This window comes from Kogia breviceps, chromosome 9 (assembly GCF_026419965.1).
Source record: "Kogia breviceps isolate mKogBre1 chromosome 9, mKogBre1 haplotype 1, whole genome shotgun sequence".
NCBI classification, from domain to species: Eukaryota; Metazoa; Chordata; class Mammalia; order Artiodactyla; family Physeteridae; genus Kogia; species Kogia breviceps.
Genome location: NC_081318.1, coordinates 59,181,997 through 59,254,085, shown reverse-complemented (window position 1 = coordinate 59,254,085; position 72,089 = coordinate 59,181,997). Strand labels below are relative to the sequence as shown.

The window sequence follows — 72,089 nt, the reverse complement described above, 5'->3', positions numbered from 1 at the left end:
TTCCCCTGTGTAGGGATTGGTCGAGTTCTTTAGGAATAGTGAAGTCAGCCATTCAGTTAGCTTCTTCATCTGTGCTGGGATCCTTCTATTATCCCCAAATCTTTATTAAAATCCTGAGATAATAGCAGCTGTGTTGTAGAGCTGCCTTGAGGAACGAAGGAGAAGGTGGCTTATGCACATTTGGAGCAAAGATGAAGAAAGGAGAGATCAGGCAGCAAGAGTGGTGACAAAACATGCATAGGTGGCTAAGGCAAGGCCAGAAGAAGGAATTCTGAGGGACAGATGACAACCAGCAACCAGAAGAATATAGACTTCTCCCACCCCAGGAGCCTCACGAGTATTAAAGAAGGAGCTGAACTTCCTACGCTACATGGCAAGGGTATGTAGCTGAAATAAGACATGTACCCAGAATACTGGAAGACTCAGAGATCTATGAATTATGTATAACACACAAATCTCTTTTCTCTTTTAAAAAGTCAATATTGTTTCACTTTCTTATGTGGAAAACACTCATTGACATGCTTCTTATGGTTTACTTTCTTCAATCAAAAGCAAACTAATCCAAAGGAATTGGTTATTCTCCAACTCATGAAAGACTTGTTTTGTTGGACACTGACAAAAGAACCTTGTTCTGTTTTACACCTTGTGGTGATATCCCTCTGAAGGGGAGAACTCAGAGCTGAATCGTGTCGGTTTCTGGCTGCTCCGTTAGCCAAAATGCTCCTTCCCTTCATTCCTTTCAAAGATGGAAGCAAGGAGATAGTTATGACTCTCCACATCCAGGTGACATAACATGAGGATGAACTTAAGAAATGCTGTTAACTCCCACCTCACAGACATTGAGTTCTCTGCTGATAAGTCCAGAATCAGTTTCCAGATTCTTCTCAATACCAGACTCCCGGCAGCCACTATGAGTGAATCAGAACTGGCATGTGAGATGTAATGAATTCCTCCTGTGCCCTGTTTCTTCCTCTCAGCTCACCTTTTACTACAGACATTGCGGCAGCCAGTGCCTTTGTTCACAGATGTTTCCTGATAGCACCTCATATTAGCTTCACCGCTTACCTCTTACTTTCTCACCTATGGCTTTTCTGCCACCACCCTGAACGACCCTTTGGGAATCTGTCACGCTCCCTCACATGTGTAGCCTGGAAGCACAGGGGGAGTTAATACTCATAGGGCAACTCTTGACCAGTGGGGAATGCAAGCCAGTGGATGAGTGCCAAGTGCCCCCCTTTTCCAACCTCTTGGTGGTCCACTCTGAGGCAGAGTCTACACTGCTTGTCAGTCTCCCTTGCCCACAGCAGTGACCAACTCAAGAACACACACTTATGCTAGCTCTCCCTCCTTTCCTCCTTTATTCTCCATTGCCCTCTGCTCCTATTTCTTGGGACCACTTCCTCAAATGAACTACCTACTTACATGCCCTCATTTTTTAAGGAGAAAACCAGGCTAAGCAAACTATACCTTAACTAGTGAAACAATATGAGCTTTATAAATAAAATAACTTGATATTTATTTTGTTATTCTTCTTTTATAGTTTCTCCCTCAAGAAATCCAGAAAGGATTTAAACATATGGTATGACAAATTGTCCTTTACACCTCTTCATTGCCTGACATAAAATCTTGTCATGTGGATTAATTTATAATCACACACCAATTAATTTGTTTCATTTGCATTAAAAATAATTTATAGATGTTTGAAATATTTGCACTTGGTTTTGTCTGACAATTTAAAGTAACAGAACTTTCTACTTCTCTTTAAATTTTACTTTAGATCTGGCTTAACATTTATTCCTATATAGTATATTGACATATTTTTATACTTGGCACTTGTTTTTATGGATTATATAAGATTGTTTTGATAGAACCTGATGTTAAGTTTACCAGAACTGTCCCTGCCCTCCTGGAAATTCTGGCTGCTAATCCATGTCCTGTCCTTATGCTTTAAATCAGAAAGGAAGATCTGAGGGCTTCCCTGGTGGCGCAGTGGTTGAGAGTCCCCCTGCCTATGCAGGGGATACGGGTTCGTGCCCCGGTCCGGGAGGATCCCGCGTGCCGCGGAGCGGCTGGGACCGTGAGCCATGGCTGCTGGGCCTGCGCGTCCGGAGCCTGCGCTCCGCGATGGGAGAGGCCACAGCAGTGAGAGGCCCGCGTACCACAAAAAAAAAAAAAAAAAAGAAAGGAAGATCTGAGATGCCTCAGGACAATCAAGACTTGGGATTTGTTCTCTGCTGTCGCTGCCTGGTATCTGGGAGTTCATGGAAATGGGAGTTGGAGGGTCAAAAGTAAGTAATTATGATATACCTCAGTAGTCAGTTGTGATGAGGGCAACGTAAATAGGTAACTAGTATTTGTAGCATTCCAATTCCAAGTCTTAATATTAGAATATTGCCCCTTCTTTTCTGGCCAGTGAAGGCAAGTTTCTTTGTACCTGTTTTATCCTTTACCTTCGTTCATTCTCATGTTCATCATTCAGCAGCTGTCTCCATTCCCATTCCACTGCTGCACTGAGAAGGATACATTTTTCAATGTGGTTCTGATACCACTTGCTTGGAGAGCTGGCCATCACAATCTTTCACCTACTTAGAGTGTCTGCAGTGGGGACAGGGAGTGAAGTGGTGGTTTGTTTCTCAGGGCCACACACACAAAAAAATCACCCTTTATCATCTTTAACCATTTGTTTTATCTCGCTCTTTTTTCTTAATTTTTTCCTTTTATTTTTATTGAGATATGATTGACATATAGCACTGTGTAAGTTTGTGTATAGCATAATGATTTGACTTTTTATAGCATAAAATGATGACCACAATAAGTTTAGTGAACACTCATCATCTCATATAGATACAAAATAAAAGAAAATTTTTTTTTCCTTGTGATGCACACTCAGGATTTTCTCTCTTAATATGTAACATACAGCAGTGTTAATTGTATCTATCACGTTATATATTACATCGGTAGTATATACTTATCTTGCAACTGGAAGTTTGTACATTTTGACTACTTTTGTCCAGTTCCCCCTCCCCGCACCCCCTGCCTCTGGTCACCGCAAATGAAGACCTTTATCCTTTACTCATGCTATTAAAGACTCCTCCCCAATCACTTGGGCATTGCAGCCACTATGGAAAATAGTATGAAGCTTTCTTAAAAAATTAAAAATAGATCTACCATACGACTCAGTAATTCCACTCCTGGATATTTATCCAAAGAAAATGAAGACACTAATTTAAAAAGAGGGCTTCCCTGGTGGTGCAGTGGTTAAGAGTCCGCCTGCTGATGCAGGGGACACGGGTTTGTGCCCCGGTCTGGGAAGATCTCACGTGCCGTGGAGCGGCTGGGCCCGTGAGCCATGGCCACTGAGCCTGCGTGTCCGGAGAGAGGCCACAACAGTGAGAGGCCCGCGTACAGCAAAAAAAAAAAAAAAAAAAAAAAGATACATGCACCTCTATGTTCATTGCAGCATTATTTACAATAACCAAGATATGGAAGCAACCTAAGTGTACATTGATAGATGAATGGATAAAGAAGATGTAAGATATATATATGTAAAACTCAGCCATAAACAATGAAATATTGCCACTTGTAACAACATGGACTGAGCTAGGGGGTATTATGCTAAGTGAAATAAGTCAAAGACAACTACCATATGATTTCACTTAAGAGTTTTAATTCTTTATAACTTGTTGTCTTATTCTCTTGTAATGTAAAATGACTTTTACATTATTCCAAAGGCTAAAAGGGAGAAGCCCCTTTAAGAAATTAGTCTGTGATATCTTCTGATAATTTGACTTGACTTTGGATGAGTGAGGTAGGAAGAGCACAGGAAACCAGTAGATGTTATATAGTTCCATTCTGAGAAAGGCTACTCTGAGCCAACAAGAAGTGATGATTACAAGATTGAATCAATGGAAAAGTAGGCTAAGCTGACCTCTAAAATGAAGTAATGAGCAACTAATGGTCTTAGGAAACACAAATTTTTATAAGATTACTCCTTCTTTAGGTGTAAAAAGAGTTAAGACCAATCCTGGGCCATAGCTGTGGAAGTCTTGAGGCAGCTCAGAAATGAGGAAAACAAAAGTGTTTTCCTAGAAAGGAAAGCCTATACACACATACACACACACACACACACACACACACACACACACACATATACACACATACATACATATGAAATTTATAGCAGTTTCTCAGTAATAAGTGAAATAATTGATATTTGGAGTATTCATAGCCTTTAATCTAAATTCCACTTCTGGAATTTTTCTTCAATACCATCTAAAAAGCTATCTAAATAAAAAGATACTTGCACCATTATTTGTAATAGTGAAAAGTTAGAAACATTACATCTTTATTGGTTAAATATATTATAATCTACCAGTTCAATGAAATATTTTGCAACCATAAACATTAAGATTATGAAGACCATGTAGCAACAACATGGAAAACATTTATGATATTTCGTTAGAAGGCAAGTTTTCTCAACCTCAGTGCTATTGCCATTTTGGGCCAGATCATTGTTGTTGAGGGTGGGGGCTATTTCGCGCCCTGTAGAATGTTCAGCAGCATCAGTGGTCTCTACTCACTAGATGCCCATAGCACCACCACCCCAGCTGCCAACCAAAGATGTCTCTAGACATTGCCTAAAGTCCCAGGCTGTGGGTAGGGTATGGAAAAAGTGCTCATGGTTGAGAACTATTGATAAAGGGGAAAATCAAACTACAAAATTGCTTCTATGCTATGATTAAATCTTTGTGAAATTAAGTACACATCTAGATCAAAACAAAGATTAAACACAAAAATTGGAGCACTGATTTATTAAGGTGGGGGATTCGGAATGATTTTCCTCTTATAAATTCTCAATAAATAAAAATTTGTAAGGAAAAATACCAGAATTGGAGTGACAGAATATTGCAATTGTATTATTTTGCAATAAAAATGAATGGTTTGAGTAAAAGAAAAGCATAAGAGAGTCAATTGCTTTCTTACCTCTAGTCCTAGTAAAGTCTACCTACTGGACCATAGTCACCTAGGACAAAATTCATGATTTACCTTCTAGCAGCTTCCTTTTCTCAGGGCTATGATTACTGAAACATAGTGAGCTTTGTACTCTTGTTTTTCTCAGTGATGGAAAATCAGTGTATTCGGTTTGCTGAGGCTGCCTTAACAAGCACCATAGACTAGGGGGCTTAAACAACAGAAATTTATTGTCTCACAGTTTGAGAGACTGGAGGTTCAAAATCAAGATAATGGCAGAGTTGGTTCCTTCTGAGGGCTGTGAATGAAGACTCAATTCCAGACATCACTCCTTGGCTTATAGGTGGCCATCTTCATGTTCCCATGTTTTTCTCCCTATATCTTTACATTGTTTTCTATTTGACTTCTAATTTTTCCTTTTCATAAGGATACCAGTCATATTGGATTAGGATTCACCCTAAAGACCCCCTTTAGCTTGATTACCTCTTTAAAGGCCGTTATCTCCAAATAAGGTCACATTCTGAAGTAATGGGGATGTCAGGACTTCCACAGATGAATTTAGGAGGACACAATTCAACCCATAACAGTCAGATTCTCAAGATGGGTAGAAGAAGCTCTTACTAATTGTACACAGAGCCCTGAAAATTCTGATCTGCTCGTCACATATTTCTTAAAAATGGACACATTTCTTCCCCTGCCTGCCCCAATCCCTAAGGGAGTATCCTGGCTTGGAAAGTCACGGTTACCAGTGAAAATGTGTGATATCTTTCAGGGGATATTTGGGCAAAGCAGGAACCACTGGTCTTGGGGAATGTTTTAATAACCTAGACAATAAATATTTAATATGCTATTAAAGTAAGATTTTTTTTCTGTATATCAACTACATGTAGATGAAAGGCTGAAAATAATTTTCCTTTTATGGCTTCAGAACAAAGTGGAAAATTTACATGCAATGGCCATGGGATGGATTTATTTCCATAAAATGGCATTCTCCGCAGTTTCAATTTCCTGCAAAGAATTCTAAGGGTTTCAAAATGCTACTCAACAGAGCCCTGCTTATTTGATGTGCAGTGAAGGAAACAGTCGTGAATTCTGGCTTAGTTTCCAATCTAAAAGGATTTGAGGAAAAGTGGTGTTTTCAGCTCTAAGGCTTAAAACTTAACCATATTCTAGAATTAGATCAAACAGAAGACATAAATTAAGATTTTCTATAGATTACATGGAGCCAGCTTCAAAAGCTGATGTTAATTGAGACCCTTTCACAGAGATTCTAGTGTACATTTTTAATGACGTGGACATGAGTAATTATCTTATTAAGTAGTATTGGGACCTTTCACAAACAGCTCAGATGTCAGAAGGGGGCCTAAATGCCTGTGTTCATCTATGCTCTTCCCATATCAACCTAGTGGAAACCCAGATTTGGAATTCAACCCCTTCCCAGATTTCCACAGGAATACCAATGACTTCAAGTATATATTTGGGTATTGTACACACGCTGAAGATCCAGGGATTACCAGGAGCTCTGAGCACAGCGTTCTGCTAGTCCCTTTCCTCCTACTCTCTTTTCTTGCTTTCTCATTTTTATGTTTTCTCCACCTTCCCCCCGTCCCCAAGCCACACCATCCCTTCAGTAACAATGCCAATTCCTCCTCTCAGTTGATGCACAGCATGAACTGCAGCATATCAAATTATTACCTCAAGTAAACACAGTGCTTTCACTAAGAACAAATAGGAGAACACACTTTTCTCTATTCCATTACACACTGACCATGGGTAACTCTCGAAATCTAACGGAATACAGTGAAAATCGCCCCATAAGGTGAATTTGGCACATGACTGGCACTGACTTCCACCCTTTGATCAGCCCTTTCTTAATCAGGAAAAGCTAAAGTTTATTTGGGTGGGAAGAAAAAAATGAGTGACACCAGAAGAGGAAATAGTAAACAATCTGAAACCATTTGGGGAAAGCCAGGAAAGGAAAATAGATCTCTGAATCCCAAATATTCTCTCGGCCTAAACTGGCCGTTAAATAGGAAACTTTAAAACACCAAACTTCAGCAGGCCCTGAGTAGAGTGGATTGCACACTTGGACCCTGGAACTTCCTGCATTTCATTAATCATACAATAAAATGACTTTATATTTTACACAACTGAATTTTTAGACCTCACTTATCATATTATGGTGAGGCTTTATATGAATACGGAATTTTTTTAGGCCTCATATATCTTATTAAACTCTCAGAATAACTACCCCATTTAACAGTAGAAAAGAAAAAAAAAAAACAGACACTTCTGAAGAAAGTAAGAGACTTAACAAATTGGTAACAAGAGTTGGGACTCCTACCAGTTCTTCTGATGGCAACTAGACTAATTCTTCCTGGACAGCATGCTTCCTTCCCCAGGAGACTTCAACTAGACTAGATAACAGAAAATTATTTTTCCTCCAAAACACTTGTTTGGAACAATACTCAGTTAATTATCTCATGTTTCACCTGGCCTGTGTCCATATGTTTTAGAAACTTTGTGGGTCCATGCCTTCCTATTGGTGGCATCCAATTGCAAGCTGGGTCTAAAGCAATCTGGCAATGTGGTGAAGTTAATCAAACAAGCAGTCATTTCAGTTAAATAAATAGAGGGGGTGATTCTATGTCAGAACCAACCCCCCAGTGAAATTTTCATTCCGTATTGGTATAAAGAATTTTGCAATAACATCAAGGTTGAAAGTGAGGAAAAACTGGTTCTGTAGTGATTTACAGGCTAAGATGTAGTGATTTACAGGCTAAGATATATAATAGTAATAATAATAGTGAGAATAGCAAGAGATTCCATTTATTGAGTGCTTACTTTATTCCAGGTACTATGCAAAACACATTGTAATTTAATCTTAATGAGAAACAATTTTATAAATCTATTTTTGTCTTTTTCACTAGAAATGAAGAATTTTGCATTGATGATACAATAGCTAACATTTCCAAGAAAACTCTAGGCTTTGATGCCTACTCCCTGATCAAATAGGAAGATGTGAACAATTATGAGTAAAACTTCCAGTATTGCTGTCATATAGAAGAACAAGAACCACAAGAAATGACCATGATATCTGATTTAGTATTTGCTTCTTAAACAGATGTTGCAACATCTGTCCTCTCCATTCATCTACCCTGCAGGTGTAAGTTAATGTTTCTTACGTATTGGCTATTTCTCACATGACAGAAAATACTCATATACTTTATGGAGAAACCTCATTCAAAGTCAAGAGCAAGTTTCACCATGATACTCTAGTGTAATTTGCCTATGCTTAGGGCACTGCTTTCTCTCTGCTCTCACAAGTAACTTCAACCGGTCTTCTAGACAAGTAGAGATACTGGAGCAGTTTCAGTCTTAAAGTTCCTGTAGCATAATTCTTTAATGAGGACTTCTATATTTAACCCCCAAACCATGTAGTCTGTTGGTATGATCAGAAGAAGGGTTTGGAAATCAGAACAAAAATAGTGGCCATCACGTGACAGACTACACACTGGCATTTTGATGATAAGCAGACTGGGTTTGAACCAGATTGGGTTTGAACCTGCCTTCTGCCGTTTATTAACTGCGTGACCTGAGATGTTTTACCTGTCTTCTCTAAGCTTTAATTTTTCATCTTTAAAATGAAGATAAGAACAGTGTCTGTCTCATAGGGTCAGTGTGAAGGTTCAGGGAGACAAGGCACATAGATGTGTTAACATAGCACCTGGCACATGATAAGAGCCTAGTAAACACTACTTATTATAATCACTCCTCTCTCTGCCACTTTGTGCAAATTTGGCCAAGTCATTCAACCTCTCTAACCTCTGATGCTATAAGGAAATAGATTAAACTAGATGTCCCCTAAAATCTTTTTCTGCTCTAATTTTCTATGAGTCGAAATCATTCTGCACATTCACAGGAAATATAGTTAGCACTCACCAAATACTCAATATGTTCCTCTACATTTCTCAGCATTGTACTTGAGTTGAGACCTCATAACCAGTTCTGGCCAATGGAAATATGAGCATAAATGATGCCCAAGGCTTCTCTGGCTCCAAGGCAGTTATGAGCATGTGTGAATTCTTGCATTCCTGTTGTTGCAATACAGAAGCAGCTGGATCTCTGAGATACCACTAAAGAAAATTTGCCTGGCCTGCACTTGACTGTGACAAGAGTAAGAAATAATGCTTTGTTGTGTTAAGTAAATGAGATTTTAAAGTTTGACTGTTAAAGCAGCTAGCAGGTACTTGCCCTGATTTGTATAATACTCAAAGTCCTCCACAACCCATATCTTAAAATTGTTATGTAGGTAAAACTTTTTTAAAATAAGGCACACTATTCCTGGGGAGGGGGTTGAGTGGGGGGGAGAAGAAAGGAAATGTAATTAAAGATCAACATGTGGCCTGAGAGGCATGCATGAAAAACATGAAGAGGCCAAGAAGCTAAATAGGGCATTGTTTTATGTGTAGCTCCAGGCTTTTTTGGCATTTACTAGATGCCACCCTTTTTCCCATTAGCTTGGTTTATTTCAATTAGGTGTATTTCACTGTATATGTAGGATGGCTCTGACTCTTAAGTTAGAAATTCCTGAGTCTGTTTTTACAACACCTTAACATTTCTCCTGGTTTTCACTGGGCATTGCAAAATTCTTAAAGCATAATTAATTTTACTATAATTACACTAATTATAAGAAGAAAAACATTTCACACCAGAGGTAAAATGGAAAGGCACACAATATCTGGTGTCCCTACCTCACAAGATTGTTGTGAAGACCAAAGTAGATACCAGAGGTTGAAAATTATTAAGTGTTACACAACAAAGTGAGGTGGGTGGTGTGATGATAGAATGAGAGGTATATTGCAAAGACACTAGAACTTATGAAGGAGGCTGGATATCTGATATGGGAAACCTATATTTTTGAAGAGAAGACACTTGTGAAAGTCAAAATACGAAGGCATGGTTAGAGATCTATACAGGAACTTTAATAAGAAGAGCCTAACTTCATTCTACAGAGTATACCTCATTTCACTAACTATTCTTTTCCTTTAGAGAGAAAGCTACTAAACTTTATATTTGAAAAAATAATAACACATTCTTCAGAATAATAAACTATCCAGAGATGTGTAAATATGGAGCTGCTTAGAAAGGCCATTCTCTCAGAGCAGTGAGAATGGCCTTTTTAAGCAGCTCCATATTTACACATCTCTGGATAGTTTAGGGAAACTGGGATTCTTTGAGAGTTTGCATTCATATTTTCTTAACAAAGAAAATAGCGTTGGTAAGCACAAATCAATGTCATTTTATTAATAAAGATTGATTTAAATGTGAATTTCAAAAGTAAATAAATACCAGTGATTCAGCTCTCCATGTCATTTACCAAGATGGATTTATCCAAGCCATTTGTGATTTGGATGGAATGTTGGAAAGGGACCACTGCTCCATAACAAACAAGATGGATGAAAATCTCAGATGACTGTTGACCTAATACAAACAAAATATCTCCTAGTTGCATTGGTTGTTGCCAAGTCTCAGTGGAGTGCTAAGAATAAATACAGCACAAGTGCGGAAAAGGGTCTGCTTGACTTTCTGTTTGTGATTGTGCAAGTGGATGAGTGATAGAACTGTGAGCTGATCTCTGCCACTGCATAGAAGCCACTGGATCATTGACGTCAGTGCTCAGAATGTGGTGTGCTGTGAAAGCAGTAGTCCCTCACAACATAAAAGGGAAAAGTAAATAATATGACCTGAAGAAGAGAACGAAGCTTGAGGCAATACATCAGGTCATTGAGGCAGGAATAATATTTCACTGTGCCAACAGTTACCATCCAGTGAGGCCCTGCTTGGACTCTGATGGAGTGGATTTCCCCAAAAGGGAATTGGTGGATGGTCTGAAGAAGCACTTAGCAGCATCGCATTCATTTTAGAAGAGCAATGATCCATGTATTCTCCGAGACTTTGAGCTAGGTACATTGTGTAATTTACAGGAGATTTGCTTCTCCGAAGTCTGGCCAACAGTGGCCGGTTCATCTCATATTCAAGCTGTATATAAAGAGGCAAAAATTCAGGTTGAATAGTTGTCAGTGACTCTAGATTAGATGTAACTAATTGCCAAAATGGTCTCACCACATGGATATACTAAACAGCTTTTTTGCTCCTTACCCAGTGTCTAGCAATCAGTGAAGGGGTCACTGCCAATACAGATAGAGAACAGGGAATGGAAGTGAGATGAGTGAAGTATAAGACCTGGAGAAGGGAGAGAGTGGGTAAAGAACCATGGGGGCAGCTCTGATCCCTGCATTTCAATAATTTGGTCTTCTGCTGACCACAAATTCCCTGAGTGGAGACAGGGAAGACTTGTTAGCAAACTGGACATGCGTCTCCCTGAAACACACACACACACACACACACCCCTGAGGAACATGTTAAATATATCTCAGTTCCATCTTAAAAAATTCAATCTTTTCAAGCCAGAAAAAAAAAGATTCTCAATATAGCCTAAGACCCCAAATCTGTTCAATATCGAGTTTGATCATATTGCCTGATACCTTGATATGAAATATAAGATGGTTGGATGGGGCTCAGTGACATTCTTATTTTATTCAGCACATGTACAATTTTGTTGTTTACTATTGCTTCTTGACTCCATAGGTTTCTTCCAGGTTTAATTTCCTCTTGCTGAATTAGATCAATCAGTAGTTCAAAAGCAAAGAGCTATGTCTAGTAAAAATTACTTTTTAGATGTCTGGGATGTTTCTATTTTAATTCTTCAATGGTAGGCTAAGTAGTTAGAGTTTTAGGTAAAAGCTGATTTTTTTCTCAGCACTTTAAAGTCGTTTCTTTGTTTTGTGGCACCCACTGACACTGAACAGAATTGTTTTGTCAGTCTAAATATCATTCCTTTATAAGCAATATGATTTTTCTCTTGATCAGCATTTAAGGTTTTCTTTTTCCTATTCTGCAACTGCTCCTTCTCCATGAGCTCCTTCAGACTCGGGCTTTTTTTTTTTTTTTTTTTTTTTTTATTTTTTAACATCTTTATTGTAGTATAATTGTTTTACAATAGTGTGTTAGTTTTCCCTCTACAACAAACTAAATCAGTTATACATACACACATGCTCCCACATCTCCTCCCTCTTGCATCACCCTCTCTCCCACCCTCCCTATCCCACCCCCCCAGGCGGTCACACAGCACAGAGGTGATCTCCCTGTGCTATGCAGCAGCTTCCCACCAGCTATCTAATTTACAATTGATAGTGTATATATGTCCCTGCCACTCCCCCACTTCGTCACAGCCCACCCCTCCCCCTCCCCATATCCTCAAGTCCATGCTCGAGTAAGTCTGTGTTTTATTCCCGTCCTACCACTAACCTCTTCATGACATTTTTTTCCCTTAGAGTCCATATATATGTGTTAGCATACGGTATTTGTTTTTCTCCTTCTGACTTACTTCACTCTGTATGACAGACTCCAGGTCCATCCACCTCATTATAAATAACTCAGTTTCATTTCTTTTTATGGCTGCAGACTCGGGCTTTTGATCTATCTTAAATCATGGAAACTACTTAGCCATGATCAATTTTTTTAATATCTTCTTTTCCTTTATTCTTTATATTCTCTTTCTGGCACTCCACTAAGATATATGACAGAGATTCTCAAACAATGTATATCTTTCATGTTCTCTGTTTCTTGATGTTTCTGTGTTGCATTCAGAGTGATTTTCTCAGGTCTGTCTTTCAATTCATTAATTTCTTCTTCAATGAGTGTAGTCTACAGTTAATAAATTATTAACTTTTTGGTAGCAGTTTTATCAAAATATAATTCACATACCACACAATTCACTCATTTAAAGTGTACAATTCAATGGTTTTTAGTATATTCTCAGAGCTGTTTGAACATCAGCACAATAAATTTTAGAACATTTTCATCACTCCAAAAGAAACCATGTTCTCTTTAGGTATCACTTCCCAAACACTCACAGCCCTAGATAACCACTGATTTACTTGTCTGTATGGATTTGCCTATTCTGGACATTTCATATCAATCAAACAATATGTGGTCTTTTGTTTATGGCTTCTTTCGTTTAATATATTTTCAAGATTCATCTCTTTTGTAGCATGTGCCAGTATTTTATTCATTTTTATTGCCAAATAATATTCCATTGTGTGGCTATACCACTTATTATTTATCCATTCATTAGTTGATGGGCATTTGGGTTATTTCTATTCTTTGGATATTATGAAGAATGCTGCTCTGATCTTTCATGGACAACATTTTTCGGTGGACATGTTTTCTTGGGTGTAGGAATGGAGTTGCTGGGTCATAGGGTGACTATATGTTTACCTTTTGGTGAATTTCCAGGTTGTTTTCCAAAGTGTACAATTTTACATTCCTAACAGCAGTATATGGGGGTTCTAATTTCTCCACATTCTCTCCAATACTTACTCTTCATGAATTTGTATCATCCTTGCACAGAGACAATGCTAATCTTCTCTGTATCATTCCAACTTTAGTATATGTGCCTCCCAAGCAAGAACTTACCCATATTTTTATTATATATATATATATATATATGAAGTGGTATCCCATTATGTATGGTTTTGATTTACCATTTGTATATCTTTTTTAGAGACATGTCTATTCAGACCCTTTGTGATTTTTAAAATTAGATTATTTGTCTTTTTATTTTTGAGTTGTAAGAGTCCTTTATGTATTCTAGAGGTAAGTCCCTTATTAGATTTATGATTTGCAAATATTTTCTCCCATTTAGTGGGCTGTCTTTTCACTTTTTTGATTACGTTTCTTGCAGCACAAAAGTTTTAGTTTTGATAAAGTCCAATTAGTCTATTTTTTTCTTTTGTTCCTTATACTTTTGTTTTTATATTTCAAAAGCCATTGCCAAATCCAAGGTTATGGATCTATGCCCACATTTTCTTCTAAGAGTGTTATATTTTTAGCTCTTACATTTAGGTCTATGATGCACTTTTACCTAATTTTTGTATATGATGTGACGTATAGGTCCACCTTTTTTTTTTTTTTTTGCATGCAGATATTCAGTTGCCCCAGTATCATTTATTGAAAAGACTATTCTTTCCCCAATTTAATTTTTTTGGTACCTTTGTCAAAAGTCAATTGACTATAAATGGAGGGTTTATTTCTGGACTCTTAATTCTACTCCATTGATCTATATGTCTGTCCTTATGTCACTGCCACACTGTCTTGATTATTGTAGCTTTACAGTAACTTTTAAAATTGGGAAATGTAAGTCCTTCAACTTATAACTCTGTTCTTCTTTTCCAAGATTATTTTGACTCTTCTAGTTTTCTCAAATCTCCATATGAATTTTACGATCAGCTTGTCAATTTCTGCAAAGAAACCAAGTGTAAGGTTGATAGGGATTACATAGAATCTGTAGATCAATTGGGGGAGTATTGCCATTTTACCAACATTGTCTTCTGACACATGCACATGAAATGTCTTTCCATTTATTTTCATCTTCATTAATTATTTTTAACAATGCTTTACAGATAGTAGAGTATAAGTTTTACACTTCTTTTGTAAAATTTATCATATTTTCTTTTTTAAGCTATTGTAAATAAATTTCTTAATTTCATTTTAAGATTATTCACTACTAGTGTATAGAATTACAATTAATCCTTTTAAATTAGGTATAGTTGATTTAAAATGTTATATTAGTTTCAGGTGTACAACATGGTGATTTAAAATTTTCATAGATTATACTCCATTTAAAGTTATTATAAAACATTGGCTATATTCCCTCTGCTGTACAATATATCCTTATAGTTTATTTTATACATAGTAGTTTGTACCTATTAATCCCCTACCCCATCTACAATTGATTTTTGTATATTAATATTATAACCTGTAATCTTTCTGAACTTATCACTTCCAGTAGTTTTTAGTGGATTGCTTAGGATTTTCTAAATACATGATCACGTCATCTGTGAATAGAAAGTTTTACATCTTTCTTTCCAATCTTCAAGCCTTTTATTTCATTTTCTTGGTTAAATGCACTGGCTAGAATCCCCAGCACAATGTATACTAGAAGTGATGAGAGCAGACATCTTTGTCTTGTTCCTGACTTTAGGGGAAAAGTCTTCAGTCTTTCATCAATAAGTGTGATATTAGCTGTGGACTTTTCTCTGATGTCCTTTATTGGATTGAGAAAGTTCCCTTCTATTTCTAATTTTTAAAGTGCGTTTATCATGAAAGGGTATTGTATTATGTCAAATGGGTTTGCTGCATCTATTAAGATGATCATGTGGTACTTTGTTCTTTATTAATATTACATATTACATTAATTAATTTTCAGATGTAAAAACCAACTTTGCATTAATCCCACTTGGTCAAGGTATATAATCCTTTTAATATGTTGTCAGATTTGGTTTGCTGTATCTTGTTGAGGACTTGCAACTATATTCAAAAGAGATATTAGTCCATAGTTTTCCTTTCTTCTGATGTCTTTTTCTGGATTTGGTATCAACATAAAAGTGGTCTCATAAAATGAGTTGAACTTGTTCACTCCTTTTCTATTTTTTGGAAGTTTATAAAGAATTGGCATTAATTCTTTAAATGTTTGGTTAAATTCACCAGTAAAACTGTCCAGGCCTGGACTTTTCTTTGTGTATAGTTTTTTTGGTTACCAACTAAATTTATTTATTTATTCATTTTTTGTTACAGGTCTATTAAGATTTTGTATTTCTTACTGAGCCTGTTTTGGTAGTTTGTGCCTTTGTAGGAATTGGTCCATTTAATCTAACTTATCTAATTTATTGGCATATAATTGTCCATATTATTTCCTTTTAATCCTTTTTTGTTTCTGTAAAGTTGGTAGTGATGTCCCCACTTTCATTTCTGATTTTAATAAGTTGAGTCCTCTCTTTTTCCCTTGGTCAATCGAGGCTAATTTTTGCCAATTTTCTTCATTTTTCAAAGAACCAATTTTTTATTTCATTGATTTTTCTCTATTGTTTTCCTATTCTCTATTTCATTAATTTCTGCTGTAATCTTTATCACCAATGAGAAGGAAAGCATAAGCTATCTTTCTTTTTTAACTTTTTATTTTATATTGGAGCATAGGTGATTAACAATGTTGTGTTAGTTTCAGGTATACAGCAAAATGATTCAGTTATACATATCCATGCATCTATTCTTTTTCAAATTCTTTTCCCATTTAGGTTGTTACATAACATTGAACAGAGTTCCCTGTGCTATACAGTAGGTCCTTGTTGGTTATCCATTTTAGGGAGTCTGGGATTGACATGACAAGTTATCTTTTTTGTAATCCAGTCTTATTAATGAAAATAAGCAAAGACCCGAACTTGTACTATAGGAAACTAATTATTGCTTCAAACCATCCCTAGACCTTCAAGCACCCACTGCAGAGGCTGGTTTATGTGTATAGGAGTCTGGAATCCAAAGGCTAGGAGGAAGAGAAAAAAAATGTCACCCTTTGACAGTGCTCCTCATCAAAATCATCACATAATACAATAAGGCAGTCTTCTGCAGAGGTAGGACCTCCACCCTTCCTCTCTCTTATTTACAAAAGTAAGTTTGTAAATGCTTCACTAATCAGGCTAAATTTATTTCATCTGCTCCTACCCAGTGTAAGTGGAGTCTTTAAAAGATTTTGTCTACCAAATAAGCTTCATATACATTAAACAATAAACAGTTTGTTCTGCCCATATTATCACTATTTTTTGGTCAATGTTAATCCAGATTTCAAATGATTTATTAGCAGTAAAGCTTATGATAGTACTATAAAATCACAAAAATTACTAAATCACTGTAACCTGAGAAATTTTTGCAACCTCTGGATTATCTGTTTTCACTTTCCCCCCACAGTCTTATTAAGGATAACTGTATGGGTTTTATTAAATGTTATAAAATATTAAAAAGGGCTCCAAGAACCTTTCTAACCTCATGAGCCTCAAACTAGTAACTGATAGTTGAAGGTGTCTCTAAAATCACACCAATAGAATAAAACTGTATTTTATTGGTAAGTACATGCTCCATGGTGATACCATTATGGTGATATAATACCTCCTGCTCTTGATCACATTTCCCAAAGATATTTTTCTAGAGGTATAGAAGGAGCAAAAGGTGCAATTAACTTGTTGTGTCACGTTTGGGAACACTTCATTTATTCTACAAAAATTGATTGAGCGTATACTGTGGCATATACTGTGGGCCAGACATGAGTGAACAAAACAAAGAAACCCTGACTAATATTCTAAAATCTAAATGCTTAATATAATCAGATAATGGTAAGTGCCGAGAAGAAACATAAAAGAAGGGATTCACAGTGTCAGGAAGTGAGGTATACTATTTTTAAAAGGATAGTCAGGAAAGGTCTTGGATATGAGAACATTTAAGTAGAGATCTGAATGAAGAGACAGCCATATAAGTAATTGGAGAGAGTTCCAGGCAGAGGGTTCCAGCAGGTATAAAGGCGAGAGCATGTATGGCATTCTAGATAGGAGTTTGCATCTTGTTAAGTTTTAGTCTTTTGAATTTGACTCTCAGATAACAGTTAACTTATAATATTAACTTTGTGAACTTACAAAGCCAAGAGACACGTTCAGGCATGTGTCAGTGACTTGACCCAGATGCAGACACCCCATTAGGCCTAAGAGAAAGAGCCTCCTATTTTATTTTATTTTATTATTTATTATTTATTTATTTATTTATTTATTTTGCAGTACGCGGGCCTCTTACTGTTGTGGCCTCTCCCACTGCGGAGCACAGGCTCCGGACGCGCAGGCTCAGCAGCCATGGCTCACAGGCCTAGCCACTCTGCAGCATGTGGGATCTTCCTGGACCGGGGAACGAACCCATGTCCCCTGCATCGGCAGGCGGACTCTCAACCACTGCGCCACCAGGGAAGCCCGCCTCCTATTATTTTAAAACAACATTTGTACTACACTAAGTTGCAAGATTGGATCTGAAGGACAGAATCAGATACTCTATTTTGTCAAGGTACTTTGGGAAAAACTTGTGATGTCATATCTGTTAGGAAATTTATAAGACATCATTTTTTTCTGAGTGATGAGGCCAAAAGTGAATTGTACTTTCTTCTTTGAATATATTCTATATTATTTACATTTTTATTGAGCATTTTTTAGTACTCAGGAAAAACATCAAAGCCTTTTTCATATTCATTTAAAAAATGAGTTATAAAACAATACTATATGTAGCAAAATACCACTTTACATAAAAATATAGAACGTGTGTAACTGTGTGTTTCTACATTTATAAATGTTTTTTGTAGGGTTTTTTTTGGGGGGGGAGGTGGGAGAAGATTGGTGTCTATGTAGATTTACTTGTATATAAAAAGAAAAAAATTTAGAAGAGCAGAGACCAAAAGGTTAATAGCAGTTATACCTGAGTGTTTGAATTTTGGGTGATTTTGAAAAATCATCTTCAGTATCATATTTTAAACTTTTTACTGAAGCATAACATGCATAAAGAAAAGGTGTAAAACATAAATGTATAGGTCAACTAATTATCACATATAACTACCATTGTAATATCAACCAGGTAAAGTAATAAAACCTGCTAGCACCCCAAAAACCCCTCATGCCCCCTCATTCCATCCCTTATACCTTGACTTAGTGCATTAAAGTTTAATTTTAACTGATAGTGCTTTGATAGTGAGATAAATGGAGTCATATAATATGTACAGCCTGGGGTTTAGCCTCTTTCCCAGTGCCTCTTTTTGTCAATTAGTCTTTTGTGGGTTGAAGCCAGCAGAATTGTCCCAATTATTTTCCATAATATTGGCACAAATAACTTTACTTTTTGTCAAGCATTCACATAGATACACATTTCAGTTAATCTAAACAAGTATTCCTGAAACAAGTATTCCTGTCATCATTATCCTCATTTTTTTGAGGTGAGAAAACAGAACTGAGGTAAGTTGCCTATAGTCTCACAGCAAACTGTGGGTGGAGATAGAATAGGATTCCAGGCTCCTACCTCTGAGTACAAACCCCTTACAAGAGCTAGAGAAGAATACAGCCTGATTCTCTAAGGAATACTGTGACACCCAACAAATTCCCCTTTTAATTTAGAAAACTGATTTCCCGACATGGCTAAGGGGGAAAACATCTTGTGAAATCTTTGTATTGAACAAAGAAGAGAAGAGTTTGGCTAACCTTAGCCTCTGGGTGAGTATGTTCCTAGCCTCCGCCTGACCAAGGAGTGCAGTACACAGAACATCTCACAATCTCCTACCCTTGCTGACTTCCTGTCCTTCCTTCCTTTCCTCCCTCTCTCCTTTCTTTCTTCTTTCTTCCACCAAATGCTTATTGAAAGTCTACTATACACCATCCATTATTCTTGGTACTTACCATTCAGCAGGAAATAAGAAAGACATGGTCCCAGCTTGCCTGAAATTTACAGACTAGCAAACTAGGGTCATTTGTAAACAAAAAAAATCCCAAGTGTGATAAGTATTAAACATTTGTGCAGTGAACCTGGCCCAAATTAAGAGATAAATATTTGATCAATGAATCAATGTTCGAATGAATGAACAAATGAAGAGATGAATTGACTGACCTTTAAGATGTTATTACTTTGAGCTCCTTACCATAGCAGGATAATTAGACTTTTTTTCTGATTCCGATTTTCTATTCCTATATTGCTACAAGTAAAAAATGTTGAGGAAGAATTAAACTAAATCTGTCAGTCAAAAAACTTCATAAGAAAATCAATTAACTTGCTCAAAATCATTTCTGTACTTTCAGAAAAAAAGAAAGCAGCTGCCTGATGATATTTTTAATTGAATTCAAAAGCTATTACCTATGAGAACCTTTAATTTATTCTTACTCAGTCAATCGAAAACAATTTAAGCAAAGCAGAATCTGTTTTCTTCTAAGTTGCAACTGAGCTGAGAGCTGTCATGCCAAGTTTCACCCAGTGTGAACTTCAGGAGCTGAATGATAAACACCAGTAAAAGAAACCCTTCCCTACAATGCCAGCAGGATCGCTTTAACAGAGTTTATGGCTACTAGGCAACAATCTAAGAAAACCAATATTCTGTTGTAAATTACACATCTAAAAGGCTAGAGAGGAAATTACAGAAAGAAGCAATCTTCATAATAATTCCCCCATTACCCCATCCTGAATCATCTCTTACCCATGAAAGGGTGAATATAGTATTTTCAGAGAATCTCAATTCTCATTAAAGTGAGGATTAGAGAGATTGCCCTCCTAAAGATTAGCAATTCTATGCAAAGGCCTTACCCCCATAGAGTATTTACAAATGCTACAGGTGGAAGTCAGATGAGAAATAGGTACACAAACAAACAAGATTGCCAAACATAATTGTGCCCTGAAGAATACCTCCAAGGTGATGTGATAGCGAGTAACTTGAGAAGACTTATTTAATAAGGTGGTTAAGAAAGGCCTTTCAGAGCATTCTTCTAAGAGTTTTACATATTACAAATGTTCTCCATGTTCTTTTTAAATAGGGCCTAACCATGCTCCTGTCTCATTAGCTGATGTAGACTCCCAACAACTGGAAGCTTACTGTCTTTTCCAGCCAACTCATGATGAGTCTGTGGAAAGGAAGGGAACGGGGGAATGTCTTAACACAATGGCTGGAATTAGCCAATACACACAATGGCTGGAATTAGCCAATACATGAATACAAGGGGAAAACTCACTTCTTCCTTTACGACCATGGGGTAGGCAAAAAATTCCTTAGAATGGCTTAAAAAGCAAGAATATTAAAGAAAAAATTGAAAAGTTGGATTTTTTTCAAAATTTGAAGCTTTTGTTCTTAGAAAGACACTGTTTAAGAAATTAAAAAGCAGGCCACAAACTGGGAGAAAATATCTAATATATATCAAAAATATTATGTGTGTATATATCCAATAAATATGTGTATAAACACATTGTGCATGCATATATAAATGTAACATATAGGACATTGTGTGTATCATATGTCGTATATATCTGAAAAAGGACACATCATATAGAACATATAATGAACTCTTAAATATCAATAATAAGAAGACAAACAACCCAGATTTTAAATGGACAAAAGATTTAAACAGGAACTTTGCAAAAGAGGATACACAAATGGCCAATAGCACTCGAAAAGATGTTCAACACCATTAGTCATCAGAGAAGTACAAATTAAAACCACAATGAAAGGGACTTCCCTGGTGGTGCAGTGGTTAAGAATCCACCTGCCCATGCAGGGGACATGGGTTCGATCCCTGGTCCAGGAAGATCCCACATGCCGCGGAGTAACTAAGCCTGTGCACCACAACTACTGAGCCTGTGCTCTAGAGCCCGTGCTCCGCAACAAGAGAGGCCACCGAAATGAGAAGCCTGCCCACCACTTGCCGCAACGAGAGAAAGCCCGCATGCAGCAACAAAGACCCAATGCAGCCAAAAATAAATAAATAAAATAAAACCACAATGTGCTACTCCTTCTCACCCACTGGAATAGCTAAGATGAAAAAGAGTAACCATATCAAGTGTTGGTGAGGATGGGGAAAAATGAACTCATATACTGCTGGAGTACACACAAACTTGTATACAATGTATACAATGTTCATAAAACCTTTATTTCAAATAGCTAATAACTAGGAACAGTCCCACTACCCATCACAGATGAATGGATAAGCGAGCTGTGTTGTATCCATACAGTGGATAAATAAAATGAACTACTAATAAATGAACTGTATCCATACAGTGGATAAATAAAATGAACTACTAATACATACAATAACAAGGATGACTCTGAAAAACATGCTGAGTAAAATGTCAGGCACAAACGTACATGCTGTATGATACCATTTATATGAGATTCTAGAAAAAAGGAAATTTAATCTATAGCAATAAAGAGCAGATTAGTGGTTGCCTGGGGCCAGGGGTCAGCAGACTGACTGTAAAAGAGCATGAGGGAAATTTTGGGGGTGATGGAAATGTTCTATATCTTAATTGTGGTTGTGGTCAAAACTCTAAGAATGTACCCTTAAAAGGATCACATTTTATTATATGTGAATAACAGTAAAGTTGACTTTGACTCAATAAAGTTGATTTTTAAAATGGGTTCTTTCAAAAAGTGATCTTAGTGTTTGCTCATAGCACTGGTGGAGGCATGTCATGCATTAGATCAATTCACAAAGTTTGAGGTTGGAAATCTAGGCAGATATGGAGCCAGTATAACACCCAGAGCACCAAAATATCCACTGACATGGTTTTACCAAATTTACTGTACCAGTCTTTTTTTAAAAAATTATTTATTTATTTATTTATTTATGGCTGCATTGGGTCTTCATTGCAGTACGTGGGCTTCTCATTGTGGTGGCTTCTCTTGTTGCGGAGCATGGAGTCTAGGTGCATGGGCTTCAGTAGTTGTGGCACACGGCCTCAGTAGTTGTGGCTCATGGGCTCTAGAGCGCAGGCTCAGTAGTTGTGGCACACAGGCTTAGTTGCTCCATGGCATGTGGGATCTTCCTCAACCAAGGATCGAACCCGTGTCCCCCGCATTGGCAGACTGATTCTTAACCACTGTGCCACCAGGGAAGTCCTACCTTACCAATCTTGAAAGATGCTCTGTGAAGAAGAAGTCTCTGTAGTCCAGTAAATTGTAGAAAGACTGAATATTCTATAGATTCACATTATAACAATACCATAAATATGGTTCTGAAAGTCCTAGAGTAAATAAATATTTATTTATGCCAGTCCTTCTTATTTTATCAAGGAATATCTACTGGAACACAGTTTGGGAAATGCTAAATTCATTGATCAACATCAATCTGGAAGTTTCTTGGAGATTTTAATCATCAATATGTACTTTAAATCTCAAAACAGCTTTTTTTAGTATGTAGCATTTTCCACATGTATTTGAGCGTGGTACTCTATTTTTCAGCTGCATCTTGCAAAACTGGTGTTCTATTTTTTTCCAAAAACAGTTTTCTAGGGTTCTTCCAAAGAGCTTGGTCCTTGCCTCTATCTCTTCCTTATAAACAACTTAGCCAAATGGCAAATACAGGATTGTCAAATTTTCAGATGACACAAACTAGTTTTCTTTTTAAAGATAGTCAATACTACAGAATTTGAATTCACTGAGATCTGGACAGGCAAGATTGATGAAATTAAAAAAAAAACTGTTGAGTTTGAAAAATCAATTAAGTGTACTACATGTTTTATGGGGGACAGAGGGAAGCAAACTTTGGAGTTTTGGTTGGCAATAAACTCAACCAAAAGTATAATGTTGTGTCATCAAATGCTAATTCAACCTTAGTCTACAAAATTAAGAGAATGGTGTTAAGAATAAGAGAACCACTGTAGGTGAGTGCAACTGTAGATCTACAAGATGGTGAAAGAACCAGGAATGTCAAAGGGAGAGTGTCCAAATTCTGGGGAAAAGAATACACAGGCAGAATGGTATTTGCCTCCAAATATGGGGAGAAATTTCATGGAAAGTCACTCAAGCATCTTGATTGCCAGCTTCTAGACCTATTTTTAAAAGCTATGATTGTACCTAACCAGGACTATCTTAACCAGAATGGAAATTTGTCCACAAAATCCACAGGACATGGGAGGGTCAGGTTCAGAAAAGACAGAGGGAGCTCTGGGATGGGTCAGCCAGAAGCCCTGCCGGGGTTACACCCAGAAGAAATCCGGTCCTCACACCTGTGCCCCTAGCAGGAATGACAGATGAGCAGCACCTGCCCCTGTGTTCTTGCAGCTGCAGCCTCACTCAAGATTCAAAACCCCATTACAGAACATTCAATGAGCCGGACCAAAATCCTGTGCCTAGCCCTGGCTGGATTTATTTTGAGATATTCCAGAGAACAGAACTAGCAGCAATGAGATGGTTGTTGGTCCCAGACAATGTCAGGATGCCTCTGCTTAGGAAAGGGGTTTATACTAATTGAACTCTTGCCAAAGATTTTCTTCTCCATGTGGGAAAGGCAGCAATTACTCAGACTCATTCAGTGAGAATTTTAAAAGTGATAATGGGGAAACAAGAGTGCAATGAACATTAAAGGTCATCTACAACAACACTTGACCTTTACCAACATGGAAACTCATCTAGAGAGATCAAATGATTTTTCTGAGGGGCTCTCAGTGAGTATCAAAATAAATGAACACAGGATCCCCATGACTTCAACCCACCCTTCTTTGTTATAAAATACTGCCTCTTTTTTCAACTGAACTATCTCAGTTAGTGATAGAATTGTAAAATTTACTGAGATCAAAATATTGTTGTGTCGAAATATCCACTCATTGTTGTTAACAGAATTAATGTGAACACAGGAAAGTGTGATCATGTGGGGAAGGGAGAGGAGGTTAAGGAGGGAGGTGGGGACAAGATGAAAAATTCATTCAAACCTAACTGAATTTATTTTTCTGATGTCACCTCTAATTTACCAACATGTTCTTGATTTTGATGCTAACCTTTTCCAGTAATTAAAGTTTGACTGTTTAAGGAAGAACAATGCCTTTGACTACAAACAAGACTTTAGGAAAATGTCACTGTGAAGGCAAGTTACCTTTCATCTGCTTAGTAAACTTTTTGACTGATGAAAAGTCAGTACTTCACCAATTCTTCTTGCAGGTGTTGTTTGTCTGTTATGTCTATGTCATCTGGAAACAACAATTTAAACACTACGTTAATGAGAAAAATTGCCCATGGCTGGTCTGGTTCTGCCTTAAATGGATTTGTAGCTGATCAGTGACTGATAAGATGTTTGCTTTAAACATTTTTTGATGGACAAATCCATTATTTGTTGCCAATTCTTCCAAGGTCCACGGAGAAATTAGCTTTAATTATTCCTTAGGTTGCAGGGACATAGCAAATCTTCTTTTCTTAAGAAAGAAGGGCAAACACTACTAGTCATTGGTTTTCATCAATTCTTTCATAAATCTAAATATTGAAACTAGTGAATCAAACACTTAGACAGGTTTCTCTGAAAGACAGGGTATATTACATTAATTCTTCCTCCTCAATACAGAAGCAGAAGAAAAGTAAGAGTTTCCTTAAATATTGTGTCAAAATATCAAGATAAAAAGTGGACACCTCAGTCATTCAGAGATGTCATGTACACATCTAGTAACACTGTAGCCTCCACTTCCTTTCAAATTGATGTAGGGTATAGATTCCCTAACTGCTACCACCCTGAAACATAGTGTCCACTAGCAGACAAGGAAGTAGCATAACCAGAAGCACTCATTTAAAAGAAACTCAAAAGAAAAATCAGAAAGAAGAAAAAAGGACATTAACAGGGAAAAAGAGGCCCCCAAACTGGAACGAACCCCTCATCACTATTCCTATTTTCTCCATACAATTTCTGGGTTTGCTCTCTAATAGCAACTTAACAGTCCTCTATTGTGTTACTCATCATCTCCAGTGGAGACACCCCTTCCTCTCAGAGTATGAATCCTACCATTTGGCTGATTCTAGACATGGTCAGTGACAGCCTGTGACCACCCCATAATACCACAGGTCAGAAGGACTATCATGGCTGTGTCTTAGCCAGATTAGTTTTCTTAGAGTGGAGCTCACACTGGCAAGGTTCCATCCAGACTGGTAAGCAACCAATTTCTTTCTCATTAGAATTTTTCATTAATTCACCTTGAGATCTTGGTCATGACCTCCCTTTACATTTGTAATGTTTCAAGAGGAAATGCTCATACTTAACTAACTTGGAACCATGTGGGAGGAACACTGCACAGCCCTTTTCAAAATAATACGGCAGGCTTCCCAACTCACAGCCACAATATCCTGTGGAATCAACAAAACTATTTAAAAAGCCAACAACCGCTTCGAATCACAACAATTCTGTGGAGGCTCAAGGCAGCAAAGCTTTTATTCCTAGACTCTAGAATACTGGTCTTCTTATATCACGACCCAGATAGATCTGAAACAAAAGTTTCATCCCCCCATCATTTCTCTTATCACAAGCATGCTTTTTTTCTTTATTCGATTTTATTTTAATGCCGGTTATGACCCACTAAACTGATTTCATGACCCACTAATCAATGGGTCAGACCAATCGGTCATTACCCACAATCTAAAAAGCACTGCTCTAGAACGTGGAGAACTTCTCTCCTTATCTGGAGTCATTTCAAATGGCCATGTTTTTAAGATTCTAAAGCGATACTGCACATTAGATATACTCTATAAAAATTAAGATGGCTGGGTACCCCAGGTAGAGATCCTGATTCAACTGGTACCAAGCATCAGTCATTTGTAAAAGCTCTCTGGGTGACTTTAATGTGTGGCCAGGATCAGGACCCACTGCTCTGGTCTAGATCAGCTAATAAGAAAACCTATAACTTCCTTTATTGCAATATACTTTTTAAAAGAATTTCTTCTTATAAAGTTATTTTACATAATATGAATTAGCCAGTCAATAGGTTGTGTATCAGTTTGCCACATTTGGTACAGGATGGTCTTTAAAGCACTTTACAATCTCTATTTTTCCACTTGAGCAGCAGAATTCCTAAAGGCCAGGAGGCCTGAGCACTTGGCCTCTTGCCTTGGACACAGCATCACAGCAGGAGTGGGTTATTACAGAGCCGCTTCTGGTCTGTGTGACCTTTTCCCTGCTGAGCTTTATTTCCCTGAAAAGAAACTAGATGCCTGAGAATGACGCATGGAAAGTGACTGCAGCTCCAGAGCAGTGACCCTTCACCTACTAAACTTCCTTTGTTGACTCCACTGCCAGGCGGGGGCAGCTCAGGCTGTGAGTGTGGGACCGACCTTTCACCCAGTTAGCCTGCCAGCAAGAGGCCCAGCATCGGCTTAGCTTCTACAGCGTGGGCTAGGTGTTTTCCTTCAAACACGATGTTGATGAAAACTGTGCATGGCAGAGTAACTTTATTTTTAAACAAGAAATGAATTTATGAATTCGTGCACTAGCAAAGGAAAATGATCCCTTTGCTCCAATACACAGTACAGTTTGAGGTGCCCATCTGTTGAAAGCAGAGGTGGGAGAACCGTACTGTGGAAGGGGTGAAAGAAAGAGCAAAGTGTCCTCTTCGGATTCAGCACTGACTACTGAAACACAGCGAGGCCCTTCATCTACCAAGAACACAACATAACCAGGTTGCTCAAACTCAGCATTGTCAAATCCTCAAGTTTATTTTCAAAAGGGAAGGACTGAAAGGGGAAAGGAGTACGTGTCTGTGTGATTACTGTTAAAGCTAAACATGGTCTAATTTCCCCTCTGGCAAAGTCTAACCTATACCCTACTAAGAGGACACCAGAAAAAAAAAAAATCAGTGTCCTTGAAGAAACAAGCTGTTGAGTTTTCAGCATGTTTTGGGGTGTTTTTTTTTTCCCCTCAAATTCAGTTTCACACAGTTGTCTGGTTTGGACCAAGGGGGCAGACAGGCATTCTTAGTTCTAAAAGGTCAAAAAGGCTCATGTGAGAAAAATCTTAAACTTGTCAAGCCCCAGAATAACATGGCAAAGATTTCCGTTTAAACTGCGATTTAGAAAACTCATATTTCCTACTATGTGACTTAGGTGACTTAATGTCCCCTCTGCCTCAGTTTTTCCTCTGCAAGTGAAAGTGCTGGATTAAACTAATGCTTTTCATATTTGTCTTTGACAGTCTAACTAACGGACAGTTCTTCCAAATGGAAAGGGAAGGGTAGAGGAAGGGAGGCTGAAACGTGGAGGTCGCTTGGATCCCTAGCCCAGGAATAACAAGGGGTTGTATCTCTCAAACCTAATTCACTGCTTCTCTGATCTCTGGAGTGCTGTGTTGGAAAGAATCCTGAGGCCAAACCAGACCAAATAGGAAAGAATGTTATGATCTATAATTGGTGGTGTCAGCTACAGCTGGAGAGGGAGGGACTAACTACTTGCACAATATGTACTTGCTTAAATTGGTATTTTCAAACAAACAGAAAATTTTAGTATAACATCTGGGTATGTCTTTTTACTGCTAAGCACATAGCATTGCAATGCTACACTAATGCATTGTGTATACTAATAGGCCAGTACACATGAATTGATTGAATTAATCAGGTAGTAAGGAATTATTGTGTAAATGACAAAATTTTCCCATTTTTAAGTGGATATCCAGTGGGGTGTTTATACAGTGTTGACCATCCCCTACACTGGGATAAGCAAAGAAATGACAAAAGGAAGTGACCTCTAAACTTTGTCTTCCAGGTGACCTGATGCCTGATTGTGTCCTTTTATTAACTGGAATACCACTAAAAGGTTGTCTAAGGCATCCAGTCAGTGCTACACAAATCAAGGCTGGACCGTGTCAAAACTTGGAGTTTTCCAAGTAAGAGATTTCTTTCTATTTGGACTCTGTTAGGGGGACGGGGAGGGGAAAAGAAGTATCCTGTTTGGTGATAATCTCAGGAAATTTAGGCAATGATCAGCAATCAGAGAAAAGGAACAAGTCACAGAACCAGTAGCAAAGTTTCAGCTGACAGTAGCTCAATATCATTCTACAGGTGACAAAGTGCAGGAAGGATAAAGGCGAGAAAGAGCTGAATTCGGGCTTCTCAGGTGTGGAGTCTCCAAGCCTCTTGGTATGCCCAAGGGGTTAGTAGAAGGCAGGAGAGCGATTAACCCAATTCCCTGTCATGATCCTGCCTTCCAATTTCATCAAAAGCCTATTTTAACAGATCTCTGCCAAATTCTTCTGCCTGTTCTTTTGCTACATATGTTTTTATTTCAAATTTTAAAATAACATTTATAATTAAGAAGTAACACATGTTTCATTGTTTAACATTTGGGAAAGCACAAAAAAAGCAAACATAAATACTGATAATTTTACCACCCCAAAATAACCATTATGGATCTTCTGGGCTATTTTCTTTATACATACGTTTATGTATATGTTTGTGCATATAATATTCAAAATATTAACCATCTACGTTTTCCACCTACATTTCTTATTATCCCATGACCCCCTCCCTCATTTGGACAGCTCAACCATGACTCACAGAAGAAACCAAAAATACTTAATACAAGTTTGGGGTATCTGAGAAATTGAGATATATGTTTTCTTTTTTCCTAAAAACCTATGTGTGGTTTCTATGATCCACCTACTAACTCCTTCTTAAGGTTCATTTGAGCTGTTGTCAAGTTTCCTTCAACTTTTATTTTCTTCAGTACTCCCCAAACCAGAGAATCTCTTCCAGTTTGAGAGGTAATAGTGAGAAACATGATGTGATTTATTGCATATTCACTATGCTCTAGATCCCTTCAAGGCCTGGGCCTTTGAAACTCATTTTCTGCACCAAGACCCTAAGAACATAGCAGGAGTAGAAATGGCTGCATGGAATATTAGGCAGCCAGGCAAGAATCAGCCTTCTAGAGTTTCCTGTAGCCCCAGATGGTACAGTCACAACAGGGGGGCACTGAGGTAGATGGGGTATGAGATTAGGGTCCAGTATGTTTCAGGAACAGCAGGATAAAATGTTGCCCCTGTAGCCAAGAGCAGAGACAGGCGAGAGAGAGAGAGAGAGAGAGAGAGAGAGAGAGAGAAACAGACCCAAATAGGTCTTTTAGATGGGAATGAGGGATGATATTGTAGCAGTTTACATGAACCAACAATCTAGAACCAGATATAATGAGAAACATCTCACTGGAAGCTAGCATGGTTAGATGACACCAGGCACTAGATCTCCACCTGCCCTGAGACCTCAGCCTATATGAGCTCCTGAGAACATAGGTGCAGCCCTGGGGGAGAGAATGGTAAAATCTCCCATTAACCAAACAGACTTATTGATACTATGTATAAAATAGACAACTGATGGGAACACACTGTATAGCACAGGGAACTCTATCTAGTGCACTGTGGCAACCTAAATGGGAGGGAAGTCCAAAAGGGAGGGGATATCTGTATGTGTATGGCTGATTCATTTTGTTGTGCAGTTGAGGCTAACATAACATTGTAAAGCAACCATACTCCAATAAAAATTAAAAACAAAACAAAAAACCCAAACAGCCTTGTAACTGACATTAAGCTGACTTACAGAAAATTTCAACACTTGCACATTTGGCATTTGTGGACTGAAATTTGTAACCACTCTATATATGTAAAATGGCTTAACTAGGGTTGGTTCACCTAGTGAGAGAGAGAGAGAGAGAAGAGTTTTCCCAAGTGCATAATTATGGTGTTGGACCATGGAGTACATACTGGATAAGAGGAGGAGAGATGACGTAAGAGGAAGGAAGGCAGGCAAAACTGGAGTCTCAGTGAGTTTGAGGTAATGTACAGGAGAAGATGGCTGAGTCAAATACTCTAGGAGTATGGGGAGTGGTATACAGGGAGTTTTTGATATTTTACATGTGGTAGTATTACTTGTGAGGATAAGTTCTAGGGTGCATTCACGGGGATGGGTAGCTGAGGTGGGATATAGATAGATACTGATAAGGCGAAGAGACTGATGAATTCAGAGGTAAAAGGATAAATGGATCATTCACAGTAGTGTTGAAATCAACAAGAATGATAACAGGAATCATACTGGCAAGGAAGTAGCCATTTACTCCATAAAAGGCAGTGATAAAAAAGTAGTAGGTGGTATTATCCGATGCCTTGTCTTCAAAGGTCCTGTGATTTTAAAGGAGAGTAGAGGAGTAATGTTTTGAATGCACAGAGGTAACAAACAAGGTATGGAAAGAGGAAGACACTCATCTCACCTTCAGGTCAATATACTTTGAGTTAAGGAAAAAAGCCACCTACACTTAAGAGGTTGCATAAGACATGATGTCCTCAGGTTGTGGCAAGAATATAAAAATATTTAGAGAAGAAATTGGTGACATAGGAAGTTTGTAGACAAATGCTGAGTTCTAGAAGGCAAAATGGAAGTATTTGGAAGAAGGGCAAAGAGCGTGACAGACTAGGTCAGACGGGGAGGTACAAAAAAAACAATCTGGAGAAGAAACTAGGCAAAGATGGATGAACTGAGGGGAAGAAATGTCAGGTGGTACCTGAGTTAAATCATGACTTGAGGCATGGCAGAACTGGTACAGGTAGGCTCTGAGGTCCAACAGTACAACACAGAGTCCAGGGAGTCATTTAGCCTAACCATGTGGAACCAGATGGTCATGGTTCACTCCTGCACTGAGATGTGTTATGACAGCCTCAGGGGGTAGGATATAACCTGGAACACAAGACTTAGGGAAGGCCTGGGGGCTTACTATCTCCTACAGTGCTATAGTGTGGTAGACAGGGGGGAAAATCTCACAGATAAAATAAAGATGCCTTGGGGCTTCCCTGGTGGCGCAGTGGTTGGGAGTCCGCCTGCCGATGCAGGGGACACGGGTTCGTGCCCCGGTCTGGGAGGATCCCACGTGCCGCGGAGCGGCTGGGCCCGTGAGCCATGGCCACTGGGCCTGCGTGTCCGGAGCCTGTGCTCCGCAACAGGAGAGGCCACAACAGTGAGGCCTGCATACCACAAAAAAAAAAAAAAATAAAAATAAATAAATAAAGATGCCTTTTCCTCAGTAAAGAGATAGTAAGACAGAAGCAGCAGAAGAACAAGAAAGGGATAAATGTGAGAATGAATCAAGTAATGATGCAGGATATCTAGGATGGATAGGGAAGAAATGGAAAACAGAAGATGAATGACATACTGTTAGCAAAAGGGAAGGTGAAACCTGAAGATCTTCATGAATGCCACGAGAGGATTAGAGAGAGCAAAGAAATAAGCCAAATGGAAAGAGGAGACAGTGGGTTGGGATCAGGGGCATTTATGTTCTCAGAGGCAAGGCAGTCCTGACCAAAAATCAGATATGTGAAGTGGCCATGGGAATAAGTAACAGAAATAGAGTAGGTGTCAAGGTAACTGGGATTAAAGAATTCAAGGAACTATGAGGACAGAGAGTTATTAGATAATTCATCCACATGATTTTGAAGTTGCCTAGGATTCTACAGCTTTCCAGAGCCCCAGTTCTACCTTTCAGTTCAGTTGTAGTAGACCAATATACTCAGGGCTAGCGCATCACCACCCACTGCACAGCATTTATTTCTATAAATGCTCTCTCCACCTTACCCTCCCAGTTTGTTGCACTCGGGCAAAACACAGTCACACAGGACCACTGGAATTGGCAGTAGCACAGTTAGAAACAGCAGTGGTCTAGTTCCTAGCTGCTTCAATCCACTTTTGCTTCATCCCCAAATCCCGTAGGAGAAGAAAAATGTAAGGGCTAACAAGTGACAGGGAACAATCTTTCCCAGAGTGGTGTTATTTTATACACTGTTCATTTGGCCAAGAACTATCACTTTAGTGTATAAAGCACAAAGCCATGCATCGTGGAGAACATAATATGGAGTATAAAGGAGGAAGTGAGAGTTTCTCCTTCCACACCCCCCAATACCATGACTGTTTGGTGTTATTCCTTCCCAGACCCTTTACATGCATATAAGAAGCCATATTCAAATATTACGTTTTTATTATTTTTTCTTTCTTTCTTAAATAAAAATTGGACCATACTATATACATATTAGTCCGAGACATGCTTTTTACAATTAGCAAAATATAGAGGACAATTTTCCAATATACAGACAATGTCAGTATAGGTCCTCTGGGACAAGAGTGCAAGAGGTTTTGGGTTTGTCTGTTTGTTTTTGTAGAAACAAAAACATACACTCACCAAATCTGTGACTATATAACGTGTACCTGGGACCATATTAATCTGCTCTAGAAAAAGTACCACATCCAGCACAGCAGTTTCCATCAGGGATGCTACTCCATTGGTTTATAGTAGTCCATAACCATTCTCAAAGGACCATCCAGTTTCCACAGATGAATTCAGTGGAGATATGATGGAACCACCACCCTTAGGATACTTATAAGAATGGAAGTAATCTCTGTCACTCCCACCAGGATACCATGTTGTTTCGTATTTGTTTCAGAAGCTTATACTTGGCTTTCCCCCACTTTGACAGTTCTAACCCCACAGGCCAAGGACTTACTGTGGAATTATTCCAGATGCCAATTGCCAAGTATGTAAATCCCAGTTATATACTCAAGGACCAGAGAAATTATTCTATCCCTAGGACTCTTCTAATGGGAAATGTTTGCTCCAGCACCCCCAGCTGGGCTGGCTGATTGGCAGCCTGTGAAAGGCTAAGGGGGAGGAAGCAGTACTGGGTAGGGAAGGTTTTTAGACTGTGGTGCATATATGACACTTGTGAAAGAAAAGGGGACATGGGAAGCAGAACTGAGCAGGGACAGACTCAGACCACGATGCAAGTCTGACAAAACCTCGGCCAACCCTGAGACGTCCTCAGAGCAAAGGATTCCCATTAGCTAGGTCTCACGTTGAGGAGAAATGGCCAGTCCTAGGTGCTTATCCATCACAGGGGCTTACAGGGGAACAGTGTAGCATTGATTCCGATACTATGTGGATCCCAAAGGTGCTGCAGCTGAATGCTGTCAGCGAACTGCACACCTTGCAACTAATAGCAAGTATTTTAGTTCATGGGTGTTATTTATTTATCCATTCCCTCATGAGTAGATAAGTTGATTTGTTTTCAGATTTTTGATTCTTACAGGTAAACTGCAATGAACAATCTTGTACATTAATCTTTATGCTCTCTGTTAGTAAAACTGTAGGATAAGTTTCTAGAAGTGGAATGGCTGAAACAGAGGTTACTCTCCTTAAAATTTTTATAGATTCTGCCAACTGCCTTCCAAAAAATATTGTCAATTTTACACTTCCACAAATAGCACAGGAGAGCATTCATTTCCCCAGGACTTGCCAACATCAGATGTTATTAGCATTTTTTGTTATTTGCCAGCCTGATGGTAGAACAATGAAGTCTCATTATCTTATTACTTTTTATTTTCCTACTCATTCATTAGTTTCAGAATGTTTCCACATGTCTGTTTTTTTCTTTAGTTAATTTTTTATCTCCTTTGCTCACCTTCTCTTATTTTTTTGTAAATGCAAACATTAAACACAACTGAGAAATTTCTGGGGGGAAATGAACTCTAAGCCTGTATTTGGAGCTGAGGCAAAATTCTTCTTGTTTTCCCGTGTAAAGTCAAGATGTGTTAGCTTCAGGATTCACTGCTTTTTTTCTGATAACATTGGAGCTACAGATAAAAAAAAAAAAAAAAGCAGAAGAAGAAGAACGCTTTTGCTTCAGTGTTGCTTTAGTGAAAGGAGGGATTTTGACCTTGATAAGTGTAGGGAGGCCAAGAATGAAACCAAGGACTGCTCCAGAAGGAAATATTGTGCACAGAAAAAAGTGAGACATGGCTGTAGGCTAATAGTAGAGGGGAGCCTTGTGTAAAGAAAGTGGGGAGAGGCTCTTACTCACCTACCTTCACTTCTCTGCAGTGGCTTAATAGCCTTTGAGTTCTCATCTTCCCTTCACCAGTAATTACAGCCACGGCTGTTTCCCCAGTGGTTTCTCATTAACTCAAAGTGTTCCCAAATTCATCATTTGTGTTCCCCCCTCCTCAGTCAACCTATCCTTTCCTCCTGACCCTTCTGACTTCTTGCTTCTATTGTTGAAATCACCCCCTCCCAGTAGCACAGGCTTAGAACATCAGAGGACGGTTTTTTCATTCTTCCTTCTCAGATTTGACAGAGCCTAGAGATTTTACCAACAAAATGGCCCTTTTCATTTCCTTTCTCCATTGCCCCAATATATTTCCTCTTTACCTGTGAACTTCTATTTTACCTTTATAACTCAGATGTGTCACCTCTTCTAGGAAAGTCTTTGCTGACTGCTTGCTCTTCCCCCAACTCCAACACATACTTTATATGCATCAGGCTATTTTTTCTTTAGATTCAATAAGTCCCCTACATTTGAACCTTCAAGTTGCAAACTTTCAAAGATGCAAATGTACATTCACATGTCCAATCACATCAGGTTGAGTGAAACTGCAGCTCGCCCTCTGTCTCCTATTGCTGACGATCCTTCAGCTCTACCATCTCCCACGTCCTCTCCCTCCTCCAGCCAGTAACTATTCTTGCCTGTTCACTCGATGGCAGCCCCTGTGTGCCAGCTGTTGTACTGTACTACTGTACTTTTCAAGGTACTGTACCGTAAGATTGAAACTGTTTTATTTTTTGTGTTTGTTATTTGTGTGAAAAGTATTATAAACCTATTACAGTACAGTACTATATAGACGATTGTGTTAGTTGGGTGCCTAGGTAACTTTTTTGGACTTACCAACAAATTGGACTTACGAACGTGCCCTTAGAACGGTACTCGTTCATATGTAGGGGACTTACTGTATTTACATGTCTTTCTCTAATCCTTGAAGAAAGGAACTATGATATTTTCATTTTTATGTCCCCAGCACCTACCATAGTGCCTGGTACATAATAGATGGTCAGTGAAGTTTAGTTGCATTGAATTGTTCAGCTGCTAAGAAATCTGTGCAGGGAGCTCATTGTTTGTTGCTTAAAAGACTTCAACAGTTCCATGTTGCCTACTCCAGGAATAACAAAGTCCTCATACCAGCATTTAAGGCTTTCATGATATAACCCAATCTTGCATTTCCTCCCCACTTTGGTAAACTAGTCATTATTTCTCTACTATATCCCTAGCTTGTACATCTGTGCTTTTTCTCTGGCTTAGACATCCTTCCACGTTGTCTACCAGTAATTTACCAAAAACTTCCTCATCCTTCTAAGGTTGTCTCAAAAGCCAACCCTCAGAGAAAGCATTCCCTGACCTCCAACATACCTCTTCCTCCAAACACACCTGAGCACTGTTAGCATCACCACCAACTTGACACATTGATCAAATCTCTTTTATGAACAGTTTCATAGTGCATTGATGGTAATTTTTTTGCACTGGGGATTAAATAAAAGTCCTATAAATTAAAAAAATATTGACCATTGTTTTCTATCACCCACTATTAGTCTGCAATACTTGAGAGAAAATGGTTTTGCACCCACCAATGCATCCAGTCTAACTCCTGATACCTAGTATCCTCTAAAAGCATCAGTTATAAGAAACATCAAAGACCAAATACTGATTTAGGCCTTGCTTTCCTCAATCTCTTCACCAATATGCTTTCACCAATATTCCCTTCTCATGCCCCAATGGAAGGCTGCTCCATCTCTTATAATTGTTACTTTCTCAGAGAGACCTTCCTTGCCCACAAATCTAAGGTAGTTACAGCCAATTAATTATTCTTCGTATGAATTTTCTTCATAACCCTCATTGTCCATTTGCTTTTGTAATGCCTGTTTCCCCCACAAGTCTAAAATCTCCATGAGGGAACAGATCATGTCTATTTTGTTCTGTCTTGAAATAGCCATTTCTTAAAAAATCATTTGTCTGTTATGTACTTTGAAAATATTTTCTCCAAGTATGCTGTTCATTTTTTAAACTTTAAATATTCTGTAGTCAAATCTGTTCATCTTTCCATCATGGCTTCTGAAGTTCCTGTTATGTATATTTTTAATTGCTTCCTTGGAATATGCTCCTAGAGGTGGAAAAGTTGAATGGGCTTCTCCTTAGGGTCTTGATGCATTTTGTTCCACTGAACATGCCCAGTCCTTTGGCAAAAGTGTGACTTGCACTCTTGAAGCTCTACCCTTTACTCAAATGAATGTGCAGATTTGTCCATACCATTGCTCCTAAGTAATTCCCTTTCCTTTACTTTTATAGCAACTGGATCACCTCCAAGTTCTGAGGTCAGCCTGAGAACAGAAATGCAACTCTCTTTCCAGGTCACATTCTAATCACGGTAATACATAGCACCTTAGCCAACTAGGTACACAACTTGACCTGTCTATTCCAGCCCACTTATCATAACTGTTGCCAGTCAAAACAACAGTTCCTGTCATAGACAAATGACAGAGAAGAATGTAATGTACTGTGAGAATAACCTGGTAAATATTGTTGGATGGGATGACATGCACACAAAAGTTTGGTGACCTCGGTTCACGTTTAGCCCTTATCCACCTCTATGAACATCATATGACTTCACCTGATCTTTAATCACCCCACCACACATATGGGAGCACTGAGGGGGAAGTCAGGTCAGGTGATCAATGGGGCTTTCCTAAATTAAACCTGTTTATAATGCATCATTTCCATTGCCTTTCCTCTGCAGATTAAAGAGTAGAATTCTTTGTAATATATATTTTTGCCTATTCCAGGTCCCACACACAGGGTAAGAAAAGCAAATGAATGCTTTTCTTTTACTTCTGTTCTTAGGATATATTAAAGAAAAAGGAGGGGATTTTTTACCTTAAATTGCTTCATCAGAGAGAGTTTTATTTAGTCTTTTGACTTCTTGAACGTTTTTGTTGTTGTTGTTTCATGGAGCTATGCACATATGTAAAAAAGCATTCAGAATACAAAGATATACATCATAGTGATATCAAAACCTATCTCCAAGTGGAGATGCAATTTGGAACTTTCCCCATGTTTCCACAACTGTCTAAGCTTGAGTAGCAACAAAGCAGAGTAGGAATCAGAAAGATGCATCAGACATGGTCCCAAACCTGATCTGTTTCAGGGGAGAGGTTCAGAAAGGGACAAAACAAGAACATAAATAGCTACAATATAATGTCATAAGTGACAAAAGCCATATTTGTAAGAAGGAGCAGGGACAGGACAGAGTGAACAAATTCATTGGAGAAAAAAAAGTCAGATTGACAAATCAGTCCCTTTTAAATCTTGTTTTTAATTAAAAGAGTTAAGCCTAATGGAGGTAATGTATTACCAGAAGGAAACAAATTGATGGCTTTTTATCGCCACAAGAAAAAGGAAACGTACTTTGGGCTGCTCCTCAAGTCCCAGCAAAAGGAACTTCCAGTTCCCGACTTGCGCTATTCACCGATGGCGAAAACGCTGTAAGAACTCTAGGCTGTTTATTCTTTTCGCTGTCCAATGGCAGAGAAGCCCATACTTCTGGACGCAGCTGATTAGCTACTGTAAAAGCCCCGCTTCGATCAAGGACCAATGACATCTCCGAGCCCAGATTCTTGGAAATAGCTTCTGGCTTGGAATGCGTGACATTGAGACAGCCTCTCACTTGTAAACAAGGTCGAGTCTGGGCTGGCCCCAGCCCACGCTATCCGGGGTCCTGTCCCAAGTGGCTGATCTTGAGCCCACATACCTCCTGACGACCGCTTTGGCTTCCTGCTGTCCCCTTACCCCTCTCAGCTTCGGGTGCCAGGCCTCCGCGTTCTGGAGGCGGGGCCCAAAGTTCTTTATCTGAGCTGACGGGCGCGGCTCCAAGCGCAGGAAGCTCTCCAAGTTCCAGTGGTTCCTCCCGGTTGGAGCTTCGCGGGCGGGGGATGCGGGGGTGGGGTGCAGGGAAACAAATAAAACCTTGGGAGGCGGCGGGTGGTGACTGGACACGAACTTGAGTCTCAAGCTACCTACTGCTCCATCGACTCACTACCCGATTCTTCTTCCACCGCGAAGCACTCCCGAACCTCAGCCCAGGCCGGGGAGCACGAGCCCGCCAGCCACCTGCTCGCCCCGCCCCTTCTAAGGCCCCAGGTCCTGCTCCCCGCAGCCTTCACCCCACACACCAGCCCCAGCTCGTGCCAGGAACGGTGGGCATCAAGATGAAGGCGGCACGCTTCGTGATGCGCAGCGCCGGCTCCGTGATACCCCGCGAGGTCGAGCATTTCTCGCGCTACAGCCCGTCCCCCCTGTCCATGAAGCAGCTGCTGGACTTCGGTGAGCGGGGTCGTAGGGCCCGGGCGGGGACTGGGGAGCTGCCTTAACTTTCAGACCCGGTGTAGGGAGGACTGGACTCATTACTTAAATCACCTGGGGTCCGCTTTCCTGCTGAACCCTGGAACCTCGAAGCCAGCACACCGTGCCTTTCTTAGATCTGCCTTCTTTCTGACAGTTTGTGCCTGCAGGTCAAGGCCACTTGCAGCCCGGCTGATGCTGGATGGTTTGAGCTCATCTTTCCTATTCTTTCTGTCCAAAGTTTTCAGTCAAAATACTTTTTGTTTTCAGTCACCATTTAACAATGAACTGGAAACTTCATCCCCTCCTTCACTGCATAGTACTTCTTGGAGAAGATTCCTAATATTATAAAGTAGCTTTGAATTAACCGAGATTTTATCCTTTAGCCACCCTCCACAGGGTTCATCTCTCTGTATTCCTAACAAATTTCTTTGTCTCTTTAGCTTTATCATTATCTATATATTTGCATTACTGCTGAAAATATTTAAAAACTTTCTGCAGAAATCTTATAAAGAAAATTTCAAGGATTTAAATGTGGTATTATTTATCACTAGTCTGGAAACTTCAGGACTCCCACCCCACCCCTTTTCCCCTCACTACAGTTTCATATCTAGAACTCTGTGAAGGATGTTGTCTCCCTGACACTGTAATTTGACTAAATCCTGCATTCTTTTATGAATACTAAGAGCCTTGGGATATTATGACTTCTTGGAAGTGAATCCTCATCAAAAAGAGAAAACAATAATTCTCATATTTGGTCACTTTTTAAAAAAGAAAGAAAGAAAAAGACAAAAGACAATAAAGAAGATGCTTACTCCTGAATTATCTACAAGCAGTTACCCAACTGAGAGTGAAATATAATTTTGTAATATATATGTGTGTGTTCTATATTGGATAGTTAATGCTACTCAAATATATAATTTAGATATACATTTTTCCAAAAACTAAATAAATGCTGTTTATTACAGGTTCAGAAAACGCATGTGAAAGAACCTCTTTTGCGTTTTTGAGACAAGAGTTGCCTGTGAGGCTAGCCAATATCCTGAAGGAAATTTATATCCTCCCTGATGGATTAGTAAATACCTCTTCAGTGCAATTAGTTAAAAGCTGGTAAGTGATGAACCATTCTGAAACGATCTCTAGTTTTAAGATAGTTATCTGAGTATGAATTCTTATAATATATTAACATCATAATTGGAAAACAGGTGGTCTGAAGCTTAAATACTTTGAAAGATGTATTTTCTATTAATTTAGGGTAATTTATCATAAGGGCAGTTATAAAGATACAGACAGACATTTTTACCCTGAAAAAGTAGATACTTTCACAATGTAATTTTTATTTTAGAAGACAATATGAAAAATAATTGACAGTTACAATACTAGTTTGTATTTAAAATAATAAAAGACAGTTTGATATTGCAAAAAGAATCCTGTCCTAGAAATAGATACAAATGACTACTATTTAGAGAGGGCCTAATCTTTGTTACTTACAAACCAATTAACAAAGCAGGCTGGGGATCAAATCATGCCTTCCTCTTTTCCTAGTTGTGGAATCCTTGCCTACTGTCTTATCTCTAGGCCTCAATTCCCCCATCTATTATTGAGGAGAATAAAGTATATGTCTCAAAGGGATATCTGAGTGTAATTAAATGAGGTAATCCATTTTAAAAGCACTTAGAACAGTACCAGGCACACAGCCAGCACTCAGTGTCAGTAATTATCTCCTTTTGCAAATAAGGATACTGACTTAGAGAGGGTTGGTAAACCAAAGGAGCAGATTTTCAGAGAACAGAGCCAGGTTATGCACTGAGGCAGATATGCACCAGACCTTCACCCTAACCCACTGACTGTACAACTTTTTGTTTGTTGATTTAAGAAATATATGTATAATGCACCCCTTAAACAATTGCAATCTGAAACATATTCAATCCATAGTATTTACTGCTGCTTTCAAGACGTCTATTCACCTATGAATAAATACAAGAGGAAAAAAATATGAAGCCTTTCTGTAAAACTCGTTTCTAAATGCTTTTGCTATAAAAATAGATATTTGACAAATAAAACAGAAAACTGAATAGTGGATCTAGGATAGTTAAACATAAATTTTAAGTTAGCAAGTTGAGGGTTAAATTTGTAGCTTTCTTTTTTCTAAGACATATGTTTTCCAAATGTCTTGGAGGAAAGTGGCCTCTCCCGTTGCGGAGCACAGGCTCCGGACGCACAGGCTCAGTGGCCATGGCTCACGGGCCCAGCCGCTCCGTGGCATGTGGGATCTTCCCAGACTGGGGGCACGAACGCGTGTCCCCTGCATCCGCAGGCGGATTCTCAACCACTGCGCCACCAGGGAAGCCCTGGAGGAAAGTTTTAATTTTAAACATAATACGTTCGCTCTTCAAATCATTTGGAAAAAAGCAATCTGTTTTCAGCCACTTGTAAGTGGATGTTCAATTTTAAAACTTAAAGCACACCTGTCGCTTTACAGGTATATCCAGAGCCTGATGGAGTTGGTGGAATTCCACGAGAAAAGCCCAAAGGACCAGAAAACATTATCAGAGTAAGTTTTATGCATTAGAATAAGTGTCTAAAACTTTGACTATTTCTAAACATCACACTTTTTTAAGACCTCACTTAAAGGATAATTCATAATAGTATCCTGAATAATAAATAACTACCCTCTTACAAATGACAAGTTTTGGCTTGTTGGTTTTTTAAAAGCAATAGAAAATTATGGCATTGGAAATGATGCTGAGGATGAAAAGTGTAGAGGACTTTTTAAAAAAAGGAAATCTATTTTTACTCTAAATTTAGTATAATGATTAGATTTGTAGAAGGATTTACTGTTACATAATATCAATGCACACTGGTGTCATTGTAAAGTACACATTTTCTTTCAGAGTAATTGACAGTTTCTAGCTATAAGAATGAGAAATAAGAATCTTTTCTAAATCTTACAAGAAATTTGAAGTTTTTTTCACAATGGCATTCTAGAGCCATCTTTAATATTACTTATTTTTAAATTGTTTTTAAAAGAGAAAGCTTAGTGAACAACTGGAATGGACATACCAGTCACAGAGCTGATATTTTACATGTAAGCTAAAAGCAAAATAAATCTGTTTATGAGCCTATCTCCTCTACTGTAGTCAAATAATCTGTAGTGAGAGTCTTAATAAAGCTTCATCAAAGCATTGTATGATTTGATTTGTTTGGATGGGTACTTGAGAAAGGCTTTACTTTCTTTGAAGTAATCTAAGAAATATAAATTAATGAAACTTATTTGAACTTCTACTAACCATAAATGTGTTTTGGCTTAGTTTTGTAGACACTCTCATCAAAGTTCGAAATAGACACCATAATGTAGTTCCTACAATGGCACAAGGAATCCTAGAGTATAAAGATGCCTGTACAGTTGACCCAGTCACCAATCAAAATCTTCAGTATTTCTTGGATCGATTTTACATGAACCGTATTTCTACCCGGATGCTGATGAACCAGCACAGTAAGTTAGTTCATCATGGTCATGATATATAGAGATGGGTGTAGAATATAAGCCATACTCTAAGTAGATATTTCACTACTTGGTGGATCACATTCCTTCTCAGAGGTAGTTCTAATCATTTATTATCCTGATTTTTATAACAATATTCTTTGTTTTTATTTTTCAACAGTCCTTATATTTAGTGACTTACAGACAGGAAACCCAAGCCACATTGGAAGCATTGATCCAAACTGTGATGTGGCAGCAGTGGTCCAAGGTAATTCTAGGTTTCTGCATTTCCCTTATTGAAAATGTACATTATCTGATTGACACATCTACTGTTGAGGTGACTCTGAATACTACTATTCAGAGTGCTCCGTTTATGTTTTTATAAATACTGTAATGAAGGTCCTTTGTTTTTGAGAGTCAAGTATTTAAATATTCACTTATAATATTATAAAAAATCCAAACATCAATAGCTAATGTAACATATTCTCATATATTATATTTGATATCTGAAGTGCACATATTCCTATAGCAATGGCTATAACTTAAACACTGTGTTCATTTTTTTCTTCAATAAAATATTAAAAATTTATTTTTCCATACACATATACCTGTACTCTAATGAATATTTTGGATTAAGGGTAGTGTATACACTAAAGATCACTTGAAAATTTTACTTGGCATAAATTCACTTAATCATTATGGAAAAAAACCCTTCCATTCCAGATGCCTTTGAGTGTTCCAAGATGCTTTGTAATCAGTATTATTTAACATCTCCAGAATTAAAGCTCACACAAGTGAATGGTAAGCTATGAATTAAATATATTTTTATTTATGGAAAATTCAGTGTTCCCCCAGTATGATTACTTCTTATAAATAGAAAGCAATGTCTGTGTTCCTTTTTTGCCTTCTGAATTTGCCTAGAATTTGTACACATTTTTTTTTGAAGCCAAGGTTCTCTATCTCAACTGTTAAGTTCCAATTGAGTATATTCAGTTGCTAATGAAAATTCATAAAGAAGAATGGTTTGAACAGATAATTTAGGATTTAGAGTAGGAGCTAAGTTCCAATATCTTTGATCAAAGAAAGACGACTTACTACAGAATACAGGAATAAGGTCAGATTAGGAGGAACCACTTGGTAGTGGAGATATGCTCCTAAAGAAGTTACTTATCAGATCTGAAAACAAAAACACTTTAAATTGCACTATAAAAAAGAAGCCAGTCACAGAAGGACAAATACTTGTGATTGCACTTACATGAGGGATCAAAAATAGTCAAGCTCATAGAAGCGGAGAATAGAATGGTGGTTGCCAGAGGCTGAAGGAATCAGGGAGATGGGGAGTTGCTATTCAGTGGGTATAAAATTTCAGTTATGCAAGATGAATAAGTTCTAGAGATCTGCTAGCAGTACAACACCATTCCTACAGTTAACAATACTATATTGTATACTTAAATATTTAAGAAGGTAGATGTCATGTTAAATGTTCTTACCAATTTTTTTAAAAAAAATTTCACTATAAGTATATATCACTGTTTTGGAAGCAGAGCATACTTCAATAGCTTCAACTGTAGGGTACCTAAAAGGATAAGGTCTTCCCACACTGAATGAAGTAATTACAGGATGAATGCAAGGCACTATTTTTATCTTATCCCATAGTTGCTTCTCAAAGCAAGACAGTACACTTAAATTGGAATAACCTCCTTTCAACTCAAAGTAAACATCTTTTTCAAGTAATAGTTATACAGGAACAATGTTTGTTGGTGGTGAGAATTAAAATCAAGTTGCTTAAATTAAGAGTAGCTTAACTCATGGATTGGGGATAGGGAAATGTAATGGATTGCTAAACTAAAAGTAGGACTACAAATAAAGATTGAAAAATATTTTTAAGCATTAACAGCATTGTTGCATAATACTTGTAGATAAATTGCTTGAACTGTTTGATGAAATAAAGAGGGAACTGTGCCAGACCTTGTTTGCTGATTCAAACTTTGCCAAGGCCTGGAACACCAAAGAATAATACTTTTATTTTTCTTTTCAGAGTATTGTGAGGTTTTTGTTTCTGTTTTCTTTAGCCTCTTGGTGAAATTTAAGCATATTTAGCCTATGGGATTTTATGTTTAGTTGATAAAAATCAAGAATAATCAGATGGGGCTTCCCTGGTGGCACAATGGTTAAGAATCCACCTGCCAATGCAGGGGACATGGGTTCGAGCCCTGGTCCAGGAAGATCCCACATGCCGTGGAGTGACTAAGCCCGTGTGCCACAACTACTGAGCCTGTGCTCTAGAGCTCGTGAACCACAACTACTGAAGCCTACATGCCTAGAGCCTGTGCTCCACAACAAGAGAAGCCACCGCAATGAGAAGCCTGTGAACCACACCGAAGAGTGGCCCCCGCTCTTCACAACTAGAGAAAAGCCTGCACACAGCCACAAAGACCCAATGCAGCCAAAAAATTAAATAAACTAATTTAAAAAAAAGAATAATCAGATGTGTTATTTTCCCATGCATTAATTATGAAAACTATAGCTAGCTAGCATCAATTTTGATGTTATACTGTAGACTTACATTTTTCTTCTTTTAAGATGCATATAATTTTAACTCTGCAATTGTCCAGTACAAAAGTTTTGAAAGTAGAAACAACTAATCCATGTCATCTAATTTAGAGCACCCTTGTTTTACATTTATCTGACTTTATGCATTTGTAGAGAAATGCAAAAATTAATCATAGAGCACAAGGTAGCAACTGTAATAGCATTCTGAACATAAGCCAGTTGCATTTACTGTTTAAAGGGAAGCTTCTAAGGTAGGATTTTAGAGTGAGGAGGATGGGGAGTATTCCAATTCTGTTTAAATCTAAAATATTAATCAAATAGATATGAAAGTTTATTTTAATGAAATATTTGTTCAGCAATTCTAAATTAGCTTAATTTTTTCTAGGAAAATTTCCAGGCCAACCAATTCATATTGTGTATGTTTCGTCTCACCTTCATCATATGCTCTTTGAACTATTCAAGGTAAGATACTTCACAATAATTGTAATTTTGTATTTTTTAAATGTTAACTGGTTACATTTTTATTTCCTTTATCATTCCCTACTAAACAGGAGCCTCACTATCTTCTCCCAAGCATGCTACTGTGTCCTAACAAAAAGAAGCTAAAGTTAATGTTTGAAAGGGTACAATGCAGTTCCTTGTAGCATCAACATGTATTTGAGAATGCACAATATGATGCACTATATCTCAATGCTCCCTGTTCCCGTTATTTCTTCAGGTGTCCAACAAAGCACTAGTCATTCATGCATTCATTAAGGAAGGTCGTGGGGTGAATGCTTCAGTGACTGAGGCCTTGTTATCTCCATCTCCATAGGCCAGTCCAACTCTAAATCCAGAGGTTCAGGTCCAGAATTACTGGAGGTGGCAGGGTCCCAACGTATGACTAGAATATACTGAAAGGACAGTCAGTTCCTTCAGTGATCTACTTTAGTGCATATGAATCACCTGGGGGTTTTCTTAAAATTCAGATTCTGATTCAGTAGGTCTGGGATTGGGCCCGAGATGACTAACTTCTAATAAGCTAACAGGTGATGCTGCTGATCCATGGTCCACACTCTCCATAGCAAAACAGTAGGGCAGGGCTTCTTAAACGTTAGTGTGCATTAGAATCACCTAGAGAGCTTTTAAAACACAGATTCTTAAGCCTGTCCCCAGACATTTTGATACTCTTGACCTGAGAATCTGCATTTCTAACAAGCTCTTAGAGGATGTGGATGTTACTGGTCTGGGACAGCCAGGTACTAAGAATCAAATCCTGTCCCAGGTTCTAAGCCCAAACTGAAACTCTATACTTGCACCAAAAGATAGAAAAACACTTGAAGCTTTGTGATGGTTCCTAAGAGTCCCCTGGACTGGAGAGGAGGAAGTCTCCAAAAAAAGTGAAATCCTCTTCTAATTCTGATGTAACTCTTCCCGGAACCTTCTGTTTCCTAACTTATTCTAATGTTAATGCAATGAGGTATTGATTGTACTACAAACATCTGATCTTTTTTATTTCTCTTCAGCTAATGCTTAGAGCTTAACATTATTATATAGAAACCAGATAACCTATCAGAAGAAGAGTAGAGAGGAAAATGGGTAAAATAAACCAAAACTTTATCTGTATGAGATTCATCTACTTATCTGAAAACTTATTTGAGTAACTTCTCTGTTAAAGAACAAAAGATGCTTTTTTGTTGATTTGATTTACTTTTAAATTGAATGGTCCAACTCATACAGTTATTTTGCCATCATTGGTAAAAGTTAAGATGATAATCAAATGCAAATTGAAATTTAATTTAGAATTATTTACTATCCTTTTAAATAGTAACAACCTTTTCCCAGCAAATCTTATAAAAGCCAATAAATTGGTTCAATGATTCACTGTTTATTTGTTATATAATAGTCTTTGGTGCTTAGATGTAAAACGTAATGGAAAGTCAGAAAAGAGAAAGCCAGGAAATGGACTATAAAAACCAATTTCTACATTTATATTAAGCTTACATATAAGAACTTGACAGCTAGCAGAATTGTTTTTCCATTAGACATTACTCCCAGTATCTATATTACATGGTAAATGAATATTTTTCATTACACCTCCTGCATGACACAATCATAAATGGCTATTTACAGAGCTATTTTACTACTAACTTAAAAAAATAAAATAAGAACTTTGAATTACCCTCTGTGCTGCTTTTATTTTAAATATAAAAAAAACAGTTATTTATTGTCCCTCATCCTCCTGCCATTGAATTCCTTATGGTTTTGTTTTCTTTAGAATGCAATGAGGGCCACAGTTGAACACCAGGAAAACTGGCCTTCCCTGACACCAATTGAGGTGATTGTTGTCTTGGGAAAAGAAGATCTTACAATTAAGGTAACCATTCTCTGTTTTTCTTTTGAGTCTTTCTTAAGAGAATTTTTTAAAGAGTCAATAATAATAAAGCTCTCTGCTTTGAACAATAGATCAAAGTCATGTACACTAGGTGACTTTTAAATGAAGGAAAGACTTTTTTATATAAACAAATGCATATTGTTTTTAATGTATAGCTCTGATGACTGGTTTGTTTGTGTAAGATTTCAGATAGAGGAGGTGGTGTTCCCCTGAGGATCATTGACCGTCTCTTTAGTTACACGTACTCCACTGCACCAACGCCTGTGATGGATAATTCCCGGAATGCTCCTTTGGTAAGATCAATTATATGGCTAAGTTCATCCCAGCCACCTACTTCTAAATGTAGAGCAAGGATTACACGGAAGTATTTAGGCAAGTTAATCAATTTAGTTAAACTGGGCATGGGGGTTATGAGAAAGCATTTTGTATTCCTATGATCATGTTCACCACTTTGTCAATAACTGATCTTTCCCTTCTAGGCTGGTTTTGGTTATGGCTTGCCGATTTCTCGTCTCTATGCCAAGTACTTTCAAGGCGATCTAAATCTCTACTCTTTGCCAGGATATGGAACAGATGCTGTCATCTACTTAAAGGTATCCTTTAAATCCAATTTAAAAAATCATATTTCTGAAAAGACTGCTTCTTTTATAGCCCTGAGTTCTACGGTCCACAGTGAATACCCAAACTGAGTTAGTGCAAATAATGGCCACAAGTCATTATATTTTCTATTTGGTATGTGTAGATATATTATTTAATATTTAATGTGGTAACGTATCAAAAAGGAAGTGGGCCAGGCTACTTGCCTCAGTGAAGCAAAATTGTTTCCCAAGAAGTGCATTAGTTTCTGAGTGAGGAGATGCTCATTTGAATTTTTTAAGGCAAATCCTATTGGCATCTGTAAGAATAGCTGTACTTTTGTTTACTTAGACTTGTGGTAAATACATATATGCTAATAATATTTCAGCCTAGAAAACAACTGATATCAAGATACTCAAGACCTTAAGCTGACCTTGTTAGAAATACAGGGAGAGGAAAGCTGACTGCTTAGAAGCTGTCAGTGGGGTGCCTGGCATTTCCTGTTTAAACTTTAAAATTTGGTACATGTTTTTTCCATTTCTGATAAAGCCTCCATTTATTTGTTAAGGTCACTGTCCTGATGCTGTTAATCATTTGCCAACTATTTCAAATGAAAATATATTCACAGTTATTAACAACTAAAACATTAAGCTTCTAGGCTTCCATTTTGTGCAAGGGAAAATGGGACCATTTGCTGCATGGTCGTAGAACACCTGAAATAGTTATTAATTTCTTAAATAGTAAAAATGTCTTCAAAGTATTGAAAAAGGTTAACATATTATAGATTTATATTATCAGATTTTAATAGCTCAATAGTATCAGGTTAGGACTCTCACTTTATCACACATACAAAGGTTTTGCCTGGAAAACCTATTTGCCTATTGCTATTCAACTCTATGGCATCAGCAACATCCAAACAAAGGACATGTGTAACTATTGAACACAAATACTATTACCTAATTTATAACTGTATATATATTATTTCAGCCCCTATGGGGTGCAGATAATATTTATTTTTCAGTTTTCTTTTATATAGTGCCTAGCATACCATGGACTCTGGTGTGCTCTTATTACTAAATCAATTAAATGAATGTATTTGAATGTTTGAATACTTACCTCTGAATTTATTTTGAATAATCACTTCAGGTGCAAATTATACGATGAATAATTTCTTTGGTTTGATTTTTTTCCTCCCCCTTCTTTGAGGCTTTATCTTCTGAGTCTGTAGAAACACTCCCAGTCTTTAACAAATCAGCCTTCAAACATTATCAGACGAGCAGCGAGGCTGGTGACTGGTGTATCCCAAGCAAGGAACCAAAGAACCTGGCAAAGGAAAAAGTGGCTGTGTGAGGAGAGACCCTCAGGACGCTTTAAGGGATCAAAGTGGGTCTATGCCAGTGCTGCTTCCTGAATGTTTGCGTGTGAACTCTTGTTTTCTGAAAAAGAAACAACAGCAACAAAAACTCCTTGGTCAGAACACTGATGTGAAGAGGAAGAAAGCTCTTTTCTGTCACCCAGGCGAGCACAGTGCGGGACTACAGGAGTTCGTGGCTGGCCAGCTCTTTATTCACTTAACTTAGAATAACGTATGAGTTTGTATCAAATCCTGAAGAAGAAATAAGCCTCAGTTTTCCATCTCTTTATCAGCAAGAATGGGAAAGAGAAGTGAAGATGTAAGCTAGCAGTTTCAACAACTGATATTTTAGACCACTGGTTGATGTTATAAGATATTGGTATTTATGGATTATCAAGTGTCAATGTACCAGTACTTTCCTGTCATTCAAAGAACTAGGGCTTATTTTATACTATATGATTAGAAATGTATGTAAACATACATTTCATATATATCTATGCACTCTAGAGATGAAAAGCCAGTGACTGAAATAACATTTACTTTGAATGAGGAGGAATGAGCCAACACATTTTATTCAAAGTTGCAGCCAAGGCATGGGCCTATGTAAAAACTCAGAAGAAAGCCCCTTCTGATAAATACAGTGCCTTTATTATGCTGGTTTTCCTGTTCACACCTCAAATAAGAAGTGAACACTTATTGCCAGGTGCCTTGTCTTGGTTGAATTTTAAAATATACACTGAATTCAGGATGTTGGCGGTTGGAGGGAGAGAAGATTTACCAAAGTGATAGCAAAATCTCACCTTGCTTTGTTTATAAATGAAACAGAAGTAGATTGGAAAAACCAGTGTTAGGGAAAGAAATCATGCATTCAGAACCTAACTTAGTAGGAAGGGCTGTTCTCTACACTGCAGTGGTGGTAATCCAAAGGCATCTATTTTCTAGGCTTAAAGAGATGTATTTTTAATATATTTAATTATATTCTCTACACTTCACCATTAGCATGTCTGATAAAAATTTGTAATTAACAAATAGCTCAAGAACATTATATTTAAATACTTCTTAGAGTATTTTTAAACAAATAGCCTGCAAGTAAGAGGTTTTCATGCTATCGATGCTGATGCTTTCATTTGTGAATCATTGTGAATGAGAGCTCATGCATGAAAGCTGTAATGCATATGCAACTTTGGAGGAGTTCAAGTATAATATGCAGGTTGACAGGGCAGTCTAGCACATTCCTCTTAGAGAATAAATGAAAAAACAAAGGGAAGTAGGAAGGAAGGAAGGGAGGGAAGAAAGATGGGAAGGAAGGAGAGAGGGAAGCAGAAGGCAAGCATCTTGCTATATTCCCCACAAATTATTTCAAGAAATGACCCATATTATCATGGATAAATTATTTGCAAGAGAATGAATTGGTGTCTTTCAAAACAGTATGGCTTCTTTAAATGGTTCTCTCACTCTTGCAGGATAATAGGCTTTTATGAGATAATAAACTCTTCTGTGTCAAACTGATGTTTTAAACCAGGATATCGAAAAAACTAGCATTTCCTAATCAGCACTGTCTATATGTTGAATTTAACATTTGTGTTTAATTTTCTCATGGCCTAGTGTTGTGGTGCTTCTGGTAGTGGCCATAAAAGCCTCAAACTATTTGTTGTGGATTTCAGATTTTATAATCAGTCAGAAGCCCTGGAAGTGACTTTTCTTGATGGTGAGACTCTGGCTCGTGCATTTATTGATTACACAGAACTATTTGCAATAGGTTATTTGACTTTTCAAAAATTTAAACATTTTTGCATGTAAATTATTATATTTACCAAAGATTTAAAGCAGTTGATTAATAGTTAACTCAAACACTGTGAACTATCTTTAAAACACAAGAGAAAAAGAAATGTTGGTATCTCAATAACATCAACTGTGTAAATGGAGTTCTATAAAATAGAAATAGTCCACAATGGTATTTGTGAAATCTATGGAAGAGCTTTAGGATTCTTGTGGATGGAAACTGAATGTTCAGGCCCACTTAAATTATTAATGTATAAATTGTGTTTTTGTGTCTAGGTTATGTACAGAGAAATGTGACAATTTTTATAATAAATATTTTTTATTATAATGGTAGATGTAATCTTTTAAAGTTCTTTTCTCAAATTAATGGAAAGTACTAAGAAGAATTTGAGGTAAAGTTTTTCCTCACTTTACACCAAGGCTAATTTAGCTACATATGGGGTATAGCCTTTAAAAAAAAAAAAAAACCTTAAAATCTTAATTTTTAAACAAAAGATACTTTATAGCATTCCAGAAATTTCTGGTTCTCCTTTGCTTTCTTGGTTATGCTCCAATAACACATAGTACAATGTGTGTTTATCTACATGAATAAATTCAATAATTGTTTTCCCAATGTATGCACTCTCTACATTTTTTTTGTAAATTTACTTAAGAGTCTCACTTAGTGACTGTATTACACAGCAAATACAGTGGAGTATCAAAATAATTACCTAGATAATTTAGGTTCCCAAACAATTTCTAGATTAAATATCTGAATAATAATAGGGTAGAAATAGGATAGGAAGTACTAAATTAAGTGGTGACATGTTTTATCTTTGCTATCTTCACACTTTCTTTACTAATTTAATCCTACTTTATCGTTAGACAACATTCTCTGCCTACCTCCGTAATGCCCTTATTGCAAAGTTTTGCAAAAAAACAAATAAAAAAGGAATGGAGGGAGGAAGGAAGAAAGGAAGGGAAGGAGGAGGGAAGAAAGAAAAGCAATTAGAATAAAATAAAATTAGTGGAATAAGTTTGTCATAACTAAACTCTAAAATCTTGTCAGAATAATCATATGTAAATAAAAAATGCCATCAGCTATGGCATTAGACCCTAAAGAACCTATACCGAAGCCCTTCAGCAATGACATGCTTCTTCACTTGACTACCTTCATTTCTTCTTCTGTCAAGGAAGTACTGCACTGTGTCTAAAGGAAGCCCAAGAGCACACACTCGTACATACCTACACACACGGGCTTGGCTGTAGAGTTCCCTTGAATTAAGCAACTTGGGAGGTAGGGGGTTAGCATGTGCCCCGGGCTCAGAACCTTCATCCCCATTTCCACAAAAACTGTAAGACTTCAAGTCCCATAATTCTCCATTTATGGACATGTACATCTTTTCGACTCAATATGTGTACCCCCAAAGGATACTAATTTTCAAGTTCAACAAAGTGGGCTGAATTTTCATTAAAACTGTCTTTACACCATTTCTCCTAAATTTCAAATTTGGCTCAAAATGGTAAGAGCATTTGATCTTAACTACAATAACATGTGCAAAGAGAGATTATTGTGAGCTAGTAGTTTAAGCATTGGCCTTATAATTTCTTTATTCTCCTACTATGCTTTCAGGTACTGTACTTAAACTTAGATGTATAACAACACTGCAAATGTGTATGAAATCTCCAGGTCACTTTGGTCTGTCTTGATGAAACTATTGAGGAATTTTCATAATTCCACAGGAGCTTATGAAAGAGGTCCCCAACCCTCCACCATGAACACTTAGAGCTGTAGGCTTCTATCTCCATTAACATTCTATCCATACATCTTTTAGGGGATTTTTTCACTTTTTACCTTGTATCACAGTTACTTAGGCACTCAGTAAACATTTCCTGGATGGATACATGAATAAACTCATAAATAAACCTCTGCCTTTAGAACAGCATCCTTACATTTAAAAGCAGATTGGTACTCTGTGTTAAACAAACATACATCAAATTTTATAAGATTTTATGCTTTAAGTGGTATTCAAAAAGTTTTACAACATTGCAGAAACTCTGGAATATTTTTCCAAGCCAGAAAAATTGCAACTGATCTTGTTTAAAGTAGCTCTACACTGGTGGCCTTTGGCCATTAAAAATTATCATATATTTCAAAAGAAATTAAATAATGGATAAAAGTTATAACTAATGAAATTTCTTGAGCAAATGGGTTGGTATTTCAGATTTTATTAGTATGCTTCCTTCTTGTTCACCTTGGACTCAGATGAAAAAAAATCACCATTCATATTTCATGGCCTCTTAAATGGAAATGAGCAACTGTCTTTTAATGAGATTTTTCAGTTCCTACTGAAGTGCAAATAAACATAAAAAGCTACTCAAAATCAACAGAAATGTCAGTAGCCTTGAAAACATGTTGAATCTATTAAATGATGTGAAAATAATGTGAACTGTCTTAGTGATAAATCCAGCAATGAAATAATAAAGTTTATCAGCAGATTATAAGACATCATTCTCATGTTTACTGCTATTATTCAATGTAATGAAAATAACACAGAACTGGTTGTCAAATAATGCAGTATAGCTAGGAACTATTTATGAGCATATTATTTTCCATAAATGTAAAAGAATGCTTTAAGACAAATAGCCTATTAAATGGCAAAGTCTTGAGTTTATTTTATCAATTCCATTAAAACTATGCCCTTTAAGGTGTTTCTAGCCCCCAAAATACACTTCGGTATTTGGCAGAATTGCCCTTAACTCAGTCTTTTTCTTTTAAATTCACTTTTAAGAATAACAAGATATGTTTGAAATTATAGCTTTATGACCTGAAAATGAAATAAAAATTTGAAAACAAAAATGAAAAACTTATACCATATTCTTAGGCAATTCTCTTTACCTGTTTGAGTCCCAGTTTTCTCTTCTGCCTATGTGAAATAACTAAATGAATTCTAGTGCTTAAGGAAGATATTTTTAATTCTAAATTCTCTGAATCTATTCTCATAACAAGCAAAAACATTATTTAATTTTACATTTATATGAAATGATGTTTATTAAACTTATTGTGGTAATTATTTCATGATGTATATAGGTCAAATCATTATGTTGTATACCTTAAACTTATGCAGTACTGTATGTCAATTATATCTCAATAAAACTGTAAGGGAAAAAAATGAACTCTCACATAACTGAATGAGTGAATGAATGAATGAATAAATAAAGTTTTAAAAATACATTAACAGTGATGAACTTTATTTTAAAATTTTAATTTTATATTGGAGTATAGTTGATTTGCAATGTTGTGTTAGTTTCAGGTGTATAGCAAAGTGATTCAGTTATACACATACATATATCTATTCTTTTTCAGGTTCTTTTCCCATATAGGTTATTACAGAGTATTAAGTAGAGTTCCCTGTGCTATACAGTAGGTCCTTGTTGATTATCTATTTTATATATAGTAGTATGTATATGTTAATCCCAACCTTCTAATTTATCCCTACCCCCTTCCCCTTTGGTAACAATAAGTTTGTTTCCTAAGTCTGTGAGTCTGTTTCTGTTTTGTAAATAAGTTCATTTGTATAATTTTTAAAATTCCACATATAAGTGATACCATATGATATTTGTCTTTGATTTACTTCACTTAGTATGATAATCTCTAGGTCCATCTATGAATAATGAATGAATAAAGGTTTTTTTTTTTTTTTTTTTTTTTTTTTGTGGTATGCGGGCCTCACTGTCGTGGCCTCTCCTCCTGCGGAGCACAGGCTCCGGACGCGCAGGCCCAGCGGCCACGGCTCACGGGCCCAGCCGCTCCGCGGCACGCGGGACCCTCCCAGACCAGGGCATGAACCCGCGCCCCCTGCATCGGCAGGCGGACCCCCAACCACTGCGCCACCAGGGAAGCCCTGAATAAAGTTTTTGAATCTATATTTTCTAATAGTTCTTTACTGAATACCCTGCCTCCAATTTCTCTTCACTCTGAACTAGGCTTTGCATAATATCACTGTCAAGCTCAGAATCTTCTGCTGCCTTCCCAGTGCCTAAGAATCTGATATTTATAGTTTTCTACAATCCAATCTACACAATCAACCTTACAACCTATACCTTCTGTTACTGAACTGTTTAGTATATTGTCTTCTAAATATGCAACAAACATTTTCCTTTGATCATTGTAAATATGCCTGCCTGAAATGCCCTTCTTCTCTTCTCTTTTTCCTAAAAGCTGCTCAACCTTCTAAACCCAACTCAAATTCCCCCCTCCATGGACTGAGCATCCCAGACCAAAGTGCCTTCTCTCCCAACTTCTTCCTCTAAGCTCTCACGTGGTCAGGACCATTACAGTATTTAGCATGTAATTCCTAAGGTTGCTAGTTAAATGTTATAGAGAGGTATAAAATCCAGAAACCCAATTAGATTGTGTTTTCCCTGAAATCCAGGACCATGAATTACACATACCTATATGAAAACCATGATGTTAAGCCTGTCTCATGTATAGTAGACATCAAAAATATTTCTTGATTAATATATTTTTGATGAGTTGGGAAAACAGAGAAAAGCAATGAAATAATTCCTGATTGAGAAGATTATTCTACTTATCTAAAACCAAAGCCACCCATCATAACATCAAGGGCCCTCAGCATTTCTTCTCATTCTGGGAAGGATCCATGTTTATTTCCAGGTGGATCATGCCTATAATATATACATACAAACTAACTTAAACCTTTTATTTCAGGCTTAAAACTAGGTCTGTGTCCCCAAGGAGCTTACAGTCCTCTTGAAGAGTTAAAGAGACACAAACGTGTAAGAAGTTAAATCATGACCAAAGATTTTACTAACAGTTCAAGTCAACAGTAGAGGAGATGCCATAATTCCTAATATACATAGCCAGGCACATTCACTAACATTAACTGCTATAGAAATTTAAAGAAGGAAAGGTGATTTCAGGCTAAAGTGACTAGGTGGAAAGAGGACAATTTAGGCGAAGTGGGGAAAAGACCATGAAGAAACTACCCAGGGAGAAGGTGGGAAAGGTATGTTGGAGCTCAACTAAATATAGTCTGAATGTCTAGATGTGGTATCTGGGGCATCAAAGAACCATTTACTAGGATAGTAAAAGGATCAAAACAGTTCTGTGGACTAAAATCTTAAGATCATATAACTCACTGTCAGTTTATTTACAAAATACAGTGCAGCAATCAGCACAATCTTCTTAAATGAGAGATTAATTTAATATTTGAATAATTAAAGAGAGAATCTGTGGTATGTTGACTAATGAGTGAAAACAGTGTGCTTTCACACAAGTATCATACTGGTCAGACATGTAGGATTCTGGAGCCAGGCTGCCTATATTTCCATGCCAGCTCTGCCACTTAATAGCCATGGGAAGTTACTTAACTTTTCTCTGCTTAAGTTTTCTGATCTGTGAAATGGGGATAATACTATAGCACCTTCATTATAGGAATGCTGTGAAAATTCAAATGATTTAATATATGTAAAGCATTTATAACATTCTTGGCACATAATACAATTTATATAGATATTTGCTATTTTATCAATAATGTTATTTAAGTATTAGATACTGGATCCTTCTATTAAGTTCCGATACAAATAAGTGGATAGCAATAAAAATAAAGTACTGTTCTTCAGACATGAAGTCATACGGTGTGAGCATGCAATATCAATGACAGTAACAAATTTGCTCCAAGATGCCCTACTGCCCGATTATGGCGCTGGGATTATATTTTTAGGTCAAAGTATGGTCTGTTGACCTGAAACTGCTAAGTAAGGCTAAAACCTGCTCAGGAAGGGATCAAACGCAGACCTTGACCTCTGTGGTAATGCTGCCCAACCAAAAACTGGGTGGATAGTGATGCCATGTGTTAGCTAATGAGATCCATTAACTCTTTTAGGTCCCTTTGAGAGCACTGCACAAGGCTGCACCTCCCAGAACAGGAGAAGAAGCTAGTTCACTGCACATTATAAAGAATCACATAGCACTTTGCCCAAAGCACACTCTCAGTAATTGTTTGTTGAATGGATGAAAAGAGACTTAAACCATAAAAATAACAATTAGGCTTCAGTTGTTCCCCAGGCAGCCTCTTTCCCCTTCTAAATATCATATTTCATCTTGGGAAAGCAGAGCTCCAAATGATAACAAAAGCAAGCACAAAACACGATTTTTTAAAAAGCCTTTGAAAACAGTTCCCTGGCATACTGGAAAGTAGAATATGTTTTCTTATTTTTTTTTTTCTTAGAATGTCTGACAATGGTTCTTTGTTTGTAATTGAAAATATATCCTGCATTCTGTTTAGAGTCAGATGTGATTCTTATCTTCACCTAGTCCAGGTAGTTCCAGGCAGGATTTTACTTACCGTGCACTAATTTGGGGGAAATTATTTTAGGGATAAAACTTGCCACTGAGCTTGAAGAAACAATTTTTTAACCACAGATAATCTATTGGTTATAATATTGACTTGATCTTTTTAAGCCATTATTTCCATTGGCAGAAAATATTTATTTCATGTATTAGAATAGAAATTGGTTTCACTATACTTCTTTCTCTGACCCCTTTTAAATTGAACATTAGGCAAAAAAAAAATTCTACAGAATTTATTATGTGACAGATATTTTTCTAAGGATTTTACATTAATTAATTCATTTTTCCCTCACAACAACCCTATGTCATTAACTCTTTTGCATAAATGGACTTCTTTTATCCTCACAACATCTGTAGTGTTATTATCCTACCCATTTTACAGATAGGAAACTGAGCCACAAAGCAGTCCAGTAAGTTGCCCCTATCAAGGGACAAGAGCTGGGATTTGATTCAAGGCACTCTATACTCCAGAGCCTTTGCTCTGAAGAAACAGTCCTTCTTTGAGAAATTCAGGGAGGACAGCAACGAGTCAGAGTGATGCCTGAGGTCATGCAAATGTGTAACCCATAGCTAGTCTCCAAGGCAGAGGATCACTGTCACTGACCTCATCACAAGGAGCCTAACCAACCAGCTGCAGGTCCCTGTATTTCTTCAGACAATATTTTCAGAAGTCCCTACCTACTTGCAGAGCCATCAGAAGCTTGGGTTGTTAGACCAGCTCACGCTTTCAACTGAATGACACTTAACCATTCTTCAGGCATTGAGGCAATTCACTTACTTATTCAACAAGTAATCAGCAAAGATTTCTTAAGCACCACATGCTGCCACGCACTAGGAATACCATAATGAATCACAACGATTCCTAGGCTCAAGGACATTATAGGCTATTTGTGAACATAGAAATTAGGTTTCTAAATATTGATATGTTTTAATATCTTTATTTATTCACATTATCCTGAGAGTTAGACACAAGATTTCTGGGGCAGGGACAAGCTATTTACACTTACTTACAGTAAAAACTGCATCAGTTCCCCCGGCCCCAATCTTTCCCCCTTCTAAGGTGATTCAGTGACAGCCAGACATCACATTACACTTACTGGGATCTGTACTATAGGTGAAGAATACCCCCAAAATCTGAGAGCCTATCTGGAAGAGGAACAGCTGTCTCCCACTCCCTCCCTTTGTGAGACAGTGAGAAAAAACTTTGCTCCCTAATGTACACAAACTCTCCTTCAGGAAAGAAAAGGAAAGATACTGTGTGCTCACCCTTTGGAATGTAACTAAATATTTCTGGGGGCCATATTACAAGTTTTGTCCTGGCAAAGCCCACTAACAATTCCTGGGAAATAAAAATAGAATCTACATAATAAAATAAAGTCTGACCTTTTTTTCTTTTCCTTTGTGCTTCATCCAGTTTCACTTGTTCACATGGGGCCGTGTGCAGAGGCCGTGCACCTGAGGTTGCACATGACACCGCAGTTCAAGACAGCAGCCGAGGGCTGTGTGCAAAGACACTGCACCCGGCACTGCAATGTGGAGCCACGCCCAACCTGCCAGAACTCCACCCCTCCCCCTGTTGTGAAGAACCCTATAAAGCAGCCCCTCCCGAGAGTGAGAGCCTGCACCTCTCTTTTCTTTGATCGAACAATAAAGCTTTCCTCTGCTTACGAACAGAATTCAGTCTTGTTTTATTGGTTCGAATGACACCAGGGAGCAGGACCATCACTGGGGACGTTTCTCTGGAAAGAACTCCGTGTAATGGTCTTATTCCAAGACAAAACTTGGAATGTCTCCAGGCCCAGCTTTGGTCAGGTGCCTTTTTCAGAATCAACCCATGTAAACATGGGGGTAAGATGTTCTAAGCGTCTGAGGCTTAATCATGTGCCTACCCACAGGGCTAGAGGAACGGGGTTGTGGTGATAATTGGTCTAATTTAAACCATATAGACTGAGAAGGATAACATAAAATGAGAAGAGATGTTTCCCCGAAGGAAAGGATGGTAGCAAACCAAAAGCATATGTCCACTACAGCAGGAAAGTATGAGTTAGAGCACAGGTGGGGAGATTTTTACTAGGCAGGGGGAAAAACGTGTCCTCCATTATAATAAGAGGAACTCATGTGAGTTAGATCAAGTTTTGGTTGTTAATATCTGTAGAGAAGGGAAAGATTAAGTGATCAGAGGTTTGAGGACAGGATAAGCTATGAGAGAACATAGTTAGGTACAGTGGGGAGAGGAGAGAGGTTGTTGACTAACCTGCTCAGGTGTGTGATTTCTCCCGTAACCTACTCAAGAGTCTGGATTAGGGGTCAGCAAACTGTTTGTTTGTTTCTCCTGTCAAGGGTCAGATGGCAAATATTTTAGGCTTTGTGCACCACATATGGTCTCTTTCACATATTTTTCTTGGCCTTTTAACAAATCTTTAGAAATGAAAAAACTTTTCTTAACTCTGATTGGACTGTAGTTTTCTGGTTTCCATGCAGGCAGGGAAAACATGGAGGGTTACATACATCTATGGTTGTGAATTCGTCCAACAGGTAAAACAAAAATAAAGAGACAATAAAGTTTAGAGTATTTGTGAACAAGTGAATGAAACCGAGTCCACTAGATATTGAAGTCACCAATCACTCATTATTTATAGATAAATTCAATTAACATTGCTTAGGTATCTGTCGTGTGCCAGACACAAAGCTATGTTCTAGAGATACAATGGTAATCAAAACAGTTATGATCTCTACCTTCATGGGGTTTAGAGCCTAGTGGGCAAAGACAGATTAATTTTAAAATAACAAATTAAAATGTATAATAGTACCTGGATCAGTGTATAGTATACACAAATTTTGCAGCATAAAAAATTCAAGAAATATAACATTCTTCTATTCTTCCAAGTCAAATTTAACTTGCTTTGAGTCCCTATACTATGTCATACCCCCATCCCAAATCATTATGAGTTTCTCTCCCTTCAGAGTTGTACAATGATTCAGGAATCTTTCACAGTCCCAAACAGTCAACTATGGCCCTTTGGCCTTTGGATTATACAGGTATAATCTGTATTATCTGCTTTCCAAACCTGACTGATGACTGTAAAGGAAAGAGAGGAGATGGAAGAGATCTGTGCCTGCAGTGCAAAGCTTGAACCTGGAGATCCTTACTAGCGATCTCCCAGCAATTTCCTGTGTACAAATGCCTAGGTCACTCAATTGCCACCTGTACTGTATCTGTCCAAGGAGTCAGCTATTTCTACCTCACAAAATTGTTTCTTGTTTCCAGACTCCCCCACTCTGGTACAGTGCCACATAAGTCCAATGAATAGTCAGATATTTCTTAAATTAAAAAAAAAAAAAAGGGACTTCCCTGGTGGTGCAGTGGTTGAGAATCCGCCTGCTGATGCAGGACACTCAGGTTCGTGCCCCAGTCCGGGAAGATCCCACATGCCGCGGAGCGGCTGGGCCCGTGAGCCATGGCCGCTGAGCCTGCACGTCTGTAGCCTGTGCTCCGCAACGAGAGAGGCCACAACAGTGAGCGGCCCGCGTACCGCTAAAAAAAAAAAAAAAAAAAAAAAAAAAAAAAAAAAAAGAGGTGGGACAACACATGCCCACAAATTTTATTAACTTAGATGAAACTGACCAATTCCTTGAAAGACAGAAATTACCAAAACTCAGACAAGGAGGAATAGATATCCATCCCTACATCCATTAAAGAAATTGAATTGCTAATTAATAACCTACCAAAAAAAGAATGCACCGAGTGTATATGATTTTACTAGTGCATTCCACCAAATGTTTAAGGAGGATATAACATCAATTGTCAAACGACCTCTTCCAGCAGATAGAAGCAGAGGGAATACTATCTAATTCATTCTATGAGAGCAATATTGCCCTATAACCAAAACCAGATAAAGACGTTGTAAGAAAACAGATCAATATCTCTCATGAACATAAGTGTAAAAATTATCAATAAAATATTACCAAATGAATTCTATCATAAATAAAAAGAATTATATACTACAGCAAAGTGAGACACACTCCAGGTATGCAAAGCTGGTATAACATTTGAAAAATCAATCAATATAATCCACCATACCAATAGGCTAAAGAAGAAAAATCATGTCATCATATTAACTGATTAAAGAACAAAGTTGAAGGACTTATATTACTAGATTTCAAGACGTTAAGGACTCTAAACCTACAATATAAACAATGTAGTGTGGTATTGGCAAAAGCATAGACACATGTATCAATGGATCAGATGAGACAGCCCCCAAAATAGTCCCAAACAAATACAGTTAACTGATTTTTGCAAATGTGCAAAAGCAATTCCATGGAGATAGGATAGTCTTTTCAACAATTAATGCTGGAACGATTAGAATTCATTCTAATGAAAAAAAAAGAAAAAAATTAAGACATATCTTACATCTTGTACAAAAATTAATTCAAAGTGGATCACAGAACTAAATGTAAAACACAAAACTGTAAACCTTCTAAAAGAAAACATAAAAGAAAATTAGGTGGTCTTGGGTTTGGTAGAGTTTTAAAATATACCAAAGCATAATCCATGAAAGAAAAAAAAAACTGAAAAATGGAACTTTGTTAAAATTAAAACCTCAGCTCTGTACAAGATATTGTTAAAAGAATAAAAAGACAAGCCACAGACTGGGAGAATATGTTTGCAAGACACATACTTGATAAAGGACTTTTATTCAAAATATACAAGAAACTCTTAAAACTCAATAAATAGAAAATAAACACATTTTAAAATGGGGAAAAAATCTGAATAGACACTTCACCAAAGACAAATGGCAAACAAGCCTATGAAAACACACTCAACATTATTTGTCTTTAGGAGAATGCAATTTAAAACAAGATATCACTGTACACCTATTAGAATGGCTAAAATCCAGAATACTGACAATACTATATGCTGGCAAAGATGTAGAGTAATAGGAACACTTACGGAATTTGGAAGACAGATGGCAATTTCTTACAATGATAAACATAGACTTACCATGTGTCCAGCAGTCCTGCTCCTAGGTAATAAACCAATTGATTTGAAAGCTATGTTTACACACAAACCTGCTTGCAAATGTTTATAGCAGCATTACTGATGACTGCCCAAAACTGGAAGCAGACAAAATGTCCTTCAACAGGTGAATAGATAAACAAACTCTGGTGCATTCATAAGATGAAATACTATTCAGCAATAAAGAGGAATGAGCTCTTAAGACATAAATGAAAAGACATGGATGACTCAAATGCATATCACTAAGTGAAATAAGTCAGTTTGAAAAGTCAGCGTACTATCTGATTCTATTTATATGACATCTAGAAAAGGCAAAACCTTAGAAACATAAACAGATCAGTGATTGCCAGGGATTTGGGGGTCGGGGCTGGGGAAAAAGTAAAGCACAGGAATTTTTAGAGCAGTGAAACTTCTTTGTATGAAACTACTTTGTATGTAATGGTGCATACATGACATAATGCTTTTGCCAAAGACCACAGAACTTTACAGCACACAGAGTGAATCTTAATGTATGCAAATTTAAAAAAAAAAACATTTAGAAGGTCAAAGGAATCCCAGGATGGAGTGCAGAATATGATGGAGAAATCTAACTGTATTACTAATGTTAGTAATGAAACAACCTCACTGAAGAGCATAGAGGCTAAGGTCTGCTCTAAATGACTTTGGAAATAGAGTTTGTAAGACTAAAGGCAAAAGGAATAGTACATAAGAACTGTACTCTAATTGATAAAGGTTTAAATTCTGAAAACACTGTACATGTATCAACAACTGAGTAAATGGATGACAGTTGGTGGGAGGCAGATTTCTCACTGTTGGAGTGAGAAGTTACAGACAAGCAAGGGAAGAAAATTAGGATTAGAGTTAGAGATATAAACATAAACTCATGATTAGTGTGATACAGATACAGAGGGATACAGATTGGAAATATTCATATATATACACATATGAGTATACACACATATATTTCTTTTCTCTGTCTGCTATGAGAGCCTAGAAGTAATGACACCCCAATAGCAATGAGCACACCTAGTACCCAGATCTTAGTTTCTAATTGGACTTCAGTTAATAATAATGTACCAATATAACAATAATGTATCAATATTGGTTCAGTGGTGACAAATGTGCCATAAAAATTTAGCATATTAATAACTGGGAAACTGAGTGTGGGGTATATGGAGACTATGTACTACCTTCAAAACTTTTCTACAGACTTAAAACATTCTAAAATAAAATGGTTATTTAAAAAATAAAATATGGGAAATCTCTGTACTTTCCTCTTGATTTTGCTGTAAACTTAAAACTGCTCTAAAAAAAATAAAACCTATTTTTTTAACTTTTTATTTTATATTGGAGTATAGTTGATTAACAACGGTGTGTTAGTTTCAGATGTACAGCAAACAGATTCAGTTATATATATATATACATGTATCTATTATTTTAAAAATTATTTTCCTATTATTTACATAATACTGAGCAGAGTTTCCTGTGCTATGCACTAGGTCCTTGCTGGTTATCCATTTTAAATATAGCAGTGTATACATGTAATCCCAAACTCCCTAACTATCCCTTCCTCCCACCCTTCCCCCCCAGTAACCAAAAATTCTTTCTCTAAGTCTGTGAGTCCATTTCTGTTTTATAAATAAGTTCATTTGTATCATTTTTATATCATTCCTCTTTTTTAGATTCCTCATACTGAGTGAAGTAAGTCAGAAAAAGTGAAATATCAGATGATATAGCTTATATGTGGAATCTAAAAAATTTAAAAAACAAAAATAAAATAAGACAAGAAGAAGCTTAAGTTCTCTAGCCTAGTAGCACTTCTTTTAATTCAGCAACATAAAAGTCCTTGAGCAAAAAAAATCCTAATCCTTGACCACATGTTTGGTTGGGACAGGGTGAGCATTCTCTATAGACATAAGAGCACACAAAAATTATTTTTTCAGTATTTTTTTCTGCAAAAAAGGCTATAAAACAAAAAGTACACTTTAATCTTACATAAAAGAGTACCTAATCTGGTCATTGTCAGTTAGGAAAGCCTTCCCTAAGAAAGGATGAATAGAAGTTAACTAAGTAGAGACTAGGGAAGGTGTTCCTGATTAAAGGAACAACATACACCTAAGGTAGAATTAAGAAGAATCATGGTCCATCAATGGTGACCAGTGTGGCCAAAATGCAGAGTGGGACAAGATGGAAGCCTGAGAAATTTTAAGCATAGGCCCATCACATGTGGCCCTGTTGACCAAATTAACAGCAACGGTCTTTATCAGAGATGCAGCAGGACTCTACCGATGGGTTTTTAGGAGGAAGAAGGACATGATCAAATTTAAGCTGTGAAGATAGCTCTCTGGCTACGACACAAAGAAGAAATCGGAGCTGGGCCAGAGTTGAGGCAGAATAAGCATTAAGAGATTAGTTTATACTGTTCCTGATGGTGGAATATACTGACTTGAAATAGGGTAGTAGTAATAAATATGGAGGAAAATGAAAGATTTAATGTTTACTGAGGAGTTAAAATTGAAAGGACTTAGGTCAGGAGGAAGGCTAGGATTTCTACTCTTACCACTACTATTTAATATTGTGCTGTAAGTTCCTAGCCAGTGCAATGAATCACAAAAAGATAAAAAGGACACACAAATTGGAAAGGAGGAAATCAAACTGTCTTGATTCACAGATGATAAGATCATCAATACAGAAAACCCTATGGAATCTGCAAAAAAAAAATTCTACTAGAACTAATAAGTGAATTTAACAATGTTGCAGGGTATAAAATCAACATATAAAAATCAGTAGTATTTCTATATTCTAGAAATGAACAATCAGAAATTAAAATTTTTAAAAATACCATTTCAGGGCTTCCCCGGTGGCACAGTGGTTGAGAGCCCGCCTGCCGATGCAGGGGACATGGGTTCATGCCCCGGTCCGGGGGGATCCCACATGCTGAGCAGCGGCTGGGCCCGTGAGCCATGGCCGCTGAGCCTGTGCGTCCGGAGCCTGCGCTCCGCAACGGGAGAGGCCACAGCAGTGAGAGGCCCGCGTACCACCAAAAAAATATATATATATACCATTTCAACAGCATCAAGAAAACACAAACTACTTCAGAATAAATTTGGTAAAAGATGTACAGGATCTGCACATTGAAAAACTACAAAACATTGCTGAGATAAAATAAAGATGACCTAAATAAGTGGAAATATGTATCATGTTTATAGATCAAAAGATTCAGTATTTAAAAAAATTTAATTCTCCCCAAATTGATACATATATGTAGATTCAATGCAATCATAACCAAAATCCCAGTATGCTTTTCAATGAAAATTGACAAGTATAATTCATACAGAAATGCAAGGGTCCTAGCATAGCCAAAACAAATTTGAAAAAGGAGAACACAGTTGAAGGACTGACCAGTATCTGACTTTTAAGACTCATTATAAAACTATAGTAATCAAGACCGTGTGGTTTTGGCATAAAAATAGACAAATCAGCTGACGAGACAGGGAGTTTAGAAATAAACACACACATATCTAGACAACTGATTTTTGACAAAAATGCAAAGGCAATTTAATGGAGGGACGATAGTCTTTTAACAAATAAGCTGGTGCGACTGAATATCCATATGCAAAAAGTTAAATTTCAATCACAACATATCCAAAATTAACTCCAAATCGATACTGACTTAAATGTAAACCTAAAACTATAAAATATCTAGGAGAAAAATCCTTGTGTCTTTAGGTTAGAACAGATTTCTTAGAGATGCCACAGAAGCATGACTCGTTTTAAAAATGAAAGATTGGACATGATCAAAGTGACAAACTTCTGCTCTTTGAAAGACACTATTAAAAGAATAAAGAGATAAGCCACAAAATGGAAGAAAATATTTCTATATTATATATTGGATGAAAGACTTATATTCAAAATGTATTAAAAGCGGAGAAGAAGGCGGAAGAGTAAGACACGGGGATCACCTTCCTCCTTACAGAGACATCAGAAATACATCTACAGGTGGAACTTCTCTTATAGAACACCCACTGAACGCTGGCAGAAGACCTCAGACCTCCCAAAAGGCAAGAAACTCCCCACGTACCTGGCCGTGTGGATTAAAGGCTCTTGGCACTCCAGCCAGGCGTCAAGGCTGTGTCTCTGAGGTGGGAGAACCAACCTCAGGACACTGGTCCACAAGAGAACTCTCAGCTCCACGTAATATCAAATGGCGAAAATCTCCCAGAGATCTCCAGCTCAACACCAAGACCCAGCTTCACTCAACAACCAGCAACGAACACTGCTGGACACCCTATGCCCAAAAAAGAGCAAGACAGGTCTACAGCCCCATCCATTAGCAGAGGGGCTGCCTAAAATCATAATAAGGCTACCAACATCCCCAAACACACCACCAGACGTGGACCTGCCCACCAGAAAGACAAGATCCAGCCTCATCCACCAGAACACAGACACTAGTCCCCCCAACCAGGAAACCTACTCAACCCACTGAACCAACCTCAGCCACTAGGGACAGCCACCAAAAACAGAGGGAACTACGAACTTGCAGCCTGCAAAAAGGAGACCCCAAACACAGTAAGATAAGCAAAACGAGAAGACAGAAAAACACACAGCAGATGAAGGAGCAAGATAAAAACCCACGAGACCTAAGAAATGAAGAGGTAATAGGCAGTCTACCTGAAAAAGAATTCAGAATAATGATAGTAAAGATGATTCAAAATCTTGGAAATAGAATAGACAAATTGCAAGAAACAGTTAACAAGGACCTAGGAGAAATAAAGAGGAAGCAAGCAACGATGAGCAACACAATAAATGAAACGAAAAATACTCTAGATGGGATCAATAGCAGAATAACTGAGGCAGAAGGACGGATAAGTGACCTGGAAGATAAAATAGTGGAAATAACTACTGCAGAGGAGAAGAAAGAAAAAAGAATGAAAGAACTGAGGACAGTCTCAGAGACCTCTGGGACAATATTAAATGCACCAACATTCGAATTATAGGGGTCCCAGAAGAAGAAGAGAAAAAGAAAGGGACTGAGAAAATGTTTGAAGAGATTATAGTTGAAAACTTCCCTAATATAGGAAAGGAAATAGTCAATCAAGTCCAGGAAGCACAGAGAGTCCCATACAGGATAAACCCAAGGATAAACACGCCAAGACACATAATAATCAAATGGTCAAAAATTAAATACAAAGAAAACATATTAAAAGCAGCAAGGGAAAAACAACAAATAACACACAAGGGAATCCCCATAAGGTTAACAGCTGATCTTTCAGCAGAAACTCTACAAGCCAGAAGGGAGTGGCAGGACATATTTAAAGTGATGAAGGAGAAAAACCTACAATCCAGATTACTCTCCCCAGCAAGGATCTCATCCAGATTTGATGGAGAAATTAAAACCTTTACAGACAAGCAAAAGCTGAGAGAGTTCAGCACCACCAAACCAGCTTTACAACAAATGCTAAAGGAACTTCTCTAGGCAAGAAACACAAGAGAAGGAAAAGACCTACAATAACAAACCCAAAACAATTAAGAAAATGGGAATAGAAACATACATATCGATAATTACCTTAAATGTAAATGGATTAAATGCTCCCACCAAAAGACACAGACTGGCTGAATGGATACAAAAACAAGACCCATATATATGCTGTCTACAAGAGACCCACTTCACACCTAGGGACACATACAGACTGAAAGTGAGGGGACGGAAAAAGATATTCCATGCAAATGGAAATCAGAAGAAAGCTGGAGTAGCAATTCTCATATCAGACAAGATAGACTTAAAAATAAAGACTATTACAAGAGACAAAGAAGGACACTACATAATGATCAAGGAATCGATCCATGAAGAAGATATAACAATTGTAAATATTTATGCACCCAACATAGGAGCACCTCAATACATAAGGCAAATCCTAACAGCCATAAAAGGGTAAATCGACAGTAACACAATCATCGTAGGGGACTTTAACACCCCACTTTCACCAGTGGACAGATCATCCAAAATGAAAATAAATAAGGAAACACAAGCTTTAAATGATACACTACACAAGATGGATTTACTTGATATTTATAGGACATTCCATCCAAAAACAACAGAATACACATTTTTCTCAAGTGCTCATGGAACATTCTCCAGGATAGATCATATCTTGGGTCACAAATCAAGCCTTTGTAAATTTAAGAAAATTGAAATTGTATCAAGTATCTTTTCTGACCACAGTGCTATGAGACTAGATATCAATTACAGGAAAAGATCTGTAAAAAATACAAACACATGGAGGCTAAACAATACACTACTTAATAACGAAGTGATCACTGAAGAAATCAAAGAGGAAATCAAAAAGTACTTAGAAACAAATGACAATGGAGACACGACGACCCAAAACCTATGGGATACAGCAAAAGCAGTTCTAAGAGGGAAGATTATAGCAATACAATCCTACCTTAAGAAACAGGAAACATCTCGAATAAACAACCTAATTTTGCACCTAAAGCAATTAGAGAAAGAAGAACAAAAAAAACCCAAATTTAGCAGAAGGAAAGAAATCATAAAGATCAGATCAGAAATAAATGAAAAAGAAATGAAGGAAACAATAGCAAAGATCAATAAAAGTAAAAGCTGGTTCTTTGAGAAGATAAATGAAATTGATAAACCATTAGCCAGACTCATCAAGAAAAAAAGGGAGAAGACTCAAATCAATAGAATTAGAAATGAAAAAGGAGAATAACAACTGACACTGCAGAAATACAAGATTATTAGAGATTACTACAAGCAACTGTATGCATATAAAATGGACAACCTGGAAGAAATGGACAAATTCTTAGAAATGCACAAGCTGCCGAGACTGAACCAGGAAGAAATAAAAATATGAACAGACCAATCACAAGCACTGAAATTGAAACTGTGATTAAGAATCTTCCAACAAACAAAAGCCCAGGACCAGATGGCTTCACAGGCGAATTCTATCAAACATTTAGAGAAGAGCTAACACCTATCCTTCTCAAACTCTTCCAAAAGATAGCAGAGGGAGGAACACTTCCAAACTCATTCTATGAGACCACCATCACCCTGATACCAAAACCAGACAAAGACGTCACAAAGAAAGAAAACTACAGGCCAATATCACTGATGAACATAGATGCAAAAATCCTCAACAAAATACTAGCAAACAGAATCCAACAGCACATTAAAAGGATCATACACCATGATCAAGTGGGGTTTATTCCAGGAATGCAAGGATTCTTCAATATATGCAAATCAATCAACGTGATACACCATATCAACAAACTGAAGGAGAAAAACCATATGATCATCTCAATAGATGCAGAGAAAGCTTTTGACAAAATTCAACACCCATTTATGATAAAAACCCTGCAGAAAGTAGGCATAGAGGGAACTTTCCTCAATATAATAAAGGCCATATATGACAAACCCACAGCCAGCATTGTTCTCAATGGTGAAAACTGAAACCATTTCCACTAAGATCAGGAACAAGACAAGGTTGCCCACTCTCACCACTCTTATTCAACATAGTTTTGGAAGTTCTAGCCACAGCAATCAGAGAAGAAAAAGAAATAAAAGGAATCCAAATAGGAAAAGAAGTAAAGCTGTCACTGTTTGCAGATGACATGATGCTATACATAGAGAATACTAAGGATGCTACCAGAAAACTACTAGAGCTAATCAATGAATTTGGTAAAGTAGCAGGATACAAAATGAATGCACAGAAATCTCTGGCATTCTTATACACTAATGATGAAAAATCTGAGAGTGAAATTAAGAAAACACTCCCATTTACCACTGCAACAAAAAGAATAAAATATCTAGGAATAAACCTACCTAAGGAGACAAAAGACTTGTATGCAGAAAACTATAAGACACTGATGAAAGAAATTAAAGATGATACAAATAGGTAGAGAAATATACCATGTTCTTGGACTGGAAGAATCAGCATTGTGAAAATGACTCTATTACCCAAAGCAATCTACAGATTCAATGCAATCCCTATCAAATTACCACTGGCATTTTTTACAGAAGTATAACAAAAAATTTCACAATTTGTATGGAAACACAAAAGACCCCGAATAGCCAAAGCAATCTGGAGAACGAAAAATGGAGCTGGAGGAATCAGGCTCCCTGACTTCAGACTATACTACTAGGCTACAGTAATCAAGACAGTATGGTCCTGGCACAAAAACAGAAATATAGATCAATGGAACAGGATACAAAGCCCAGAGATAAACCCACACACATATGGTCACCTTATCTTTGATAAAGGAGGGAAGGATATACAGTGGAGAAAAGACAGCCTCTTCAATACGTGGTGCTGGGAAAACTGGACAGCTACATGTAAAAGTATGAAATTAGAACACTCCCTAACACCATACACAAAAATAAACTCAAAATGGGTTAAAGGCCTAAATGTAAGGCCAGACACTATCAAACTCTTAGAGGAAAACATAGGCAGAACACTCTATGACATACATCACAGCAAGATCCTTTTTGACCCATCTCCTAGAAATAAAAACAAAAATAAAAACAAAAATAAACAAATGGGATCTAATGAAACTTAAAAGCTTTTGCACAGCAAAGGAAACCATAAACAAGACCAAAAGACAACCCTCAGAATGGGAGAAAATATTTGCAAATGAAGCAACTGACAAAGAATTAATATCCAAAATTTATAAGCAACTCAGGCAGCTCAATAACAAAAAAACAAACAACCCAATCCAAAAATGGGCAGAAGAACTAAATAGACATTTCTCCAAAGAAGATATACAGATTGCCAACAAACACATGAAAGAATGGTCAACATCGTTAATCATTAGAGAAATGCAAATCAAAACTACAATGAGATATCATCTCACACCGGTCAGACTGGCCATCATCAAAAACTCTAGAAACAATAAATGCTGGAGAGGGTGTGGAGAAAAGGGAACACTCTTGCACTGCTGGTGGGAATGTAAATTGATACAGCCACTATGGAGAACAGTATGGAGGTTCCTTAAAAAACTAAAAATAGAACTACCATACGACCCCGCAATCCCACTACTAGGCATATACCCTGAGAAAACCATAATTCAAAAAGAGTCATGTACCTAAATGTTTATTGCAGCTCTATTTACGATAGCCAGGACATGGAAGCAACCTAAATGTCCATCAACAGATGAATGGATAAAGAAGATGTGGCACATATATACAATGGAATATTACTCAGCCATAAAAAGAAATGAAACTGAGTTATTTGTAATGAGGTGGATAGACCTGGAGTCTGTCATACAGAGTGAAGTAAGTCAGAAGGAGAAAAACAAATACCATATGCTAACACATATATATATGGAATCTAAGAAAACAAAATGTCATGAAGAGATTAGTTGTAGGATGGGAATAAAACACAGACCTACTAGAGCATGGACTTGAGGATATGGGGAGGGGGAAGGGTAAGCTGGGAAGAAGTGAGAGAGTGGCAGGGACATATACACGCTACCAAATGTAAATTAGATAGCTAGTGGGAAGCTGCTGCATAGCACAGGGAGATCACCTCTGTGCTTTGTGACCACCTAGAGGGGTGGGATAGGGAGGGTGGGAGGGAGGGTGATGCAAGAGGGAAGAGATATGGGAACATATGTATATGTATAACTGATTCACTTTGTTGTAAAGGAGAAACTAACACACTATTGTAAAACAGTTATACTCAAATAAAGATGTTTAAAAAATGTATTAAAAGCTTTCAAAGCTCAATAATAACAAAGTATATAATCCAGTAAAAAAAGGGGGCGATTTTGATCAGACACTTCGTCAAAGAACATTTGTGGTGGCAAACAGTCTCAGGAAAAGATGCTCAACATCATTAGCCATTAGGAAGTGCAAATTAACAACATAAGACACAGCTATATACATATAAGAATGACTAAAATTGCAGAGTCTAACTATACTACTTGTTGGCAAGAATGGAAA

At 37.5% G+C, this 72,089-nt stretch overlaps 1 protein-coding gene and 1 pseudogene across 1 annotated transcript; one reads left to right on the top strand and one right to left on the bottom strand.

The window, feature by feature from the left end:
* Window positions 1-13,407: 13,407 nt before the first annotated feature.
* LOC131763141 (U6 spliceosomal RNA) lies at window positions 13,408-13,508 on the bottom strand (annotated as a pseudogene).
* A 24,303-nt stretch (window positions 13,509-37,811) lies between these two features.
* PDK4 (pyruvate dehydrogenase kinase 4) lies at window positions 37,812-51,089 on the top strand. The gene is made up of 11 exons (XM_059074044.2): window positions 37,812-38,615; window positions 39,602-39,743; window positions 41,116-41,187; window positions 41,945-42,129; window positions 42,299-42,385; window positions 42,841-42,918; window positions 45,056-45,132; window positions 46,928-47,026; window positions 47,227-47,337; window positions 47,524-47,637; window positions 48,827-51,089. The coding sequence occupies exons 1-11, from the start codon at window positions 38,501-38,503 to the stop codon at window positions 48,968-48,970; spliced, it is 1,224 nt and encodes a 407-aa protein (XP_058930027.1). The 5' UTR covers window positions 37,812-38,500; the 3' UTR covers window positions 48,971-51,089.
* The last annotated feature ends 21,000 nt before the right edge of the window (window positions 51,090-72,089 follow it).

Excerpts from the sequence above, each read along its gene's own strand:
- PDK4 (XM_059074044.2), top strand. The coding sequence starts at position 38,501 with ATGAAGGCGGCACGCTTCGTGATGCGCAGCGCCGGCTCCGTGATACCC. Across the intron at positions 38,616-39,601 it reads GAAGCAGCTGCTGGACTTCG|GTTCAGAAAACGCATGTGAA; the intron begins GTGAGCGGGGTC and ends TGTTTATTACAG. Across the intron at positions 42,130-42,298 it reads GATGCTGATGAACCAGCACA|TCCTTATATTTAGTGACTTA; the intron begins GTAAGTTAGTTC and ends ATTTTTCAACAG.